The sequence below is a fragment of the Balaenoptera ricei genome, chromosome 1, assembly GCF_028023285.1.
Source record: "Balaenoptera ricei isolate mBalRic1 chromosome 1, mBalRic1.hap2, whole genome shotgun sequence".
NCBI lineage: Eukaryota > Metazoa > Chordata > Mammalia > Artiodactyla > Balaenopteridae > Balaenoptera > Balaenoptera ricei.
This window is the reverse complement of record NC_082639.1, coordinates 96,821,497-96,888,485: the sequence shown is the minus strand read 5'-3', so window position 1 is coordinate 96,888,485 and position 66,989 is coordinate 96,821,497. Positions and strand designations below refer to the sequence as shown.

The 66,989-nt window shown below is 51.4% G+C and overlaps 1 protein-coding gene across 2 annotated transcripts; it reads right to left on the bottom strand.

The window, feature by feature from the left end:
- Positions 1–6,460: 6,460 nt before the first annotated feature.
- On the bottom strand, positions 6,461–37,032 carry SLC6A17 (solute carrier family 6 member 17). 2 transcript variants are annotated; one of them, XM_059900891.1, is made up of 11 exons: positions 36,747–37,032; positions 33,186–33,343; positions 31,395–31,521; positions 30,455–30,636; positions 28,650–28,760; positions 12,578–12,819; positions 12,074–12,266; positions 9,891–10,083; positions 9,146–9,305; positions 7,318–7,480; positions 6,461–6,829 (listed from the first exon to the last, which is right to left on the bottom strand). In XM_059900891.1, exons 1-11 carry the CDS (start codon positions 37,030–37,032, stop codon positions 6,461–6,463), a joined length of 2,184 nt encoding a protein of 727 aa, XP_059756874.1. The 2 variants fall into 2 exon arrangements, with proteins under 2 accessions (XP_059756874.1, XP_059756880.1); XM_059900897.1 differs by having other exon boundaries at positions 9,891–10,074.
- Between the last annotated feature and the right edge of the window lie 29,957 nt (positions 37,033–66,989).

Below are 66,989 nucleotides of genomic sequence, written 5' to 3'. Positions count from 1 at the left end.
AGTTGTACTTCTTAGGTGGTGTCTGGGTTTCCCCAGAACTCCCAACAGAAGTGGCATGACCAATTCTAATCTAACCTCAGAAGTCACATAGCATTATTTCCGCCATACTCTGTTGGTCAAAGGACGTTTTTGCTCACCCAGATTCCAGGGGAGGAGCATGGACTCCATTCCCTCGAAGTGTTAAAGAATTGGGGGCTTTTTTAAAAAAAGCCACCATATCCCTATGGTCTGTAGAATCCTTTTCCTCTAGCCCAAGGCCCTGTGGCTGGAGCTGGCTGAAGCTGTGTGGCTGTTTATGGCTGTTTGTTGGGGGAAGCATGATGGTGTGAGGGATTGGGGAGACACCCACAGTTCTGATACTCCCTTTCCTTAAAACAGTGCCTTCTCTCCCCTCCTTCCTTGGCTTCTTTGAGTTTTAGGCTTTCAAAATAGCTCTGGGAGAATGACTCACTGCAAGGGTGATGGGGCCCCCAGAATGAAGCAGGCCCCATGGACTTACTCCAGTTGCAAGAAGGAAGGAAGCTAATATTTAATGAGCACCTATTATATTCCAGTTTGGAAAGAATTCTATACTGGATTCCAGTAGGTTTTCCAGAAGGAGTTCATTTTTTCCTCCCAACACCTCTGCAAGGAAGCGTTTTTATTGTCATTCTCCCTTTAGAAAGTGGAGGTTCAGAGGGTTCAGGGACTTGCCCCAGGTCATAGGGTTGGTGATAGAGTCATGATTCAAATCTACTTCATGCTACCTGCCCTGGGCAAGCATGCGGCAAAAGAAGTTGTCTCCCATGCCCCCCTCATGCCCTCCTCTTCCTGTCTGCTTGCTATACCCAGGGCCCAAGCTCAGCCATTCACTTCCCCATCAGAACTTAGCTGTTTGTGCCCCACTCAGGCACCAGTGACTGAAGATCTCTGGCACCCTGGAATAGGCCTGTCTCGTGGGCAGCCACAAATTCTTTGGCCCCCTTCCCATCAACAAGAGGGATCTGTATGTCCTCCCATTAACTCTGGGCAGATGCTGTGACCCACAGAATATGGCAGAAGTGTCACTATGCCATTTTCCAGGCCCAGGCCTTAAGACATTGACAGCTTCCATCTTCTATCTCTTGAATCGATCTCTCTGGGCACCTTGAGCCATCACATACAAGTCTGGCCACCCAGAGGTGAACTGTGCTGTGGAATCCAGTTGTAGATGCTCCTCTGGGGACAGTCTGAGCCCAGGCTGCCAGCTGTTCTCACTGAGGTGCCAGCCATTTGAATGAATGTGAGCGAGGCTGCCTTGGACCCTCCAGACCAGCTCATCTGCCTGTTGAATACCACTGAGTGACCTCAGTTGCCACTAGAAGAGCCACTCAGACAAGCCATACCTGAATTCCTCACCCCCAAAATCATGAGATATAATAGAACGGTTGTTTCAAGCCACTAAGCTTTGGAGTAACTTGATACACAGCAACATGCATTATCTCATTCAATCCATTCGTTATACCTATCTTATAGACTAGGAAATTTAAGCTCAGAGGGGTTAAATAACTTGCCCTAGGTCTTTCAGGAAGCAGGAAGCCTAGCTGGCATTTGAACTTGAACTTGGGAAGTCTGACTCCATAACTCCCTCAAACCCAAGCATTTGTGATACCGCTTTTTGGTGGATCTATGTGTCCCTCCTGGCAGGAGTGTTGGCATTTCAACCCAAAACATTACCTTTAAACAAATAATTGAATTAATTTTCAAGGAGTGATATTTTTAGCACCAAGACATTCCCCTGTTTGAGAGATATATGGGGAGATTTGAAGATGGGGGGCGGGGGAGGAGGGGTTCCCTTCCCCAAACTCAGGACAATGAGTGCTGCTGATTTATTTATCTTTGTGTATCCATAGCTGGCACAGAGCCTGTTCGTGGTGGATACTTAATAAATGTTTGTTCAAGAATAAATTAGCCCACAAAAGAATAAGTGATGGAGTTGGAGAGACGGGTCAGTGGACCAAGGCCTGGAGAGAAAGGTTCTCCTGCCATCTGGTGGCTATTCCTGGAACAACACTTTCTTCTCTGTGGCAGGAGAAGGAAATGGAAGGTTCCTTGGGGGACTTTGGCTGTGTCAGGTATCAGGTAGCATCATTCTAGACTGGAGTAGAGTGCCGTGTGGTGGGGCTTCCCCCAGGATCCAGACTTCTTGTCTCTTCCAGTGTCTGTGCTCCTTGAGGGTAAGCAAAGAAGTAGTGCTTCCCCTACCCCCAGCTCATTCTGTTCTCCAGAGCTAAGCATTCAGTAGGTGCTCAATAAATACTTGAGACTGAAATTTGTGAAAATAGGCAATGAACAATCTCATATTTCACCTTTACCTTCTAGTGAAGTTTGCAAAAAAAGATAGCTACCTTGAAGAGGGGCCATTCTCTCAGAACTTACGTGGCCTGCTCCTGGCAAACCCTCAAGTCCCCGGCCATCCCTCACCTCAATCTCAGGCCTCTGGACACTGGCGCCTTCCCACCGCCAGCGTCTCCCACCTCCCCCCTTGCAGAACTGACAGGCCTAGATGGCTGTCTTCCTGGCAGTAAGGCAGGGTCGTACTTTTCCCTACGAGGTCCCGTACACGGACACAAAACACCGTCGTCACATCAGACGAAGCCTCATTTGCCTCACCTGGAAAAACTTGGACAACAGCATATCTCCCTCAGAGAGCTGTTGCTCTGTGATCACATGAGCTTAGATGTGTGAAGTACTTGGAATCCATAAGGCTTGCTACCAGTGTATGCGGTTACCTATCCTGGACAATTCCTAGGAAAATAAACACATGCCCCTCTTCATCCTCCTCAGACTCCTCAGCCAGACAGCCAGGCAGCCCCCAAAGTCCCACAGCGGTCCTCACCAACCCATCCCACCCAGGCTTTCAACCCAAAGCTGCCTTCGGGATCTGTGGCCTCTCCCATCCCCTCTCCCTGATCCCAGAGCAGGTCAGAAAGGCAAGAGGGGTTTGGTAAGAACAGACACTTTATTGTACACCATGGGGGGTGTAGAGAGGAAGGAGGGGCTCCAGGGGTGACAAAGCCTCATCCCCTCCCCTGGGCTGAGTGGTCTTGACCCAGGGCTCTGACCAGCATGGGGCACGTGGACTAGAATTTTTCTGAACTTGCGCCAGAACCAAAAGTGACACCTGGCATGTGTGCTTAGGATGAGAAGGGATGCTGGGCCCTTCTCCCCCATCCCCAGTCATTAGGCTCCAGTGAAGGGGCAGCAGACCCCCAGTTTGGGGGCCTGGTGGGCGCTCAGGGAGTCGGGTGTGTCCCAACATGTACTCCGGTGGGAGGGGGGAGGTGCGGCTGTGAAGAAGGCAGAGGGCAGCCCCCTCCCCGTACTAGTGCAGGCCTGCTTGGGCCTGGGACCACACAGCTTCTGACCCCCAGCCTCATGGCCTGTAGGCTGAGTCAGGAGGGTCTCTCCTAGCACTAGTCCCCACAGACTTACTGCTCGAGGGCAAAAGCCAACCTGGCTGGCATCAACCTCTGTGCCCACCCATCCACCCATCTGGGCCTCAGGCTTCACGTTGCCTCAGTGGAGAGGGCTCCCTGAGCAAGAAGCTGGTGACTGGGGCTGGAGGGCGGGCAGAGGCAGGACCAGGCACCGGAGACTCTTTCAGGTACACCCCTGCCCTGCTCTGCCCCGAAGTCTGCTCTGTCCCCTGTGGGCACTGCATGGACAGCACCAAAGTCAGTGGGGTGGGGACCGTGTGCTGGAACATAGGGCCTGCCCCTCTCTGGCCACCTCCTGCTCCTCCAGGGAATCTGGGGCTGGATCTCTCTCCATCAGATGCCCTACCTGCTCTTGACCCCATTGGCCCCATCCACTCCCAGCTCCCCTGAGGAGTGAGCAGAGGTGTGTGTGTGTGTCAGAAGCACAGGGGAGGGGCAGCTGTTCCCTCTGAACACTGTCAGGGATGTCTCAAGGACAAACGCAGGACAGAGGCGCTGTGAGATGACGCCCTCTTGGGGTCTCACCAACCTAAGAACCCCAGCACCTTCCCCGGAGCTGAAGACGTTGTGTCTCCAGTGGGCACAGCAAGAAAATAAAATAAATGTGGGGACTTCTCCCACTCCCCTAAGATGCCTCATTCCCTGTTTCTGGCAAGCCCAGTGGGGTGAAGGCAATGAGTCACCAGTGAGAGGCATGTGTCTTTCCCACGACAGGGGTTTCCCACGGAACCCTGCCCTGAGGCCTCGCCTGACGGAGCTGAGAGGAGGAGGAGGTGGCAGGAGGGCAGCGTGGCCTTCAGGAACGTGGTGACCACGGGGATCACAAATCAGCACCCTACGCACACCCACACCCACATATGTGCGCATGCACACACACACGCACACGCACACACCAAGCTCCGGGCCCTACGTCTAATGGCAGAGACGCAGCAGGACAGGGCCCGGCCTACGGCAGCCGGCTGCGAGCACTACCCAGCCCACGAGGACCAAGCTGATGGCCCCAGCTCAGCCGCCCTGTCACAGGCTGGCGTGATGGGGCCTGGTCCAGCCACACGCTACAAAATTAAAAATATATCAAATATACAATGAAAATAGATCTTTACAGCACTGAGGATGAAAATAGTCCACCAGCCACAGTATAATATTGGGTTTGTCATTTAACAGCATTTACACCCACATGTACAGATTGAATATACAATAGAAATAGAATATATAGAAGAGTATATATAGTAGTGTCTCTCCTGGGGCCTTGCTTTTCCTGTTGCTATTTCTGCTTGGGATTAGGCACAGGGCCAGGTAGGAGGTGTTGTCAGGTGAGGGGGCCTAAGGCATGATGTTGTGTCCCAAAAGCTCATGTCTTTGTGGAGATGTGGGTCTCCCCCTCCCCTCACACACTCAGGAAGGATGGGTGGGGCTGAGAGGGCTGGAAATGGGAGCACATGTGGGGGGAGGATGAGGAAGGGAGATGGCGAGTGGACCCCAAGGGGGGTGGGGAAAACCAAGGGACTAAGGGGTGGAGGAGGGACCCCTGGGCCTAGTGTGTCCCTCCCAGGGCTGAGAGCAGTCAGAGGCACAAGACTGACTCAGGACCCTTTGTGAAGGAGCCAGGCCTGCCCCTGCCCTGCCCACTGCAGCTCTCAAAGATGGAGATTTGCTGTCCCAGCCAGTCTTCCTTCCTTCCCACCCCCTTCCTTCCATTCATCCATCCTTGCATCCTTTCATCAGTCCATTCATCTCTCTGCAGACTTCTGACCTCCAATCAGGTTCCAATCCTCTTAGCCTGACTCAGAGGGCAGCCCTCTTCCTGGGGAGGCGAAGGTAAGCGTGGGTGGGGTGCCGCAGGGCTGGGCCCCAGGACAGAGGCCCGGCCCTCCCCCTGGGCAGCTTCCAGTGGCCACAGCGCGGCCTGTGCCCCCTACACCCCGCCACAGGCCGGGCAGCTTGGGAAAGGTTTCCGAGGTGTCCACACGCGACGTGCGCACCGGGTGGCTGTGCTTGCACAAGGAGAGGGGCGGTGGCCCAAAGGGGCAGTGAAATTATCTCTTTCCCAGGTGTGAGCCCCTGAACTCCAAGGACTGCCGTTCCAGGGCAGAAGCTGCCGCTAGCAAGAAAATCGGGCCCCGGGCGAGAGGGGAGGGGGTATGCTTCACAGCTGTGCTCCAAACCATCTGACTTGTGCTGTGAACCATCAGGTGTGCTCTGGAGACCTCTCCTTTCTCGAGGACAGAGGCAGAGGCCACGACTCTGGGCTCCCAGCTGGGGGTGTGGGGAGAGAGCAGGCTAAGCCCTAATGGAGGTGGGAAGGGCTCTGGGACCAGTCACTGCCCTACCAGGCAGGATGCGGGAGCACACCCCACCCACCCCAGGCAGGGCCAAGAACACTGGAGGGTCCACCTTGAGCCCGGGGCCAAGGAGCCCCCTCATCCCACCACCCCCGCTGCTAAGGCTCATGCTCTAAACCAGAGGGCACCGTGTGCCTCACCAAACAGAACTTGGGGATTTCTGCAGACTCCATCCCAAAGTCTGAGCCCTGAGTCCTGGCACCTCTGCCCCATCCCCAACCTTAAATTGGGCACCTCTGGAAAGGGACACCCCACCCAACCCATCCCTGCGCCACCACCACTACCTGGCAGCACAGATCTAAGGGACTCCGAGACCTAAGAACTGCAGGAGAGAGGGAGTGTGGAGTGACCCCTGGAGTGGCCACTTGGAGTCTCCCCTGTGCTGGGAGTCAGGACGTCTGCGTGGTTCCAGTTACTCAGCTGTTGTTTGGTAAGAGGATCTTTGAAGGTTAGCTGGGTTGGGGGCCTAGATTGGGGGACAGAGCTTCTCCCAGCCCCCACTCAGATCTAGGAAGCAGAAGTCGGCTGGGACTGGGGTGGAGGATGAGGCAGGGCAGACCCCCTCCCCTTGGGCAGAGGGCCTGGCCTGGAAGGAGAAGCCAGGCTGGGACATGTGGGCTGGCTGGGTGTGGGAGGCGAGGCGGGCAGGGCGGGCAGTGGTCACAGCTCCGACTCAGGGGTGCTGGCCAGGAGGTAGCCACTCCCATAGTGTCCGTTGGGGTTGCCACTGGTCTCCAGGGGCGATGTGCTGCCGGGCCCCAGGTAGGAGCGGTGAGTGGGCATGGGGGAGGGCGCCTCGCTGGGCACCTTGCTGAGGATGAAGCGGGTCTCGTCGTTCTCCTCCAGGTTGGAGATGTCCTTCATCATGCGGCCCTTCTTGTAGGACACGGAGAGGGTGTTGGAGCCGTCGGAGAGCAGGTGGAAGTGCCGCAGAACGAACACCACAGGGATGGGCAGGACAGCCACGACGATGAGCGTGATCAGGAGAGCCATGGCCCAGTTAGGGAAATACAGGTAGCGCTCCGCAGCCTAGGGGTGGACACGGGTGAGGGCTGCTGCCCGCCCTGCCGCAGCCTCACCCTCTCAGACTCCAGGACCACCACCCCCGCCGCACTCATCCTGCCCAGGCACTGGCAGAGATGGGGTTCATCAGGGGCTGCTCCTTGGGTTAGCTGGTCCCCTTGGCTAAGGGCCTGAGCCTCCCTGGGTCTCAGTTTCTGCACTTGTAAAAAGCTGGGGTGGATCCACTCCACGGACTCCACGTGGAGAGAAAACGTGGGTTAGAAAGACTGGACAAGTGCGTTCACCTTTCTGACCCTCAGTTTCCCCGTTTGTGTGACAGCGATAACACCACCTCTCTCTTTGGGTTGTTGTAAAGGTTACAGATCAGCTGTGCAAAGCCCCTGGTGGGGCCTGGCACCGAGTAGTTGCCCTATAAGGGGTTATCTCTACCACCTGTGGCATTAAAGGCCTGGGAAGATGCCAATGTCCCTGGGGTTTCAGACCCCGCCTCTCACCTCCTCCTTGATCCAGGCGCTGTAGCCCGGGGGCGTGACCCCCAGCTGTATGATGCTGGCCGTGGTGAGCACAGCCATGCACAGTGGAGACACGAACTTCCACATGTAGAAATAGAAGCGGTAGGGCCGGAAGCCCAGCATCTCCGTCAGCTCCTGCATGAACCTGCCAAGCACAGCGCAGGGTCCAGAAGTTGGCACCCCCCACTCTGCCGGCACAATGCCCCTCAGCCACCTCCTCCAGGAAGCCTTCACTGACCAGTCCCTCCCTCCCAGGCTCTTATGCTCTTCACATTCAATACATTATTCTGTGGCCCCGCTGGCCTCTGAAAAGGCTCTGTTGTCCTCCCCTAACTTCCTCTGACTATGTCACGTCACACCTCACCCAGGGATATAATACAGCCCATAGGACACGCCCTGGGCAGCTGGACAGGCTCCAGAGGGCTTTGCTGGGCACCCAGCCCACCTGGTGCTGGCCTGGCTCTAGACTCCCCCTGCTGGAAGAGAGGTAGAAGTGCACATTCCTAGTGTCCAAAGGCAGAAGGCCGTCCTGACTTAGGGATGCCTAACCACTGGGCATGTGAGTGAAATTCCAGGAGGCTGGCAGGCTGTGTACATGAATGGCATTAAAAAAAATCATCTTTACCTCAGTAACACCTAGCTGAAATCTTGCATTTCTTTCTATTATAAGTGCAAGCAACGACAGTAGTATTAACAGTACCCAAGACGCTGTAAGCAATTGATTAAATCACAGATATTTTCCTATCACATTACAATTGAGATACCGACAAACATCATTTATGCTCATCACTGCTTTGAAATTACCATTGTTATTAGACCCACAGCTAGATCTTGTAACTTAATGAAGTAAAAATAAAGTACACGTGTATTACTGTATCACAGATTTTAAACATTATTTTGCTAATTTTCAATATAACTAGTTTCCTATATAATCTTATATATTTTATCTTATGCATTAAAAAATAACAGTCTGAGAAGGGGTACGGGGCTTCACCAGACTGCAGAAGAGTGAGAGCCTTTCCAGCAGCATGTTCTAACCCCGGCTCACAGGGTTGCTCTCTGTCTTATCAGCCCATTCCCTCCTGCACTCTCCGAGGAAGTAGACGGCTGTAGCAGGGCCTGTGAGAGTCTGATTCTGAGACCAGGTCTAGACATCAGGGTGGGTCAGGCTGAGTGGGTTAGAGGAGCCCCGGGCATTGCTGAGTGAGTGAAAGGACTTCCTGGGGACACAGATTTGTCCTGAAATGAGGAATGAGGCCAGGGACTGACAGTGTGTATAGGTTTCCCTGAGGCTCAGGCTACGAGACCCAATCCTTTCATATTGCTGAATTCTCTTACCCCACCCAACCCCAAACTTAGGGCCCAAACCACACCTTGTCTCACACTCCTTTGTAGCTCACTCTAGAACTATGAGTCAGGTTGCTGAAGTCAATGGGTTCTTTGAGGGCAGGGGCCTCTTGTGTACCCACCAAGTGCTTAATGAGCTTGACAGAATTCTGAAGAGTTGGTACCCAGGAAAGGTGCTATGGTAATTTAAGCCCGTTCAGGATGATGCCAGCACCTGAATCCAGAAGACTTGTGTCCTCAGCCTGGCTCTCTCTCTCACCAGCCCAGTGGCCTTGGACAGTCGTGTCCTCTCTCTGAGACTCAGTTTCCCTAAGTGATCCGTAAGGGCACTTTCTGGCTGACAGTCTGACTCTGTGATCTCCTGCCCCACTCATGAGCAGCCCTGGGAACACAGCACTCTCCAGGGAGTCATGATGGGACAGACCCTCCTCCTGTCCCCACCTCTCCCCCACGTCCCCCTTACTTCTTGGTTCCATAGATCCAGGCCACAGCGACGTTCTCAAGGATGACGATGACGGTGAGCGGCAGGGTGGCCGAGTAGTCATCAAACATGGTGACAAAGTAGTTTCCGGAGCGCTGGACGAACAACAGCCCCACGAAGAAGGCAAAGACACAGCAGCCCACTACAGAGAGCCGGGAGGCCGGTATGGGGGCAAAGGTGCAGGGTGGGTGGTGCCCCAGGGGTCTTGGGGGCACCCAGGTCCCTCCCATCTCACCCCTCCTCACAGCAGGCCTGCAGCCCACCCTCCGGTAGGCCCAGCCCTGCATGGAGGTGGGGAGGGGGTCCAGATGCTGAGGTCCTGAGCTCCTACTCTACTAGGCAGGGAGCACCCTGGGGCTGGGAGTGACAGGGATGGAACAGGGTGCAGGGCCTGCACGGAGGAGGCCGCCCCTGCTAAGACACCTCAGCAGGCCCTTGGGGAGAAGGGCAAACGAACCAAGAAAGAGGCCTATCTCCCAGCCCAGGTTTGGCACAGATTCCCAAACAGCCTTCTCCCTTCCGGCTCTGAAGTGCTCTTCTCTGGGTGGCGGAGCCAGGCTCCAGCTGTGTGCCGGGTTGGGTGGAGGGGGGGCGGGGTGGAGCTTTCTAAGTATGGAGTCATGAATAACCCAGTGGGAAGCCAATCTTTCTACCGTCAGAGCCACCACCTGTTCACTGTCCCCCTGGACAGCCCACAGGGCCAGTGGGGGCTGCCGGGAGGAGTTACCTGTGAACATCTCCTTGGGCACCTTGAAGGTGTCGATGATGGGCGTGGTGATGCCCGCCATGGTCCCGATCATACTGCCCAGGCCCAGGTTGATGAGCATCAGGAAGAACATGACGGACCAGAACGGGGAGGCGGGGAAGTGTGTCATGGCCTCGGTGAAGGCGATGAAGGCCAGGCCTGTGCCCTGCACGGACTGAGGGTGGGTGCGGAGGGCGGGGCTGAGTGAGGGTCCACGCCCACCTGGGAGCCCCCTGCTTCCTTATCTCCGCCCTCAGAGCTTTAGGAATATAGCTGTTCCCTCCTTCACAGAGATCCCCGCCCCCCTAAATCCTCTTGCTTTCGGCCAGTGGGTCTCAAATTTGAGTGGGCATCAGAATACCCCCCAGGGAGTAAAACATTAATTCAGGACTTCACCTGTGGGGCCTGGAATCTACGAGTTGTCCAAGGACCCCAGGTGATTCAGATGAAGATGCTCACTTTTAGAAACGCACCCAGCTCAAGACTCTCCTCCTCTAAGCAATGCAGCCGCCCCCAGCTCTGAACGCCAGACTTTACCGAAGTGGTCTCAGCCTCGGCTACCCAATGGACTCACGTTGGAGCCTTTAAAAAACACTGATGCCTGGGTCTCTCCCCCAAGGACAATGATTTGTTTGGCCTGGGGGTAAAGCTGGGTATCAGAGTTTTATAAAGCCCCCAGGTGACTCTGATGGGCAGCCAAGGTAGAGAACCGCCGCTTTAATGCCCAGGTCCCTGCTCACAGGGAACTGACCACACACTGTCCGCTGACATCACTTCTGTTCTATCCTGTAGTGTCTGCGGACTGCGAGGGAACACCTCCCCAAACTGTGAGAGTGTAGTTCTTGTCATTTAGATGTTATCAAGATTGTATTATGTAAAAAAAAAACTGCTACGGGGACTTTCCTGGTGGTCCAGCAGTTAAGACTCCGTGCTCCCAATGCAGGGGGCCTGGGTTCTATCCCTGGTCAGGGAACTAGATCCCGCATGCCGCAACTAGAGATCCCTCACGCGGCAACGAAGATCCCACACACGGCAATGAAGATGCCGCATGCCACAGCTAAGACCCCGCACAGCCAAATAAATAAATAAATATTTTTTTAAAAAAGCCTGCTACCATCCTACTTCTATTCAGAGGACCAGGCCACGCCTGTGAGAATGGGGCAGGGTCTCAAGGAAGGGCGCCGTCCTTTATGCTGCCAGTTACCTGGGGAAGAAACCAGGGCAGGGGTGCCCAGACATGGCCCTTTCACTCTTGATCACATGGGAAGAGCTCACAGGCGACACAGTCCCTCAGCATTAGGCTGGTGCCAGTAGAATGCAGCTGACTTTTTCACGAGCGCAGGGAAAGCGTCAGCTTCCCTGGTTCCACGGAGAAGGGGAGGGTTGGTCGAGGCTGACTGACGGGAGCTGGCTCGGCCCCATGTGAGCCCTGGCACCAGCTGGATCCCAGGACCCCATGGGTATGTCTCTCTCCTGTTACCCCTCCTAACAGAACAGTCACTTTGAAAGTTTCCAGCTGTGCAAATGGGGATAGAAGCAAGGTGTCCAGACTTGGGCCTGCACGTTAATGAGAGCATTGCCCTGCCCTCCCCAGGGGCTAAGGGTCATTGTGGCAGTGCGAGTGGGATAGCTGGGGGAGGGGCAGAAGCATCAAGATTTGAACCCTGGCTCCCCTACTTCTTAGCCGTGAGACCTCAAGCAGGCTACAGGCTGCTCGCCTGTAAAACAGGAGACAGCATTAATACTCAGCTCACGGCTCTGTCACGAGGGCCCAGGGGATAGACAGCAAAGGGCAGACGCTAATGTAAACACTTATTTTCTGCGTGCTGTGTCCAAGGCACTGTTCCAAACGCATTACACATGGCAGAGACGGGTGCGCAGGAAACCCATTCAAGACACGAGAAAGCCGTCCCCATTCCCTGTGATTTCTGGGACTTGTGTGTCTGCCTCGTCTTCTCAGAGAGACTCAGCCTACCTCAGGGCAGGGGTTTTGGCCTTCCCTCTGTCCTTCTCTGGGCACATAGTAGGTCCTCACTTATCAAGTAAAAAAATGAGTCCCTGGAGGCTTTCTGCACCCAAGCTCCAGCCACCCATGGCCTGTCTCTGGGTCTTGCACCCCCACACCTGCCTTTCTGCCCATCCTGGAAGGACAGCCTGCCCCATACCTTGTCCAGCTCATCCTCCAGAAGGCAGGGATCGAGGCCCAGGGCTGAGAAATGGTCCTCCTTCACGGTCTTGATGACCTTGTACATCTCCGCGTAGTCCTTAGTGGTCAGGTGAGAGAAGTTGACGTGAGGAGGGATGAGGGCCCGGCTCAGGACGTCGGTGTTGAGGTACCCCAGGATCTTCTCGGCATTCCTGCAGCACAAAAGGGGAGGGTAACGTCAAAAGGTTTAAAACAAAAAAGTCGAGAGAAAAGGTAAAAAAAAAAAAAAAAAAAAGTGCAGGTAAAAAGGCAGGACTGGGCACCATCCTGGGGGCACCTCCTAGACACCCAGGCAGGATGCCATGGGTGTCGACAGAGACATCTCTGAAGCTGTCCCTGTGGTCAAGGGCTGGGGACAGAGAGCTCCTCTTACCTCCATCGCCCAGCGCGGGTGGAGGGGGACTCTCCCAGGGGAAGGTGGACAGCGAGAAAAAAAGGACAGGAGGAGAAAGGGGCCACCTACTCGACCACACACTTCTCGTTCATGATGTTGGCCTTGAAACCCAGCACAGCGAACACCACGAGGGTGGCCAGCACCGAGGTGAAGAAGTTGATGAAGGACACCAGGGCGGCGTCGAAGTGGCAGTTGTTGTCCTGTTTGTTGTAGCTGGAGAAGGCGATGACACCCCCAAAGCCCAGCCCCAGGGCAAAGAAGACCTGTGTGGCTGCCTCCCGCCACACCTGGGGGTCCAGCATCTTGTCCAGCTGTGGTGGGAGAGGGGCGACCATGGCAGGGGAAGAAAAGAGACACACAGATCATGGCTTAGGGAATTCCCTGGCGGTCCAGTGGTTAGGACTCGGCATTTTCACTGCCGTGGCCCAGGCGCGAACCCTGGCCAGGGAACTAAGGATCCTACAAGCAGGCGGCGCAGCCAAAAAAAAGAAAAAAGATAACGGCTTTATTCACGTGCAGTGGAATTCCCACCACACCCCCCTTCCTCAGCCTCACGGAGTCCAGAGGCAGCGTGGCACAGTGGTAAAGAGCTACGTGTGGCCTGGGCAATTCCCCTAACCTCCCTGAGCCTCAGGTCTCCTATGGGTAAAACACAGATAGCAAGAGTATCAGGAATCTAAAAAATACAACAAACTACTGAATATAACAAGAAAGAAACACACTCACAGATATATGGAGAACAAACTAGAGGTAATCAGTGGGGAGAGGGAAGGGGGAGGGGCAAATGGGGGAGGGGATTACGAGGTACAAACTATTGTTTATAAAATAAGCTACAGGGATATATTGTACATCACAGGGAATATAGCCAATATTTTATAATAACTATAAATGGAGTATAACCTTTAAAAATTGTGAATCACTGTATTGTACACCTGTAACATATACTATCGTACATCAACTATACTTCAATTTAAAAAAAGAGTATCAGCTTCAGATGACTGTTGTGAGGCCAGGTAAGATAAAATAAACTCTACATGCTTACATAGTAAGTTCTCGGTTAATTTTAACTGCTATCGTTGCTTACCACGGAGCTATCATACCAAGGAACATCTTCAAGGCCATCAGGAATGATGTGTAAGGCAAACTCTAGGGAGTGACATTCACTTAGACTATAGTGTGAATGGTGCCTCCTGGAGTCGTGCAGTATACAGCCTGCACAACTGTACAAGACAACTAAGAACACAAACGTCTCCCTCCTCCACCTCAAACCATGAAAAAAGATACCAACCTCTCCCTCCTGCCCACCCAAACTCCCTTTTCCAAAAAAGAAAAAAACCCTACGTTCATTCATATACATCTACAGGCCCATAGAGATCACAGAAGAATCAACCCCAACCCACCCAGCTTGAAGCACAGAACCCAGACACTTCCTGGAGAGGGGAGCCTCTACCTGACCTGTCCATCTGCCCTCAGACCCAACAGGAGCCAGGACCTCCACAGTATCTAGATGGCTTGGGGTAATTTCTAAACGCTTTTCATGTCTGTTTTCCTTTTACTGTTTGTTCCTCAATGCAGGGACTAGGGCTTGGGCCCAGCATAGGGTTTTAGAGTCAGAAAGACCCAGGTCTAAGTCTGACTTCCTCTTTAAATAGCTGAGAAGGCTTAGGCAAGTGATAGTGCCTGTTTTATGAGCCTCTGTTTTCTCATCTGAAAAATGGGAATAATAATAGAGTCTCCCTCTGAAAATGATTGTGAGGACCAAATGTACAGTCTCAAGTAATGCCTGGCGCATTTAATCCTGGAGCATTTAATCCTGACAAAATGCCTCTGACCTGATCAGGACAGAGGTGGGTTTTGGGTTTTTTTGGGTTTTTTTGTTTGTATTTTTTTTGGTGGGGGAAGGAATTGTTATTCACATTTAGAAAGAGTAAACTAAGACCCAAAGGTGAAATAACTCACTCAAAGTACCAGAGCCAGCCAGCTGGGGCAGAGGAGTTACTAAAACACAGATCGTCTGACATCAGGCCATGGCGCCCTCCTAGTACCATCTCCTGACTCAGCTGGTCTGCCGCTATACTCCTGAGACCACTTTCCCTTTGGACCTTTGCTGCTGAGGTGGACCCAAGCGACTTCACTCCAAACAGATGAGGGAGGCAAGGAGCGAACTAGAGAATCTACTCCCCCTGTGGGCACAAGCCCCACGTGGTCCTGGCCCGGTTGCCCCTTGCTGCGTGCCTATAAGAGAGTCTGTTCCTTGTGTGTACAGTAAAGTGATGGGCTTAGGGTCCATCCAGCTCTAATATTTCAGTCCTAACATCCAGGACAGAGGCCCACCATCTCAGCAGCTTCCCAGGCATGTCTGAGCACCAGGAGTCACTGCCCAGCTGAGAAGGCATTGGCAAGCTTGGAGGCTGGCAGAGTGGTGGGCTAGGGGAGGAGGAGGAGGGAGATGGTAGTAGAGCCCTTGGGCTTTGGGTCCTGTACACAAATGGAGGACCAGGAGGACTGCCTGGTCGCTAGTATGCGCATTCCAGTGGAGATTACAGTCCCTCAATCCACACAAAATAGGTAAAGCCATCTTTGGCACACCAAGAAAGCCCCGACCCCAGACCTTAAGGAGCCAAGAGCCCCTTGTCATTCATGAGGAGGGGACACCCTCCCACCCCCTCGCCCTGGCTGTATACTCAACATCTGTAACATGTGTGGGCTCCCTGTGGATACGACATGCAGCCACTCATCCATCAAACCCTGAGCACCTACTGTGGGCCAGGCCCGGTACTGGGTGGTGGGGAACCACGGGGAGCAATAGCAGGCAGGGTCCCAGCTCTCGTGGAGCTGGCATTCTAGTTGGAGAGATGGACATTGGTCAAATGACCCCATGAATAGATGCTAAGTTGCAAAAGTGACAAGGGCTGGGAAAGCCAGGTACCTAATGCTGGGATAGCCTGTGATAGGGGGATTTGAGTGAGTCAGGAGGTCAGGGAAGGCTTCCAGAGGAAGGGATCTTTGAGCTACCCTCGCTAAAGGAAGGGAAGAGCATTCAGGCAGAGGCAACAGTGTGTGCAGAGGCCCTGAGGGGGGATGGAGGAGGACACCCTCCCCACACAGGGAGCTATTTGTGTAGGGAAGCGGTGAGGACAAGGCAGGAGTGGCACAGGCGAGGCTGGGAGAGTCAGAGGAGTCACAGCAAAGGCCCATAAGGATCCTTGTCTTGATCCTAAAAAAGCACTTAACCAGGGAAAGCACTAAGGGGTGTGAAGGAGGAGGGAAACAATCGGATGGGCATTTCTAAAAGAAACCAGTGGATGCAGCAGATCTGCGAGGAAGCACATCCTGGGATTCAGGTGGGAGGTCACAGTGGCGTTGCCTAGGGTCAGGGTGGTGAAGACGGAGAGGGTAGAGTAGGAAAAAACAAGTCTACCTTAGTGACGGACTGGAGATGGGGGGTGCTGGAAGGGGAGATGCCAGGGTGACGGCCACAGCTCTGGCCTACAGACCTGAGTGGGTGGATGTGGAAACAGCGGAAGAGGGGCCGGTGTCGTTGGGGTTAGAACAGGGAAGATCAAAGCATCCCTTCTAGAAATGCTGAGTTTAATGCGTCCTTAAGATATCTACAAGGAGATGTCAAGCCGGTAGTCAGACAAATGAGTTTGGAATTTCGAGGAGAGCGCTGAGCTGGAGGTATAATGTGTGCGTAGCAGGTGTACAGGCAGTGATTGCCCTGAGGCTGTGGATAGAGTGAGAAGAGGCAAGAGGCTGGGGCCAAGTCAACATCTGCAAGTTTAAAGCAGGGAAGAGGATCTTACAGGGAGGGAGAGGAGAAGCAGCAGTGGAGGCCGGAGGAAAAGCAGGAGAGGGCTGGATCACGGAGGCCATGGGAAGAAAGCCCGCTGGGGAGGAGCGGGGACCCCTGCTACGGAGTGAAAGATGCTACAGCCACGAGGTCATGGGTGAGCTTAGTCGGAGCTGTACAGGGAGCAATGGGGCCAGAAGACAGAGAGGAATGAGGAGAGTTGAGAAGCAGAGGGGAAGAAATGGTGGACACTCTGGAGAAGCTAGGCTTGGAATGAAAGACAGGGCAGTATCGGGGGAAGGCTACAAAATCTGGAGGGTTGCTTTTTGATTTGTTGTCTCATTTTTGTTTTTAATGCAGTGACTTGACGATACCTAAAGCTGATGGAGGACAGGAGACCTAGAGGAGGGAAGAGGAGCTGTCTTCCATAGGGGACCCTTGAGCTGCTCACCTGGGGGACGAGAGAAGGAGGACAGGATAGGGCAGCTGTGGGCAGGGTTGTATACATATTCTGTTTCTGTCTCCGCCATCTAAGGGAGTTTTCGTCTTGGTGGCTTCTGTTTTCCCCATAAAGCAGGAGGCAAAATCATCTGTTGGGGGTAAGGTGCACTGGGAGGAGAGGTCAGAAGGTTCAGACAGTGGAAGGAGTTTAAAATGTTCACCATGGAACACGGGAGAGAAAGATGGCCAGAGAAATGGCACAGGGTCATCCCACACTGTTGAGGGCCCGCTGCTCTTGCAGTGTCATCTTCTTTACAAAAGTGGTACAGACCTGCATCTCCTCATCTACAAGCCTTGGGACCAGACTGGTTTTGGAAACCAGGCTTTGTTTCCAATTTTATTTTAGAAAGGTAATACAGTGCATATGCCACATAATTACATAACACCCCCCATGGGGTCTGGGGCAGCACCCTGTAATCAGACACATTAGTATTTCTGCAGCAGAATATGAATATTCACACCAAGTGAATCGATAAAGACTATAAATAGTCTCACATCTGTTCAGGCCATTTTGCCGCCAAATGAGTTCTGGGAGAAAGAAAAAAATTTTTTTTTGTTTTTCAGGGCTATTTGGATTTTGGCATTGTGCATAAAGAAATAAGCACCTATACATGCTCCTAATAAAAATCTGGAGATTATTTTAAAAGGGAGAACAAAATAATCATAGTTCCACTGGGAAAGGACTTCTGTACCTCCCTACTCCTGGGTGGGTTTTTTGAAATGATCCTCTCAGAAGGTTCCAGAAATGGGTGGATTACTTATGTCTGGGAGGCGTGCTGGTATTCACTGAAGTTCACGGATGTCAGTCATGACAGTCCTACCAATCCGCTGGAACCTCAGGCTAGAAACCTGCACCTAGTGGGAGGGCTCTGGGTAGTTTGGAGAGTTCCAACTAGGAGGAAGCACGAGATTTTGTAAGAGAGGGCCGGTTGAGACGGACATAGCTCTGGCAACGTCGTTTGCATGTTGAAACATCTTTAATGGTTCCCCACTGCCTGCTGGAAAATCTTTTTCCATTCTGTGTTCTGAACATCCTAACCACTCTTCAAAAGCACCGTGGTCTTATACTTCTGGCCTTTGCCCAGGCTGCTCCTTCTGCCTGGAATTCCCTTCCACCTACTCACTTTCTGGTGAACTCCTATTCATTTCTCAAAACCCAGCACAAATATCACCTGCTCTTTGAAGCTTTTCCTGACTGCCTCTGGCAGAGCTACTCGTGGTCCCTGGACCCTCACAGTTCTTGTCAATACCCGCATTTCAGGTTTCTGTGTCTGTGTTCCTTTCCACACTTGGTGCTTGTTAGGGGTGGAGCCCATCTCCTGTTCATCTTTGTGTGAGCAGTGCCTGGCACACAGGAGAGGAGGAAAGAGTGGGGGGCAAGAGAGAGACAGACAAAGGCTGACCTGTGTCCTCGAGGTGAGCTGAGCAGGAAGGACCAGACCAGGGGCTATGAAGTTGCATAAGCCTTTTTGTGCTAAGATGCAGTCTTCTCGGACAGGAAGATCCTTAGGACTTTAAACTTCTACTTTCTAAAACAAGGCTATTTTAATGCTGGCTTCCTTTCTATCTCCTTTCCTTCTCTTCTCTCTCTCTCATTTTGAAGTAATTATTTCCTTTTTGATCTATGTCAGTCGTTACCAAAGTTTTTACAGAAAGGTCTGGGCCGTTTATGAGACTCAAACACATGTCATCATTAGGATTTTCACCACTTCCTGAGCCTAAAACTACGATGTGGATAAATTCCTAGGCCCAGGCACCATCAGGGCCAATTTCATAAATGGAGGCGGCCACTTCAGGGAGGACACCATAATCCCAAACTGTGCCATCAGAGCTGACCCTATAGCATGCGGGATTTCTCAGAGGACAGGGTAGGATTGTCTTACATGCAATGATTTTGGACGGAAACAAAAACTGTTTTTTGTTTGTATGTTAAGATGGTATTTAATTGCTGTTATTTTTCCATTTTTAAGAATTGTAGAACATTGATTACAAAATGTACAAAAGTGGAGAGGATAGTGTTATGAACCCCCATGTACCCATCCCCCAGCTTCAACAATTATCAACACATGGCTAATCTTGCTTCCTCTATATCCCCACCCTTCCCCCTGCCCACCTCTAGATTACTTTGAAGTAAGCTGATGGATCCAAATCTGACATTAATAAGCCCCCAGGAAAGCAGCTGAGGGGGCCAAAGCTTGGCCTTTGTGTGAGTGGTCCCTGGGCATCCCCCCTTCCAGCCTGCAGTGTGGAGGGGCACTCTTGCCGGTGGAGAGGACCAGAAGCCCAGTGCACATCTGGGGGTAAAGAAAGCCAGGCACCTTCAGGACTGAATGCCTGTGTTCCTTGAATTTAAAGGGGTTCTTTGAGGATTTCATGGATGATAGTGCCTGATCTCAACAAGGTCCTGATCATAGTGTCAACAGAGGAGGAACCCCAGACCAGACCTCAGGAAGCCCAGTGTCCTTTCTGGACATCAGGATGTGACTGCAAGAAGAGAGGTGGGAAACGGGCTTTCCCCACTGAAAACAAGGCTCAAACCTGCCTCAGGGTGCCCGCCCTGAAACAGAGCAATGGCTTGCTGCCATTTCCTTGGCACACGGCTGAGTCACTTCCTCAGGCGGGGAGCAAGGTGTTCCACGGCATTTGACTCAGCAGCATGAAGATGCTTTTTGAATCGGCAAGCAGCCGCTGAGCCCTAGCCCGGGCTGGTGCATGATAGGAGCGCACGCCGCCCTTGCTTCTCAGCACAGACGGGCCCGCAGACACCAGATGGCACTGGGGCACCTGGTTCCTACCGCCCAATAACAGTGTCACCTTCACGACGGAGAAGAAAAATAGCTAATGCTCACCATGCACTCCCTGCACCTCGAGACAGTCCTATATGCTCTCTTGACGATGCGGTGAGGGAGCTGCCGTGGTTCACCCCATCTTGCAGCTGAGGAAACTGAGGCCCCGAGAGGTCAAGGAACTTGCCCTCCCACGACTGAGGGATGAGCTGGGATCTGAGCCAGACTGTCCGGCTCCAGAGCCCACCTCTGGGAACAAGGCTGGGCTGCCCTCACCACCCTGCTCAGAAGTCTTACGCTAGTTGCGGGGGTCACGAAGTTCCTCCACTAACCGCTACACCGGGGCCTTTGCAGGGACCCCACTTCTCCTCTCTGAGGGTGAACGCACACCCCTGACCCTGCGGCCTGTCCTCACCGGGGAGGACCACTCGCTCGTCCAGACCCCAGAGGCCGCAAAGCAGATGCCCGCATCTCCCGCGTGGCTCAGGTTGTGCCAAGTCCCGCCCCCGAAAAACTGGTGTGGCTTCCATCTTACTGATTATAGGTGATGCGGTTACTGGTTTAAAACTCAAAAGGCATAAAAGAGTCTCCCTTTTCTCACCGCTGTATTCCAGATACTCAGTTCCTCTTCCCTAGATGTAACCACAGTACCAGTCTCTTGCCTACCCTTCCAGTGATATTTTATGTGTATACCAGCAATATAGATATATGCACGCACACACACACACGTCACACACGTCACACACACGCATATCTACGTGTGTGTGTATTCCTCCCTGTTTCTTCCCTACTGTCCACCAGAGATGTCGCCCCCAGCCTTAACACTTTCTCATCCTGCTGAGTTGGGAATCCACAGGGTTCCGGGGCTCCTGGTAAGCTGTCCCCCCTGCCTCTGCCCACTCATAGCCTCGTCCCCACATTTGGCTTAAGGGACCACCAGGCCAGGTCCTTGGTCCCAGGGCCCAGTTTAGCTCCGCCGCTGCAAGATGTCCAGGACTCCAGGGTCATCCTTCATCTGGCCTTCATCCCGGGAGGGCCAGGTCTGTCCCCTGCTCTGACTCAGGCCTCTGCGCCACCGCCCACAACTGCCTGCACCCTACCACTGAGCCGTTATCAGCACAATCCCCCATTACTGCTACGCATCTCTGGATGTTCTTCACCTTCTTGCTGTGACTCAGCAGCTCTCCACCCTGGCTACCCATTAGAATCACCTGGGGAGCTCTGATGATCTACTGCCATCTGGACACCACACCCAGCGATCCTGATTAACGAGTCCGATTGCTGGATTCTGATTAGTCGAGGGTGGGCCTGAGCGCTGGTAGTTTTTCCTGGTCATTACAGCTCCCGGGGGAGCCTGATGTGCAGGGAAGGGCTGAGCAAGGGGCCCTGAGGCCGAGGCGGCCCCTGCAGCCTCTCAGGGGGAAGGCTGTTTTCTTGCACACTTAGGAGCACTGGGCCTGAGTGGACAAAGTGCTGTCCGCTCTCCCGGCCGCTCTCCACATTCCACTGCACACTGTCGCTCTTCCCAACACTACTGCTGCTGTCATCTGGGTGATTTCAATATCTCCATCAATGTCCCCTCCAACAATCTGCCTCTGGGTCCCTTTCCCTCCTCCCTTCAGAGACAGGAGCAAAGAGGGCAGGGCACAACCTTTAGAAGAATGACAGAGCTGTTGAGGATACAACAAAAACTGGTTAGAACGTTTTAGGCCCAAGATGGCGGAAGATTCGACTTCCACTGGACTTTGAGCCTCATGATACATTCATGTAATAGATTAGCTACGTGACACACCCACAGGCGCCAGGACAGTTCCCAGGCCAAGCATAAAAGGCCAAAAGGTGGGTGATGGCCCAGTTCCTGGAAATCCCCTCCCCTTTCCCAAAATAGCTGGAATAATCCTCCCACACGTTAGCCTATGAAATTACCCAGCCCATAAAAACTAACCACCCCACCCCTCGGGGCCTCCTGAGACCCGTTGTGTATCTCAGTAAACCTGCTTTCACTTTATGGATGGCTCGCTCTTGAATTCTTTCCTGCGTGAAGTCAAGGACCCTCCCTTGGCAGCCCATCCCAGGGATTCACCCGAGACCTGGGCCATGACCATCCTCTCAGGCCCCATTTTCCTACAACACTTCCAGCACTCTTCGCCTTCCCCCACTCCTATGGTCATGCCATGGCCTTTGTCATGACTACTAGCTGTGATCCAATTAAACCTGAGTTTTTAAGCGTCCCATACTCCAAAGCACCCCATCTTTCCAGCTCACCTCTAGTATCTAAACTCTAAAAATTCTTCAGCCCTGCTGGGACCGCCAATCCTTTGGCCTACCTCCATTTCACTGCCCCTCACCCTGTTTGTATCCTAACTTTCCTTCGTCACTGGCTTAGTCAATGTCCATCCTTCTCGTCACTCCTTGCTTACACTCTCATCTCCCCTGTCATCTCTCCATTGTCATCGCTTGATAAGCTCCTGACCCTGGTGATGACCAACCCCCCGTCTACTCTGGGCCTGCCCCCAAGCAGCAAGCATAGCTGGACACAACACACACCTTGGGCCCAGGACACCTGGGACCTTGAACTAATTATTTAACTTCTCTGTGCTTCAGTTTCCCCATGTGGAAAGCGGTGATAATAATAATACTTCTAGAATTGTCATGAGTTTAAATGAGTTAATATACGTAAGGTGCCTCACATAGTAAGCACTGACTGCTGGAAAACATGTGATTGTTCTAAGTGTCTCACTGATTGTGAGAACAGCCTGCCTACAGAGATGGTAAAATATGAAGAACTGTCCACCGTAGAACTGGAACCACGCTGGCTGCCTTCCCTGCTCCCCCCACCCCTAACCTCCAGCTCCTGCCCCCTCCACCCCCGTGTGCATGCATCCCCATCTGGTACACAATTACGTCACACTCACCCCTCCTTAGGCCTCCAACCCCTCCCCCACCATCCCTACTCTCAGCTGATGACTTTGCTGCCTACTTCACAGAGAAAAATGACCCAATGAGAAGAAAGCTCCCACAGTGAGAATATCCTCGCCACCGCTTCTCAGCTGCCAGCATCTGTGCCACAGGCTGGCCCATCCCTCCTGCTCCTACGGGGACAGTGTGTGCTCCAAGCTAAGACCAACTCCTCCACCTGGGCACTGGGTCCCATCTCTCCTGCTTATTCAAGGACTTTGCTTCCCTCCTCTCCTATAGCATCAATTTCCCTCTCTTTTTTGGATTTTTAAAAAAAGTGTACAGTTCAATGGTTTTTAGTATATCACAGAGGTGCACAGCGCTCCCACAATCAATTCTGGAACATCTTCATCATCCCAAAACAAAAGCCCATACCGTTAACAGTTACTCCCCATTTCTCCCCCAACCTCCCCACAAGCGACCACTAATCTGTTTTCTGTCTCTACAGAATCACCTATTCTGGACATTTTATATAAACAGAATCACACAATATGTGGTCTTTTGTGACCGGCTTCTTTCCCTCAGCATAATGTCTTCAAGGATGAATTCATCCATATTGTGGCACGTACTTCATTCCTTTGTATGGCCAGCTAACATTCCATCGTATGAACATACTACCTTTTATTTTTCCATTCATCAGTTGATGGACATTTGAGTTGTGTCTACTTTTGGCTATTATGAACAATGCTGCTATGAACACTTGCGCACAAATTTTTGAACATATGTTTTCAGTTCTCTTGGATATGCGCCTAGGAGTGGAGTTGCTGGGTCATACGCTAACTTTGTGTAACCTTCTGAGGAACTGCGAGACTGTTCCAAAGCGGCTGCACCATTTTACATTCCCACCAGCAATGTATGATGGATTACTTTTATCATCATATGAAATTCTGAAATAACACCTTTGATCCCATGGTCCTCTCTGGTTACCACCCCATTTCCTGTTCCTCTGCTCCCCTTACAGCAAAATTCCTGAAAATCAGTGGTCTTCATTACTTGCCTCCAGTTCCTCCCCTCCCATTTTCCCTTGAACCCACTGTTACTAGACTTTGTCCCCAGCATGCCACCAAAACAGCTCTTGTTGAGGTGCCAGTGACCCCCCCTGCTGCCAAGCACATTGGTCATTTCTCAGTCTTCATCACCTGACCTCTTGGCAGCTTTGGACTTGGCTGACCATTCTCTCCTTCTTAGAGCACTTTCTCCACTTGGCCTCTGGGATGAACCTCTCTATCTTGCTCTATCTCTCTCATTTCTCCTCCGCCCTCACTGACTATCTCTCCCCCAGCCTCTAAACACTGGGACCCCAGTGTTCAGTGTTTAGTCCTCTTCTCTACGTTCACTATGTGACTGTAACCAGTCCATGACTTTAAATTCTCAGACTCCCAAATTTATACTTCCACGCGACCTCCAGACTCATCTATCCAACCACCCACTCAGCTTCTCCACTTGGATATCTCTTAGATGTTTTAGACCCGCCATGTTCAAAACAGTACTCTCGGTATTCCTCACCAAACCTGCGCCGCCCAAACACATCCTCCTGGTCGCTCAGGCAAAAGGCCTTGCGGTCATCCTTGTCACCCTCTCTCTCACATCTCACATCCAATCCAGCAGCAAATCCTGTTGACTCTGCTTTCTGAATATAGCCTCAATCTGACCACTTCTCATCTCTTCCATTGACATCACCTGGGCTCCAGCCAGTTCCCTCCCACCTGGATGAATTCTAGCACCTGGATGGAGGCTTCTCCCTAGTCTACCCTTGCTCCCTCAGATTCTCAATGGCAACCAGACTGATCCTGGGAAGACGGAAGTCAGATCATGTCACTCCTCTGCTCAGAACTGTCCAATGGCCCCCATTTCACCCCAAGGAAACACCAGAGTCCTTACCTGGCCTACAGGACCCTCCTGGTCTGGCTCCCCACTGGTCCCGTGGCCACAGGTCCTATCTTTCTCCCCTCCCGCTCCAGCCACAACAGCCTCTTTGAGAATGACAGACACGTACAAACTTAAGGGCTCTTCATTTATTGTTCTCTCTGTTTAGAATGGGATTTGCTACTTCCAAATATCCACATGGACTGCCCCCTCACCTCCATCGAGTCTTCACTCCAATATCACTTTCTCGGGGAGGCCTTCCTTGAGCACACTAGCTAAGCAAAACTCTCCCCGGTGCCCCGAATCCTTCTTTCTCTGCTTTATTTTTCTCCTTAGCAACACCATCCAACAACTCCTTTGTCTTACATTATCTGTCTCCTGTTACTAAAATATAAGCTCCAACAGCGCCAGAAAGTTTATCTGCTTTGTTCACTGCTGGATCCCAGAACCCACAGCAGTGCCAGAACATAACAGGAATTCAATGAACCTTTATTGAATGAAGAAATAAATAAATGATGGTCATTCAGGTTGTTTTCACTCTTTTGCTACTAAAACAAATGCTGCAATGACCAATATTATGCACAGATCATTTTGTGGGTGAGTACATCTGTAGGACAAATACCTAGAAGTGGAATTGCTGGGCCAAGGGACGTGAACAGTTGTAATTTTGATAAATATTCCCTGGAAGTTTTGGTGGTTACAAAATCTATCATAATCCATTTTATATTGAGCAAATCACATGGTTAGTCGTATGGTACCCCATAGCGACTCGCGTTTTAACTGGATGGAAAGAATAATTCAGAAAGAAGTAGCCCAAGGAATTTAAGAAGTTCGTTAGCCATTAACATGAGCTACTGTCCCATCAAAACTGCTAGTGGGTCATCATGGTATCCTGGCCACACTGCATTCATCACACTTAATAACTGTTTGAAGGCATGGACTGAGAGCCCAGGTCCTCTAGCTTGGATTATTTCTGATGTTGGAAGACTTTATAGGAGGGGGCATCTTCCTGCTTATTCAGCATACCCATGGAGGGCCTATGCTTCTTTCAGGTAGATTCTGAGATGCCCTGGCCAAAAATCTGCTTGGACTGTCCATGGCTGCCAAACGGCATGACCCCTGGTGATGTCATTTACATTGTGGTCGATATGAATGGAGCAGTGCACAGGCTGGGCAGCTGTGTGCAGTGACCCTGGCACTCTACAGCACTATACTAGAGCCAGGACTTGAAATGGCTCCCGGGTTGCTCATATCTCACCAATCCCATGCTGAAACAGTCCCAGCTCTGCAACAGTAGCTTGCCATGTATGGACAGTCAGACATTTGTGTCTGAGAATGGGTCCACACTTTTTGCAGATGACTTGGAAGGATTTGTAAACAGGAACTTCACCCCAGCCATTACCATTGGGCCTCACCTGCCTAAAACAAATGGTGACACAGGCTGTGAAGGAGATCCTTGATGGAGGGGTTTGGCCTCTGACGCCCTCAAGCCTCCCCTTCCCTGCTCAATACATGCCTCCAGAGTCAAGGGCAGGAGCTGCCCCATGGCACTGCTCAGTGGACAAGGTCTCAAGATGGGCCCCACAGGCTCTATCCATACCTGAAGGTCACAAGAGCTAGATGGACCAGGGACCACACCTGCTGGTTCTTGGTGACCTGGCTCCTCTAGGGCCTTCTGGATTTGATTTAAGTTTCACCTCATGAAGACGCGGGGCCTCTGCAAATGCTAAAGTGGAACCACACTGTTTCCTGAACATCCAGGAAAAGCTTTGGGAAAGGAGCGCCCCTGTTATTCAAAGTGTACATCAACCTTTTTGCATCCACCTGATTGGCAAAAATTGCAGTGTAACACATGTGGAGCAACTGGGTCTCTCATATACAACTGATGGGAGTGTTAATATTGATAGATGCAACCACTTTGGAGAGCAACTCGGCCAACACCTAGTAAAACTGAAGACACACATACCCTTTAAGATGGCAATTCCACTCCAAAACATATACGCCTGAGAGAAACGTGTGCACATGAAGACCTGTGTCATAATGTTTATTAGCATTATTAGCAATGGTGAGAACCGGACACAACTTAAATGACCATCAACTAGAGAATGAATAAATAAATTTTAGTTTAGTGGCCCAGTGGAATACAATACAGCCATGAAAACGGATGCACTAGAGCTCCATTTATCAATATAGCTAAAATCTCAAAAAAGAGTGTTAAGCAAAAATAAAAGCAAGTTGCAGAAGGTTGCGTATAATACAAAAAAGATTAAAAGTATGCACATATGCTATATCTTGTTTAAGTATACACATATATGTATTACAAAATTTAAAAAATGTATTATCAGGTTAAACTCCAAATTCAAGATAGTGGTTATTTTAGGGAAGGGAAGAGAATGGGATGAGGGCCGGCTACACAGGCACTTTTATGACATCTGTAATATTTTATTTCTTAAGAATGTTTATTATATTATTATATGTGTGTTTATATGTCTGAGATGTTTCACTTAAAAAAATGTTTTAAAGAGTGTCTGAATCAGAAGGGGAGCAGTATTGTGTGTGCTGGGACTGGCAACTGATCTTATGAATCGGTTCCACTGGCTTCTGAGTTAAGTACCAGGCTCTCTTAGCACCACCCAGCGGACCATTTGGAGACCTGTGTGAATCTCCATGTTTATTAACATCTCCAGAGTATATAATTTTCTCATAAAGCTCAATAAAGTATAACGGAAAGACTCAAGTGAACACATTAGACTGATCACGGTTCTAGAAATACAGTTGAATTCATTCGTAAAAACCATCGGCTTTCATCTCACGGCTGTTTTCCCCCAAAGAAACCAGGTTTGCATTTTTCTCTTCTTTGTCAGACATCACATGTTCACAACAACCCTACCCCAGCCAAGTGGCTCGGTAGTCACACTCATGCCTCGGGAGATCACTAAGTGCTCCATAGAGCGGACTTCTGTGCTTGTTCACGTAGAAACCTAGGGTGTTACATCCAAGAACGCTGAGGGCCCATATGCTCTGTCCAGTGGATATGGAGGGGTCTGTGTCCTGCCCATTGCTACCCACCTCCCCCACCCCCAAACATCAGGAGCTGTTTGCAGCTGCAGAGCAGGGGAATTGGGAGGGAACGGGGATTTCAAACACCACTAGATCTGGATTCTTCTCCCTGTGCCATTTGTATGAACTTTCTGTGTAAGCATTAATGCGTGTGTGTATGTGTGTATGGGTGTGTGTGTGCGTGCACACATGAGTGAGATGGCACTACTGAGGGACAGTGTTGAGGGCCTTAAGCTGGCCTGGCAGGGTTCTGACCCTGTGCCTGTGGACTGGAGCCTCACCAGGCCCCTGATGTTGCTTACTGATCAGCTGGCATTTGGAGGTGGACTTCCCAGCCTGCCTGCTGGGGCGACTAATGTACTTTGCTTAGGGTTACATTGAAGGGCATGCCGTTTCTGCCTCTGAAATTCTCTTATTCCTCAGTGGACTGGCTCATGCCAGCTGTGCCCAGTGGTCTGGAGGGCAACAGAGAGGCAGGGCCACCTGGTGGGCAGAGACCATGCTTAGGAAACTGGCTGTTTCCATTTTCCTAAGGAGTATAGGTGTCCACCTTCAGGACACCATGCACCACGGTCCTGCTCATCCCTCACTGGGTTACTGGGAGGATCTAATGAGAGATGTGGATAGCTTTGGTAAGGGTAAAATGTCTACCCACGTGCTCTTTTATCTTTAATAAGATAGTAACCTCATTCCCCTGATTGGGGTACAATTTGGGATTCCCAGGGAGCTTTCTTCTCTTAGGCATCTCCTTGGTTCCTGCTGTCACAGATCCACTCAGTGAAACCGCGCCCTCCCCCCAACAACCTGAGCCAAAACTGACTTCACACCATGGCCCCAAGCACGCCCAGCGCTTTTCCACACTCTCGCTCATACAGTTCTTTTGACTGCAACGTCCTACTGCCGCCCACTGAAATCCTATCTGCTCCCTGAGGCTCGTTTCAGATATCATCTCCTCCCTGAAGTGTCTTCTGATTTCACCCATATTGATGTGGTGTCCCTGCCCTGTCGCTCTCCTTGGAACCACACGGGCAGGGCCCATGCCCGCTTCCCTGGTGCCTCCCTCCAGCGCCCACCACAGTGCCCGCCGCACAGCGTGTCCTCAGGCAGTGTTAAACTGCGTGAAGCAGACAAGGCCCAGAAGAGCTGTCCGTGTTCCTGGGGAGCCCGAGACCCTTACCTTGGGAGTGAACATGTGTAGGATGCCGTCGACGGCCCCCCGCAGCAGCAGCCCCCGGACCAGGAAGCAGGCCAGCACCACGTAGGGAAAGAGGGAGCTGAAATACATCACCTGCAGAGAGGACAGGGACCCACTGTGGACCAGAGCCCCTCCTGCGGCTGGCACCCGCCTCCCTGCTCGCAGCTGGGGTACACGCGCCTCCTCTGATGGCAGCAGAAAGCAGAGCCCCGGGACCCCTGGGCACGGGGCCAAACCCACTGCACGTCTGGCATCGAGCCAAGGCAGAAGCAGCCACACAGACAAGCTGGAGTCAGCATGGCTGTGCCTGAGGCTTGTTTTCTCCTTTCAAGGGCTGGTGGGGATGGGCTCGCGGCCTCCGCGCCCCCAAGGGCCGCCAAGGGGGCGAGGAACCCTTTGCTCCCCGCTCTTCATTTTTTCATATCTCATGCCTGCTTTTCTGTCCCTGACTCCAGTGGACCCCCTCAGGATCTCCCCTGTCCTTAGAGCTCCTTTGACAGAAGGCATCCAGGAGGTTATAGGCACGGCTCCCAAGCAAAAGCATCAGAAGAAGGTCCTGCCTCTTGTGATTATAAATTAAATGCTACTTTCTAGCACATGCATTTCTTGAACATTTCTATATCTCCATGGGCCTGGCACAGAGCCTCCCACAAAGGAGATGCTTACAAAAAGTTTGCTGCACTGAAACAAACCAAGAAGGCTGTTCAGGGAGGATGGTGTAAGGTTAAAAGCACACAGGTCCAGAGCTAGACAACCTGAGTTCTGATCCTGACTACCATTTTCCAACCACATGACCTTGAGCTATTTATTTAACCTCGGGGTGCCTCCATTTCCTCATCTATAAAGTGGGTAAAATAACTCCTAACTCCTAAGATTGTTGTGGCCCAAATGCACTCATACATGTGGCAGTGCCTGATCAGTGCCATGAAGTGCCAGCTACTATTTTGGCCTTTGGAGAGAGAAGAGGTGGTACCTGAGACCATGCTACCTTTCCAGGGCTTAGCTTCCCTGCTCATCAAATCCACCACAGAGCCTGGAGCCTCAGACAGACAGACAGCCAGGATTCTAGTTCCAGCCCTGGGGCTGACTGGCTGCCTGATCTCAGGTGAGATATTTCCCCCCACCTCTGGAACCTCAGTTTCTTCGTCTGTAAAATGGGTGGATTGGGCTATAGGATCTCTAACATCTTTTCCAGCCCTGGCAGTCCACGAATACTGACACATGACAAAGAAGAAAGTGCCCTTATTTGAAGGGAATCTGACCTACTGGGAGAAGGTGTGTGTGGGGCTTGGCTGGTCTGCACCCTCAGAGGCCCCCAAATCCCCCTTCACTCACAGTACCCACCCGTTCACAGAGCCCATCAGTTGTAGATACATTGAGCTGTTGGTTTTCACCAAAAATTGCTGAGCAGGCTCTTCTAGGGCTCTTGCTAGGGAAGCTGAAGGGCTAGGGTCTAGCCGAATGTCTTAGCTCAGTACTCCTGGTTTTCCTTCTCTTTAAAGTCTGTGGGAGCAACCCGGAGTTATCTGAGCACAGAGGCAGCTGGGGTCAAGGCAGTGATTTTCCACAAGCCCATCCCTGGCGGGCTGTCCACAGGGAACAATACTGTGGCTATGACGCTCCCATCACCTCCTCAGGGGCCTGTGTCCTCATCCTGAGCCATCCAGAGGCCAAGCCCACCCAAAGAACCCTGCAGGGGCGACCCAGAGTTCTCCACCCCTGCCTTCCACACTTTTCTGTGGCACCCCTTCCCCCGTGTAGGTGTGGGTGCCCCCCCCACCACTCACCTTCCCCGAGGACTGGATGCCCTTGACGACGGCCATGCCCACGATGCTCCAGGCCACGAGGAGACACAGGGTCATCTTCCAGTTGAGGCCCCCGCTCTCTGAGATGGAGTTGGAGATGTCCAGTGCCTCTCGGTACCAGAAGTAGGTAGTGGCCGAGCTCTTCTCACACTCTGGCTCCACCACTGAAACGGCAGCAAAGGCCACAGGGTCTCGGTGGAGGGGCCCGTGGGACCACCTCCTCCACTTGACTCCCACCCAGGGCAGCTGAGCATGGGCAGCAGGGAAGAATGATATTGTTCTGGGTTAGCCAGGATCTGCCAGACCCTGAGGACTCCTGGGATCCCAAGGGGCCTGGGAGGCTTCAGGATACACTGATCTGACTGAATTCCCACTCATGTCATCCCCCTGCCCACATCCATCCATGGAGGGCAGGAAGGATTAGGCAGAACTGGCCTCAAGTTCCTTGGGAACGGTTCTGAGCGAGGAGCTGGAGACCTGCATTCTCATCCTTGATCCTTGGTTAAATCAGTGGTGTGACCATGGGAAAGTTGTTTCTGGGCCTCAGTTTACCCATCTGTGGGTGGGATAAGTCAGCCAGCCCTTTAGGGGACTGGCATGTAAATTAAGGTTGTTTCCAGATAGGATGGTATTAGAGTAACATAGGGTAGTTAATAATAACTAAACAAAAGTCACAATCTCCAGAGTTATACCTACACTCACTATTTCATTCAATCCCTGTAAGAACTCTGTGAGATAGGCTGGCAAGAGATCATCAGAAGGGGAAATGAGGATCAGAGAGGGTAGGTGGCTTATCTAAGGTGACACAGCAAGTCAATGAAATCCCAAATCTGTGCCTTAGCCTCTTAGGCTCCTTCAATTCCTTCCTGGGACAGAGCTGGCTGTAATCCCCAGGTGGGTTCCTCAGAAGAACCATACTTGCCTGCCACGGTCCCATTCCTGGCGACAGGGCACTCACTCCAGGGCAGCGGGTACTGGAAAGACTTGAAGAAATAGAAGATGCTCCACCCGATGATCACATTATAGTACAGCCCAACAAAGAGGCAGACCTGCAGACGGGGGTCCATGGGGGTCACAGAGGCTACAGGCAACTCCATCCCCACGCGCATCCCCACACACAGCCTTGGAGGAGGGGGAGGAGGGATGGGATGATGGGACAGTGGCAGCTGAGGGTCTGCTCCTAATCCTCCACTCATCTGCTATTTGGGGAATCCACAGAGGAATGTTTCAGATATTAAAGTTCTCTCCTTTAAGCAGTAAACTCTTAAAATGTTAATCCTCTCCAGTTTGAAATTCTTCTAAGACGCCTGAAGCACTTCCCCATCATTTCCTGATGACTCAGGATTACAATTCCAGAGCTGCCCTCCAGGGCTATGGAGGCATGTACAGCTACTGCCGCTACAGTAAATGGCCCCAGACTGCTGCGCTTTTTGAGGTTTTGTAAATGCTTCTTATTGGCTTCCTATGTCTTTCCTTCTCTCGGGATGCTACTTTCTCTTTGGTACTCTCAGCAGTCTGCTTCTAGAAAGACATCACTTCTCGTTCTTGGAAACATGATAACCAACCTTGGTAGAATTGTATTTAAAATAGGAGCACGTGGATTCTGACTGAGGGTTCAAGGGGTTTCTTTGAAAGAAATGCTTTTACATGCAGAGATTTGCTGCATCCACTTTGGATGTCAAGAGATCCCTTCTATCTTCAGGGGCATGGCTATATGATGCATCAGTGACACTGCTGGGCAGTGTGAGAGCTGAGAGCCCCTTGCTTTATTAATCTCACCTAAGCCCGGGTATGCACAAGCAGACACTCCTACAGCATACCTTATGTGGAATACAGAAGGAGAGACACCCACTACCTTTACTTGGATGCTTTTAGTCCAAGGGGCAGACCATTCACACTCATGCATATACACCCGGCCAGCCCCAGCAGAGGGTGCTGTATTCAGCCATGTCAACCTGTGTAGAGGTGATCTCTCCCAGTCTCTGAGTGAGGCAGGTTTGGGCTGGCCCTGCTGCCGGGGCTGACAGATCCTCAGTCCCTTCCAGAAGCAGATTCCAGTTTTTTATCCCAGGTGTGAGCATGGGCACCTGTGGGCTTTGCCCTTAAGGGAGGCTCGGTTTCCTCACCTAGAAAGCTAAGCAGGGCCTCATCTGCTGCCCCGTGGATCAGCCTGAAGCTCTCATGGAGTTCCCCATCCAGGCCAGTGGGGTCTCCCTGTCTCCCATTGTTCCAAAGCCTCACCCCTCCTCGGTCAGCCCCAGGCTCCTGAGTCCTTCTCCCGGTCTGCTCATGCGCACAGCAAACTGGCAAGGAGACGCCATACCCCAGGGCTGCCTTTTCTCGTGCCACCCACTTACCCAAATAAAATACTCTTTGACCCAGGAAAAAGGATGGGCCTCCCTCACAGAGAGCTGATGGGCTGGTAAGCAGAGAGGGGAATCTGGAATGGTCCACATGTCCCCAGAGAACTCTGGCGGAGATGTCCCAGGCCTTTCCTCCTTCATAATAATCCCAAATATTAGACCATCAGAGAGTGGTGCCAACTTTCGGTTTAGGAAATATGTGGCCCTGAGACACCAGCTGGATGCAATTCTCATGATGAGGGTCTCCCTCCCTGCCCTCACCCCCGCCCAGGACTCTGGTCTGTAAACCCTGTGTCCAAGAGCAGCCCCTCTGCCTCCTGGCTAGTGCCCGCCACCAGCCCCCGACTCACTATGCAGCTGGAGAAGCCGATGCCACCCAGGCGGGGGCACACATAGTGCCACACGCCGATGCTGCCGCGGCGGATCCTCTGGCCCACAGCCAGCTCCAGGAAGAAGAGCGGGATCCCAATGATGATCAGCAGCACCAGGTAGGGCACCAGGTAGGCACCTGGGGAGGAGGGAGGGATGTTGGAGGGTGTCTGCAGCACAGCAGCAGGGCAAGGGAGGGGTGGCAGCCAGGCCCTACAGCATCGGCCACATCTCCAATTGCCCTCAGACCGTCACCAGTCCCTGTGCTCCTCCAGGAATGGTCTGGCTCACACGTGCGACCTACCACACACCGGCCGCCCAGACCTCCTTCTAGCCCTTGGCTCCCCTGACCCGAAACACTAAAGGAGGATCCAGATGTATGTCAATGCCTCCCACTCACGAGGCTAGACTCAGAGACAGACACAGCCACCTCCTGACATACTCTGTGGACACCTGTTCCCCCAACATGTGCCCAAACTGCCAATGAGTCCAGGGGGTCGGGCATCTCCGGGGAGCACGACCCAGTACTTGGCAACAGTCAGCTGTTATCTACTCTGTACCAGGTGTGTGCAGTGGGGAGATCAGGGCAACAGAAGGCACAGACGCTATCCCAAGAGAGCTGCGGGACCCTCAGGTTCACACGAGCAATGTCAGTGCATGCACACACATCACACATGGCCAACTGAGCACATGTGTCCTGAGGGAGGGGTGTGAGTCCCATGGAGCTAATCAGGAGAGGCTTCCAGGTGAGCAGCCTCCCACACCTCACATAACGGCATCTAACTCGTTAAACACACAGGTGCACAGGGTCACATGCACACATAAATTCCACTTGTCACTAACAACCTGCTGTATCACGATCCTAAAAGGAGGAGGGCCTGAAGGACCCCTGGCTCTGTCTTTTAACCTAGTTCTGTCTCTTGGTCTCCGGCTCAGGGAAGCAGAAGAGGAGAGAAGTGATCTGCAGGAAAGGACAGGGACACATCTCCCTGCACATCTTGCCCGACCTGAGGACTTGCGGGTGAAATACAAAACCCGGGAGGCTGTGTGACATGTCTATACATGTCTCGCTTCTTGCAAACCCCAAGGTTATCCCTGGGCCTTGAAAGACCATCTCGATCTCAGTCTGTTGAGATGCACACTGAGTAGGGGTTGAGATCCAGACCACGGAGCCAGACCTCCTGGGCCTGAATTCTGGCTTTGCCACTTACTAGCTGTGTGACTTTGGGCAAATTGCTTGATCTCTCTGCGCCACTGTTCTGCCATCTATGTAAAGAGGATGAAAATATTAAGTAGAACCATATGAAATTGCTGATATTTGATCATTTTTGACTTATGAAAATGGCCATTTCATATGCTTCAACTGTATACCTACTGCACAGGGCTGTTGTGAGGATTAAATGAGTGACTTACCCATAGTAAGCACCTGATGACCATTTGCCTCCTTCTCATAAAAATAAAGAGAAAAAAAAAGCAAACTGAGAGGATGCAGAATAAACTGTCAACATCTGGTAGAGCTAGGCAGAGTTCCAGAGTTTCCATCCAAAATTAAGTAATTTTGACTGGATCACCCAGGGCTCAAAACCAGAGTTTTGACTCTCAGACCAACCATCTCCTTCCTGTGATAATTTGCCTCCTTCCAAAAAACATTTAAGATGACTTACTATAAAAATGGTAAAATATTGGAGAGTTAAAGGTAGAGATAAAGAGGGATTCCAGGAGTCAGAAAGGATGGGAAAATGAAGGTAGGAACATGGGATGGGGAGCTCAGAGTCCTGAGACCCGACAACGCTTTTCTTCCAGGGGTGTTCGTGATGTCTGGTGCCGTGGCAACTGTCTGGTGACACTGGAAACTAACAGACTTTGGCAAGAACACTGCCCGGGGGAGCGGGGGCGCGGGCAGAATGTGTGGTGGGGAGAAGGACTCTGTGATTCAGCATCAGGGCTCAGGCAGACTGATTATCTCGGCCACAAAGGACAAGGTTGGAGGTTGCCAGCCAGAGTCCCCAAATGCAACGTGTCCTCCAAAGTTGTTTCGGGTACTCTGAGCTCTTAACATCTCACCGCACTTAAGGGAACCACACACTTCCATTTGTATCTTTGCTTTGGGCTGGTCTTGTATCAACTCAGCGACCTGGGCCTGGCCATGCCATACAGACTGAAAGCTCTGATTGGCAGTTATTTATTGGGGGAGAAAAAAAAAGATCCTTCAAAGCAAGGAGAGCATAGAGGGAATAGACTGTGCCCTGGTGGCAAGACGGAAGTTTCTGGCCTAAGTCAGGTGGGCATTCTCACTCCCTGCCCTTCACTAGAAACTGCAAAGGAGGGGAAGCCTCCAGCCAGACTCTGTCTTCTGGACCAGGGAGAGTGTCCCGGAGAGGAGGGAGGGTCCCTGAATAGGGCTCCATCACTGGGAGGAGAGTCCCACGGGGCAGCGAGGGAGGCAGCAGGGTTAAAATGCCTGCAAAGCTGCGGCCACACCTTCAGGCTGGAGTGTGGCCGTGCCAGGGCACAGGGACTCAGGGGCATGAAAGCTCTCTTCTGACTCAAATCACTTTCCCAGGACCAGAGGTCTGAGCTTGGAAGCGTCATTGTTTTCAGTCCATTGGGTTTTGCCTTGCTCATTTTTGGTTAGTTTCCCCCTGGTTTCAAAGCAAGTTGCCTTCGGAACTTTCTAGCCTGCATTCAGGTGCTGGGGGATAAGGCCTGGGGGCCTCTACCCACCCTGGGAGCTAGAAGTAGTGAGTAGAAGGGGTTTGATACCACGGGCAGGATCCTCTGGGGGGACTGAAACTCAGGGGGCAGCATGAGGACCCTTCCTACCTGGGAGGCTGCAGGTATAGTGATTAAGTGCTCAGGCTCTGGGGCTAAGCCGTCCAGGTTTGAATCCTGACTTTATCACTAGCTGTGTGACCTTGAGCAAGTGATCTAACCTCTCTGTGCCTGTTTTGCGGTTTCTAAAGTGAGGATGAGAATAACTCTTCCTCACATAGGCTTTTTGGGAGGATATGATGGTTGAACCATATGAAATTGGTGCTTTGGCTGTTCCAAGACACTCACATATCAGCAGTTTCATGTATTTCAGCCTAATATCCAAGAAGTGCTTACAACACTGCCCAGCAGTTATACGCATTTAGTAACAATGGCCAATAGTTACTGTGTCAGATACAGTGGTAAGCATTCTACATGTAAAGCTCGTTTAATTCTCCCAACTATCCCGTGAGGCAGGAACTACTATTATTCCCATTTTACAAATGCAGAACAGCAAGGCACAGAGAAATTAAGCAACTTGCACAGGGTCCCAGTGGCTGCACTGGGATTTGAACCCAGGCTGTCTAGGGCCAGAGCCCACATTCTTATCATCACGCCTGCAGCCTCCTGAGAGCTGTTAGCCCTTAGCTATTCCTGGGGAGTCTCACTCTGGAGTTCTGAGCTCCAACCTACGAGGGCCCTGGTTCCGCCTCACAAAGGGGTGTTTCTTTTCTCCCCTCAGCCCAGCTCATTTGCAGGGCACCCCCAGGGCAAGCAGGGCTGCCGCTTACCTCCTCCATTCTTCTGGCACAGGTAGGGGAACCTCCAGATGTTGCCAAGGCCCACAGAGAAGCCGATCTGGGCCAGGATGTACTGCAGCTTGCTGTTCCAGGCCGGCCGGTCCTCCACATCCAGCTCCCCCTCCGCCACCTTCCGCTTGCCGCCTGCTTCTCCAGCCACATTCAGGATGCTCTGCTTATAATCCACAGGCTCCTCAAGGGCCAGCAGGTCGGCCACCGACTCCGTGACATGCTCACTACTGTGCTCGCGCTGGGTCACCTTGCTGTTCTTCGGCATTGGGCCACCCGGGCGACGCAGCCCTGCTCCCCAGCACGCAGAGAAGGTGGGGCTCGGCTGCTGTCAGCTCCTTCTCATGCAGGGACCTCTGAAACCAGATGAGCAGGAGAGGATTAGCTGACCACGCCAGAGAGGTGGGGAGCCCAAGCGGACACGACCCAATCGATTCATCCACTCCCCGTCCCTCGCTCAGAGGCTGGTCAGTGGCCTTGAGCATCGAGCTCGCCTTCCTCCCCATCGAGGTGCCCGCTGAGGAGCTCGAGGTCTGCACACTCAGTTTCCCCACTGGCCTTCTTACCTGAGCATCATCAGAAAGGCCAGCCTAATGGGACGGAAGACGCGACACCATACACCAAACCCAAATAAAGGGTCGTCCTCGACAACACTGACCCCTTTCATAACCACAGATCCTAGAATGCTCAAGAACATCCGGAGGGCTCCACGGCCTTCCCCGCCCAGGGCAGCACAGGGTATAGCCAAGTCCTAGCCCTCCTGTGTTCTGTTTAGTCAAATCACCTGGTGGGACCCAGGAAGCCAGCGCCTGCATTCAAAATGCAGTTTTGGGGCCAGTGGCATCATGGGAACTTGTGAGAAACACAGACTCTCAGGCCCACCCCAGACCTACTGAATCATTCTCTGTATTTCTACAAAACCTTTGGTGATTCAGAGGGACACTAATGTTTGGGGGAAAAAAGGCTAGAGCTCTTACCGTGGGGCCCCTGGACACCAGCATCCCAGGCAGGAGCACCGGCCAGGCTCAGCTAAGGATCCTGGCAGCAGAGCCCTAGAGATGTTTGCTCAGTGCCAACAAATCCTGGGTCATCACTCAGCAGTGACATTATCTGAAGGCCACCACAGCCAAGAGCCAGTTCTTCATCCTTCAGTGACAGTTTTACAGCAGATAATGTCTGCACAAGGTGGGCGGGGGAGGCAAAACCCTCCCTACTCCTGCCATTCCCCATCGTGTATCATGCTTTCCCTTAAACAAATAAAGCACCAAGGAAATGAGTCCTTTGAAGGATCCCAACATTCTGCTTGTTTTGAAGCACCTCCTCATTAACGGAAGGTTGGAGGATTTAAAATTAAACCACGTACACCCCGGCCTGCAGTTGCCCTGCATCTTTCTAGGGATGTAAATTATGCGGCTCTGCCATTACTAAGGGAAGGAGCTGCCTCTGTTCTCCTCGCACGTGCCACCTGAACTCTTGGGCAAGGTCCCTGTGTAGCGGAAGCCCCTCCTGCTGGGCTTGACCCAGACCTCCTGGCTGACTCCAGCCACAAGGACCTTCAAGGAGACCTGGCTGGCCAGATCCCGTTACACATGTAATGAAGCTAGGAGGCCTGGCAGATGGGGACAACTGTCCACCCTGGTCCGCGGGGTTAGCCAGCCCTCCCCAGGCCAGGCCTTGGACCACACAAGCAGGTGACACTTCCCTGCCCTCCTCATCTAAGGGGGACAGTGATTCTTTAGGGACTGTCCCCTTCCACCTCAGGCACAGCCAGGGTCTTGGGCTTTGGAGTGACTGGGACAGAGCCAGCCTGCCTGAAAGACCTCAGAATCCCCTACAAGAAATGTAGCTCTCTGTTGGGACTCAACTTTACAGTGGGTCAGCTGAACACTCCATCATGTCCTGGAGGGTGCTTCAAGGTGGGACTCTGTGTCTGTGGCCCCTCCAGCCCTCAGCCTCCCCCCGGGCTGCTACGGTGCCTGTGCTACAGAAGCCAATGGTGCCCGCAGGAGTTGTGCAAGGGGGAGGCCTGTGTTCTTGCCTGGGCTGCCAGGACAAGCCCCTCCCCCTCCCCAGTCAGTAGGTCCCTGTCCCCAGGCTCTCAAATGGAGAACAAAACCTAAGGCACATGCAGTGGTCGCTTGTCCAGCTACCCCATCTCTCCTCAACTTACGTCAAGAGTTTTATTAAAAACTAGAGCTGGGGAGAAGGGTGAGGGTGGGTCCCTCCTGCAACCACAATCACCAGGTACCTTAGCCTGGAGCCTCTCTGCAGGTACTCAGCCTGCAGCAGGATTTGATCAGAACAACCTGCTGTGAGTTAGATATGACGTACTGTTCATCTTGCCACAACTGGAGAAAACCGAGGGGGATTCCTGCAAGTCTGCAGAATTTATCTTGAGGCTGACCAATTAGAGAACATGCTTCCCCATAAATAGATGAGTGAGTGGCAGCTCTGGTCACCAGCATGAGAAGCCGGGGGGAGGGGAGGAAGGCATCATTTTAAACTAACTGGGCTCAAGGACAAAATTTACCTTCTGGTAAATCCAGAGAAGGATACCCACAGCAGCATCACGGAAACCATAGGCATCAGCTCAATATGAGCTTCTTCCTCTTTCCCAAGACATCACTGATGTGCACGAACAACCTGCACTGCAGGATGGGGGCCCGGGGTCCTCCTAGGCCATTGGGTTTGCAGGAAGCAAAGTGCTGGTGCAAACTTGCAAGCTGAGACACTGGGCTGGGTTTCAATCATGACTAGAACCGTCTGTGCCCAGTGAATATGCTCATGTGACAGCAGAGTCCAACATTTGGAATATTAAAGTTTGAGGGATCCTAGCAACATTCTCATTTTATATATGAGGAAACTGAGGCCCAGAGAGAGGAAGTGAATTGCCCAAAGCCACTGGGTCAGACTCAGCAAGGGGGGTGGGACACTGGAAGAAGACAGTCGTCTCTCATGGTAAAGGGCAGAAGCTTTGAAGTCAGAGAGGCCTGGGTTTGAGAGCCCATTTCACTCATTCATTCATTCACTCACTCATTCATTGACTTGACATACATTAACTGAGTGCCTTCTCTGTAGCAGGCTCTGTTCCAGGTGTGAGGGATACAGCAGCAAACAAAATAAGCCAAGTGTTTCCTCTTGCGGAGGTTATATTTCTAGTGGAAAGGCCAGATACTAAAGAAAGAAATAAACAGATAAAATAGCCAGTGGTGATTTTTGCTATAAAGACAATAACATGGGGTAGAGAGCGGGGTGGCTTGTGAGCTGGAGGGCTGCTATTTTATGGTCTGGAAAGGCATCTCTGAGGAGGCGACATCTGAGCAGAGGCGTATACATCAGGAGACGTATGTTAAGTGTGTGAGTGAATGAATGAAGTGACTGTCTGACTTCAAAGCCCCTGCCGTCCACCCCGGACGCCTCCACCCCACCAACTGTAAAGACGTCAGCTGGTGCCGAGTGAGGGGACAGCCACCTCACTTGAATTAGGCGAGCGTCAGGCTCCCTCTCGGGGGAAAATGTTCTATCTGATGACAGTTCCTGCCTCCCAGGCAGGGCTGCGTGAGGATTCCATGGGCAGATGCATACAAAGTGCCTAGTGCAGGGCCTGGCACCAGGAAGAACCCAAATGACAGAGGCTGCTACCTGGAAGCCTGGTGTTCTTTGCCTTTATTCATTTAAAAATATGTAAGTCCCCCTATTTATATTTTGTTACATAAATGCCCTGTTTCTCCTCAGGAAAAGCCAAAATGAGTTTGCGGGGGGGAGCGGGGTGGAGGATGGAGAGCATTTTGCAGCACCACCAGCTCAGAGATGTCTTTTTCTGTTAGCGAGAAGTGACAGCACCCTGAGGCTGCTGGCGCAGCACCCTGCGAAGCCCAGGCCCACTCACCTGCCCCAGGGTCAGAGGGAAGCAGGTAAAGGCCATGCGGCGCCAGATCCTGGGCCCAAAGATCAGCAAGGTTATTACTGATAAAAACATGGCCTCATAGTAGAGTCTAGCAGTATTATTACTCAAACTATAGCTCGCGTTTGGAATAGTTTGAAACCATTTAAAAACATGTTTTACACAGTCTACGGGCACAGTATGGGGTGATTCTGCTCCGAAGCCGAACTGCCTGGGTTCGAATCTCAGCTTCGCTCCTTACCAACTGCCGGCCTGGGAAGCTTCTTCACCTTACTGAGCTCGTTTGGTGAGCGTCAGTGAGGAGAGCAGCGCTCACTCTGCAATGTCATGCGGAGGACAGGTTGTACAGGTCTCAGAAGGGGACCGGCCCCCACCAAGCGCTCACAAACGTCACCTCTTCTCATCATCTCGGATTCACAGCCCGGCCAGGGAAGTGAGGCGGACAGCTATGCCCCAGGGTGGGACAGGGCATGGCTCACATCACACAGCTGTCAGCACCCAGGTCTCCCCACTCCTGTGCTCTCTCCGTGCCTTTAAAGGGAAGGTGGCAGCAGCGACTCAGAACAACCCTCGCTCCCTGCACGCACTAGTTCCCTGAAGCCTGGAGGCCGTCTGTGGGGAAAGGTGAGCTTTCAGACCAGGGCCCGGGAATCCAATGTGTACCAGCCAGGGACCCCGAAGCACTGCTGGGGACAAGCACCAGGATCAGAGAAAAGCCAGTGGGGGCAGATTCCTCTCTGCCCCTGCCTTTGCGGACCATGGAGCCAGCCGAGACCCAAGCAGCGGGAGGCTGGCTCGGTGCTGGTCTTGACCAACCACCAGCCAACCGTGCAAATTGGCCCCATCACCCTGACCTCTCTGGACCTCAGTTTCCCTGTGTGTGAAATGAGTTGGTCTGGATGATCTCTGAGGCTCTTTCAGCTCTGCATCTATCCAGGGAGTGCCCCTCCTGCACGTGCGTGTGAGCAAGGTGTGACCAGCCCCAGGCACTAGACACTGCAGGTCCTTGGGCTGGTCTGTCAGGCCACCCTCTGCCAGCTGAGAGCTCACTGGTGCGCTGAGGGGATGCTTTGGCAGCCAACCCAGTCGTACTCAGATCATCGCCCTGTAGTAGTTGGGGGTGGGTTGTAAAGTTGCTTTCCCGAGCAGCGCATCAGTCCATGGTACTCTCGGAAAGGAATGCCTCAATTACTTAAAGCACAATGCAGAGGGGCTCGAATGCCAAGAAAGCCCTTGGTGCCAGATCTGTCACTTAGCAACAGACGCAGCTTACGGCTCAGAATAGCACACGTGAGAGAAGCAGGACCATTGCGTGAACTGTGAATCTTCTTAAAAAGAGAAAAAAATAGTGCCGCTAGGCGGCAGACAGGTAAAAATGTCTCCTGCCAGAGGACTGATGGCTCCACAGCTTTTCAAGCACAGCGCTCAGCAATTACCCCAAGGGGGTGGCTGTTCACCCTGAAACCAAAGCCAAGCCAGAGGCCCCTCCGCTCCACAGCAGCCAGAGAGGGGACCCTCTGAGCACCTGCCTCCTGGGGTCGGTAAGTTTGTATCGGATACCTCAAGGGACAAACTCAAGGGAGTCACTGATTTTCCAAGGGAGACCCCCGCGGAGCTAAGTGGACAAGCTGCCATCCTGGGCAAAGAGGAGCCAAGGGGACCACAGACCTCGAGTGCTGGCTTCACTGAGCCCCAGGGGGCGTGCCCAGTTTTGCTGCTCTTGGGTCGGGGGGCTCTGGAGAGGGTGCTGCACATTCGTAAATGCAAACCTCCACCACAGGGAAGCCGTGAGAGCCCCCAGCAGAGGAAAGTCTAGGAGAGCACCCAGCTCCCCGCGCCATACTGCCAAGGTCCAACTCAGGGCTAAGCGGTGGTGAGAAGGAAGCAAGGCCGGGCCCCTTTCTCTCAGGGAACTTGACAGCTTCCTGATTTCCAGGTGACAAGCGGTGGTGGCCCACACAGTTGTCCTAATTACCTCAGCGCCTCTGGGCTTCCACTGAGCCAGAAACAGGTCAGACTGTTATCAGAGACCCAAAATATCCTCCAAATTATTTTTAATTGTCTTATTGGAACCCCTGGCAGTCACCTGGGGCAAACTGCTCCTCATGGACGTGGTGGCCACCCCCCTTGAGTTTTCTCGCCCAGGATGCACAGGCAGGGACCCAGCACCATTCCTGGCTTCTCCCTCCTTCACCCTTTGTGCCCACATCGCAAATTCCTGTCAGTGGGTTCAGATCTGTCCTCTCCCACCCCTCGTGCTCTAGCTCAGAACTTCTCTCCGCTAGAGGCCGGCGACAGGCTCCCAGCTCACTTCTCCTCCATGCCTTTGGAGGCGGCTTCTTGGGTACCATGTCCTCTGCACCCACTGCCAACGCACTGCCCTGGCCAAGACACGCAGCTCCTCCTCTGGGCCCCCTTCCACCTCCCCAGCCCCGGCTCCCCCTTTCCTCCCCTGCCCACCCACCACTCCCCATCCTCTGCCTCCTGGACTTTCTAGTCTTTGAAGGCCCAGCTCGAGGCCCACCGTCTCACCTGTGGCACCTTCCGCAGTTCTCTCAGTAAGAATGAGTATCCCTTTCTCTCTCCTCAGCACGCTCTTTATAAGACTATTTTACACTTTTACCGTTTGGCTTTCTAGTATAGCTAGTTGTTTACAGGTCTGAATCCTTTTCTAACCACAAGGCTCCCTGAGGGCAGGACCCGAGGTGTATTCAGCTTTGTGCCCCTCCTGCCTGCCCCGGGCCCAGCAGGGCCTGGCATACCAGACAGAATGTGGTATTTACAGATGCTCCAGGGTCTCTGCCTGCCTACCCTCCAAGAACAACCCGCTTCCTATGTTGAAATCTGAACCACTGCCTTTGCCTTTGAAACAAAGAGGCCGGGGTGAAGAGCTAATAGCTCTGACTAGAGGAGAGGCGGTAAACCTACCAGAAGTCGCCTGCCCAGCCGGGGGCTCTAATCCGGCACAGCCCTCCAGCACATGTCAGGGGGACCCCAGGCCTTGGAAGACAGCTTTCTGTTCCTTATTCATATGGAAAATAGGGAACAGCGCTTACCTACCAATTGCATCTGGTTACCACATGGATAGAAGGAGAAAGAGAAAGAAAAGCTTACTGAGAAGTCAAATCAATAGGATGGTTACTTCTGACTCCATTTCACAGATTTGCTGGGTTTGTGCTGTGGTCTCCTGTCCTTATCCAGATTGACAGCATCTTTGCTTCTGCAAGGCCAAATCCTGGTGACTTAACTACCACACGTGCTCAACAAATATGATACGAATGAAGTGAGTGCGTGAATCAATGAATTAAAGTATTTTGAACTCCCCAAATTTTCTAGGGTCTGATGTAATTTTCCAGCTTCAAATTTTCCCCATTTTCTGACAGGACATTCTGATCCCAAGAGCATCTGATGCCCCAAGCGGCAGTTTAAAGCTAAGGTAAACTAAGAAGCCAGACCGTCGCTCACTGACTTTTTGCCTTTTATAAAGGAGCCATGATTTGTGCCTCCTTTTCTCCACTTTGCAGACAGGATCCACCCTCACCAGAGAGAAATAAACACTGGACGGGCACCGTCTTGGCATGGAGCGTTTCTGAGGCTGGTGGACCATTCCAAACAACAAACAGGCAAAGGAGCCAGTGGAATCTTCTGCCGCCCGTCTCACCTTCCTGCTGCGTTTGCTGAGCGTGTTCTCTGCAGTTGGTGTTTTGTTTTCTTAGTCAAGGAGGAGAGAAAGCAGGAAAAGGGGCAGATGGTCCACAGGGGGAGGAACTGGCACTGGAAAATGTGGGCGGGGCCAGTGCCAACAAAATCTTTTGGTTCAGTTCTACCATGTCATGTGAGGGGGAAACGCACGCCCAGTGGGTGTACAAGCAAGAGCAGTACCACGGCTGCCCCACAGATGCCTGAGCCTTGCACGAGAATTTAGGTTGCTGAGGGCAGAGTGGGGTGGTAATAATGACAATGACAACAGCAGCACATAGGTGATACTTCTTGAGGGCCAACTCCATAGCAGCCACTGTGTTGAGCAGACATTATCTCCTTTAACCCCACCAATAACTGTATGAGGCTGGTGCCACTCTTATCCCCATTTTACAAATGAAGAAGTAGAGGCTCAGAGGGATTAATTACCTATATTTCATTGAACTTAAGATCCTTTGGTGCTGGTACTTTCTTGAACTTACCAGAAAGTGTCCATGGAAGGTTTTCACCCCGCCCCCCCGCAACTAGGTCACCACTCCACCTGACCAACAGCCAATCTGAGACGTTGTTGATTGCACATCCTGATTTTAAGATGTGACACTGTGCAAGATTACACACCTTGGAATTGATGAAATACGGCACACAGTCAAACAGTGGAGGTCGGAGGCCCAACCACCAAACAGGATGACTCCGGAATCTCTCAACCACCACACTGTCCCAGAAAGATCATGGGTTTTGGAGCCAGGGAAACCTGGGTCTGAGTTCTGCTGCCACTTACAAGTTGTGAGTCTTTGGGGAAGTACACCTCCTCTTTTGGTTGCAGTTTCTGGACCTGAAAAGATGGGGATGAGGCTCTGACTTTGCAGGGTTGTCATGAGGATAAAATGATATAACGCAGGGGGCACACCATAAACCCACACCAGCTGCCCCTCCTCGTGAGAACATGGGGGAAATGGGTCCAACCAGGAACAGAGGCCCATCCACCCACAGTCCCGAAATGGCCAGGAACTGGTGTGGAACAAGCACGCAGGTACCTGAGGACATGTGGGGCTGGTAGGGGGTGCAGGTGTTTGGAGCTCCGACTGATTTCCCACGCCCCTCTTGGGCTGAAGGAGAACGGAGAAATGCCCAGAAACTCCCATGAACTAGGGATACTGCTGAAATACGGAACATTAAAAATTCCTCTCTATATATTCCCTCCCTCTCTCTCTCCTTCCTGTCCTTTACTTCCTTCAACAGGTATTTACTGAACACTAACTATGCACCAGGCCCTGTCCTAGTACAGCAGAGAACAGAGCAAATAATGTCCCTGCCCTGGGGGAAGTACATTCCAGTGCAGAGGACAAATGAAAACCAGACAAATGTGTAATTAATATTGTATATATAGGCATAGACTGTATCCATAGTGATAACAGATAAATATATAATACAGCAGGGATGGAGTGAGGTAGGGATGCTACAATACGTAGGGGAGTTCGGAAAGCAACTCTGATAAAGACCTGATAGTGTGAGAGAATAAGCCATGTGGATATCCTGGGAAAGCATTCAGGGCAGAGGGAACAGAAAGTGCAAAGGCCCTGAGGCAGGAGCAGCAGTTGGTGAGTTCAAGGACTAGAAGGAAGGGCCCTGTGTCTAGTGCATCCTGAGCCAGGGAAGAGCGGGAGGTGCTGAGACAGGAGGATAACTGGCATCCTGAACAGGCAGGACCTGTGGGCCATAGAAAGGAGTTTGGGTTTCCTCTCAAGGATAACAGGAAGCTGCTGGCAGTTTTCGAGCAGGGGAGTGATGTCACCCGTCTGTTTTTAAATAGATCAGTATAGTACAAATTAAAAAGCACATGGAGGGCTTCCCCGGTGGCGCAGTGGTTAAGAATCTGCCTGCCAAAGCAGGGGACACGGGTTCGAGCCCTGGTCTGGGAGGATCCCACATGCCGCGAAGCGACTAAGCCCGCGAGCCACGACTACTGAGCCTGCACGTCTGGAGCCTGTGCTCCGCAACAGGAGAGGCCGCGACGGTGAGAGGCCCGCACACCGCGATGAAGAGTGGCCCCCGCTCGCCACAACTGGAGAAAGCCCTCGCACAGAAACGGAGACCCAACACAGCCAAAAATAAATATAAGTAAATAAATTAATTTTAAAAAAAAGCACATGGATTGGGAGTTTGAGATTAGCAGGTGCAAACTATTATATAGAATGAATAAACAACAAGGTTCTACTGTATAGCACAGGGAACTATATTCAATATTCTGTGATAAACCATAATGGAAAAGAATATGAAAAAGAATGTGTATATATACATGTATAATCGAATCACTTTGCTGTACAGCAGAAATTAACACAATGTTGTAAATCAGCTATACATCAATAAAATAAATAAAAAAAAAAAAAAAAAGGAAAAAGTGGGGACGGTAGGTTAGAGATGGTGGTGACCTGGGCTGGCTGTTGGATAAGGTTTAGGTTTTAAAGAGAGAGGGAAACAGAGGACCCCAGGGTGCTGAAGTGCACACAGGCCCCAAACAGAAGATCCAATAGTTTTTTAAAATCAGTTGTGAAAATAAAAAGTCCAGGAGCAATGAGTGAATGCCTCACTCCCTTCTTTTCTTATTCATGGGAGGCCCATGGTGGTGACAGATGGGTCCTCACAGCTACTGCCCAAATCCTCTGACCTGGATTTTTTTAAAGCCACTATTTTCTCTTGTCTCAGAGAGAGACAGAAGGAATCAAGGGTGTCCAATTACCTGAGTTACCCACCAGACTGTGAAGAGCACTTGAAGGAATAGTGATCAGAAACCCTTAATTACAGTCCCAACATGATGTCTCTTTCCTGAGAACCAGAAACGTTTGTGTCTCTTTCCTCACCAGGCTTCAGTGCGGCTTTGTGGAGGGGTGGGCAGAAAAGCGCTCCCAGCAGGACACCTGAGATCACAGCGGAGGGAGCACACATGTTTGAAGACCTACTGTGCTTACATACGTTATTTACCCCCCAGAAAAGCTTGGGATAAAATGGAATTCTCATTTTACAGATGAAGAAGCCTAAGCTAAGGGAAGCTAAATACCACGTACAAGATTACCCAGCCATGAAGCGGAGGAGAGGGAATCCGAACTGTGGTCTACCTCACTCGATAGCCCATACTCTTTCCAATACACTGGTGCTTTACATCCTTCCACATGTGATGACACACAGAGAAGAGAATATGGCTGTGGCACACTGGGGTAAATGGAGGAGGCTTCACCACCCTAGGCCACTCAAGGCTATTCCAAGGAATGAAGGCGTCATTATTTCTGGGCCTCATGCCACCCCTCTGGGGCCCTGGTTAGGAAGTTCTCCAACGCACCATGCCACACTGCAAAGTGACATACGTGAATCTCATTCAGCAAGTCAGCAGTGGAACAAGTCCATCTACCATCATTCCTCCCTGAGGTCAGGAGCTTCCTCACTTGGCTGGGCCCTTTCCCAAAGCTAAAGGCATAATACAATTTGGGGACTGGTCAAGGAGATTCCTTCCAGCGGTTCTAAAGGAGTCCCTGAATTACTAGCAGGCAGGTTGTCTCAGAGGTGTGCCAGGACCGTGGACAGCACCCACCAGGCCATTCTGGGAGCCACTGCCAGGTCGCCCAGCACAGGAGCACGCTTGCTCTCTGCCCTGTAGACCCCCCAGGGAGACGAGGTCCACGTCCTCCCTGAATACTCACCTGGCAGCACCTGCTGGACCCATTCCACCAGGTGACTGTTCACATCTCCTGAACGGTAGCTTTCTCAAAGAGCACTCCTGACCTGGAGTTGGATTTAAAACCACAGAGCCCAGAAGTCTTATAATTAAAGAGAAAATGCAACCAGCAGGAATTTGGGGTGGGGACCAACAGATCCTATTTGCAAGTGAAATAATAGGTGGCAAAGCAGTGGTGCAAAGAATCCAATGGAAGTTCTAATTAAACCAGTAATTAAACTAGAAATGATGGAACACGTCGAGAGGCAACTTATCTTCAAATGAACTGTGCGCAGGCCCTGGAAGACAGAGTGGCAGCACAGTGTGTCAAATGCAGCTGATGCGATGACCCCGGGGCCTGGGAGCTGGGGTGTCACTTCCCCTGGCCCCACTCGCCCCACCCTCACTCCACAGGAGGCCTCAGAGCAAAAGCGCTTTCGGTCTCTACTCCCAAGTTGGGGGCTCAGGCTGCCCAGGCCTCACCTGACCCAAAATTATTCTCTAACAATATATATCTGGTTTTAAATGTGAGAATAATTTGGTACAGTAATCCATCTTGCATCTGAGTTTATGTTCTCACATGTGAGTTTTCTGTACACAGTGAATATCTAATTATATTTTTCTTAAATAACTGGATTTATCCAGAGATGAACCATGTTTTAATTTTTAAAATTACTCATGGGGGATGCTGATCTCCGCGTCTTGCTCTTCTGCCATCTTCTCCTCTACTTTTACTCATGGGGGATGGTGATCTCCGCGTCTTACTCTTCTGCCATGTTCTCCTCTACTTTTACTCATGGGGGATGGGAGATGGGGGGCGAGAATTACCCAAAGGCTGTATCTCCTCAAAATGGCTGTCTGTGGAGTAAGGGTTCCTGGGAAGACCTCTTTGTCTGCCGGGCATGGAGGAGATGCTTACATTCTAACTATCCACCCTCACTTTCAGAAACTTCCCCATGGTGATCAAAGGTGGTTTGAAGATGCCAGGCAGGCTAGGACAGTATGGGCCTATTCCTCCAGGTGATTTCTCAGAGAGAGAGAAGAGATGGAGAGCCAGGAGGATGCCAAGTTTCCCAGAACAGCCAAGGATGCAAGTGGTGGAGCCCCAAGGATAAAGAGAGTGGGCTCCACAGGACAGGACCAGGAAGCAAGCAACATCCCTCTGGGCAGCCCGTGCCGCAGCTGCTGTAAATAACCTTGAAGTGTTAGCAGTTTTGCTCTGGGGTCTGGGACCTCACCAGAAACTGCTGCAGGTCCCTAGCACATTGTGACCAGCAGAGAAACCTGACACATCAGAGCTCCCACCAGCGACTGGCTGTCCTTGATTCTGCAGACACAGAAATCCTCAGGGCAACCTCCAATCTGCTCTGACTCTTCCCTCACTGCTCCCAGAACCAACCCCAGACTTGGACAAACTTTAAGGGAATGAGGTCAGGGGTGGTAGAGGTCAGGAAGAGAAAGATGGACAGGACAGTAAAGCACCAAGATGGAGCCTGGGATGTTCTTCTGGATTCCAATCTACCTGGAACCACATACTGTATTCCTCAAAGCTTAGAAACTGAGATATGTTCATTCTCTACCAATTTCCCATTAGTAGAGGCTCATATCCCCTTCTCAGGGCACCAGCTTAAAGAACCAAATTCACAGGTTTAGACAAGCTCATTTGTGTAAATGCCTAGGTTGTCAGCAACATTTATTAAGAACTTATTACAGAGACACATCACATAGACATCAAGAGCATGAAGTCTGGAATCTGACAGACCTGAGTTCAAATTCTCAGGTGCCATTCACTACTGTGTGACCTTGAGCAAATTATTTAACCTCTCTGAACCTCAAGTCCCACATCTGTAAACTGCTGAGAGCAATAATATGCCTCCTGGGACTGTAACGAAGGTTAAACGAGATAGTGTATGAATAAAGCACTTAGCACAAGCCTCAATAAAAACCTGGATATTATTACTGTGTGCCAAGCACCGAGTGAGCTGCTGGAACCCAGCACCTGCCCCTCCTAGAAGCAGGCCAAGTAGGCATTTCCCCACAGATCACCATCCCACCTGCGTTCAGGGCAGTGCACTAACACAGATCTACCTGTGGTACTGTGCTTCTGACCTCTGGAAGCCTCAGTCAGGAGAGGGCTGCTATAAAAGGACTTTGTACGGGCTAACAGAGTTTTTCCATCCTGGTGCTCCAGATATTTTGTTGTGAGGACTTCTTGCAGCCTAGCCTGAGAGCAAGCAATAACTCAGACCTGGTTTTCAGGAAAAAAAAAGAAACAAAACCGAAATCCATCTTCCTTTTAAACCGTTCTGCTGCTTATCTTAGCAGCTTTGAAGGGATTAATGATGAATTGTCCTGCTGCAGCAAACCTGGATGGGAAGGAGCACAGGGAAGGGATGCTGCACAGGCAGAAGGAACTTGCTTCTTAGGAATCCTCCCATCTCTGTATTTATCATCCTTGGAATTTGCTCCCAGATCCAATTGGGAGGGCAGTGATTCCAGGGTTCATGTACCACCCCCCCCACCCCCCCATCCAGCCACCCCCCCCACACACACACACATGCACATTTCCAGAAGCAGACTGGAGTCCCCTGGGTCAGCATGGCTTCTTTCTTGCTGCCCTGGGGATCCCCATATTTCCTTTGCTCTTAAGGTGTACACCTCTTAGCTCAGCACCAGGTCTAGACATATTACAGGAGGGAGCCAGTGGCCCAGGATCTTTCAGGAAAGGCAGGAGATATAAAGGCAGGAGATATACTCCTTTCCTCTCCAGGAAGGCCAGCCTAGCCTCTCCTGGACTGTTCTTCTGCAGCTCCCAACTCCATTATGGACAGGACGGGTGGGGAGGGGGATGGCAAGACCTGATCAAAGAGCAGGGACCCCTGAAGTTTAGCGAGTGCTGCAACTTGGGTGTAGGCCACAGCCATGAACAATCCTCAGGAGTCAAAGTCTGTGCTAGAGTCTCACCCTGAAGCAGCTGCAGGCAACCAAGGGCATCCAGCAGACCCAGCACAGCCCCTCTCACCCCCCACCTTCCACTCCATCCCCCATAGCACTGCTCTTACTCAGGCTTCCCCACTCAGGGTCTCCCAGGGGAGACCTGAGGGTTGGAAATAGGTCAGTTTGAAGCTGAGTTATGCGTCCTTCTTAACCACATGGAAAGCCCTGACACTTTCATTTGTCTCCATGCCCCCTCTCACACCAAGAAACAAGGACAGGAAGAGAAAGAATTACTTCTGATTAAGGCCCACAAGGAAAGGGGTGGGGAACTAACATTTAACGAGCATCTGCTACATGTCTAGCACTGGTCTCAAAAATAAGCCTGCAGAAAAGGTACCACTGGCATCCCTGCTTCACAGCTGAAGAAACCAAGGCTCGGGAGGTAAAGGGACTTGCCCAAGGTCACCCCATGCTGGCACATGGCAGAGCACTGGACCAAGTTCTCACTGAAATCACAGGGCCCCCCCGCCAAGCCTCTCCTCCAACACCCCCCCCAACCCGGCCCTGCTCACTTTCCCCATGGGGTCAGAGCTCCAGGACCCTTGCCCAGCAGCCAGGCGCCCTGAGCTCTGCTTAGCTCATTCTGGAGACTTGCTCACCTTTGGTCAGTGACTCCAAAACACTGAGAGCTTGGGTCACTGCCACTCACAAGTCCTGGTAAAGAACTCCATTCAACTCACAAACAGCTGACACATGACTCTGTGTGTGACTCAGGCCCAACTCCAATCAGAGCTGGTGGGCACAATTTGCCTTCTACACTGAGTCACCCTCCAGGCTGAGATGCAGGGATTTGCTGAAATTCACCACCTACTTAGCCACAGCTGCTCTATTAGACAAAAAGCCAGCAGAGGAGCTGAGCCTCTCATGGTCCCCGTGGATGGGCCATAGCCAAGGACAAGCAGGTGTGACCTCAAAGCTCTTCCTGCCCAGGTGATGGGTCCACCTCACCAGACCATGGGATAATGCAAGCACAGCATGAGACGGAAGAAGCCCTCTGGTTAGCCTCTACACACTCTGGCCTTGTTCTTCAGACATCAGTCGGTAGGTCCAGCACAGCATAACTAAAGTTTTGGTTGAATTTTGGGGCGAGCCATTACAGGATTTTCTTAGTTCCTGAAAGTTCCTGTTAACAGGCAGGGGCAGTGCCCTCAAAAGAATCTTCCTCCTCTACACCACTGACTTCTCTCCCCAACCCAACCCCACCTGCCTCATACTCACAGCGGAATTGCCCCAAAGGTAGCTCTGGTTAGAAATTTCCTAATCCAAAGGGTCCGTTAAATTTTTTCTCAAAGAACGAAAGAGGGGTGGGAACAAATTTTTTTTAACTCCGCGTCACAGCGACTGGGTCCTGTAAGGTGAATGGCCTCGGGATTTCTGAACACTTGCAGCCCTGACAGGGCTGTTTGAGCTTTAAAAGGACAGAGCAGGAGACCGCGCCCCTGCGGGAGCGGCCCTCCCCAGAGCACTGTGCGCTAGACACACTAGCATCGCTAGAGAGCACGGTGCGCACAGGTATAAACGTGGCAGAGGCCTCTCTCCCGAGGCGGTGCCCCCTCCAGACCTGCACCCCGCGCACGTCCCCCATCTCCGCCATTCGGTTCCCAGACGCGCTTCCCTCGAGGGAGGATGGGCGCCCCGCTAGCTCCGAATTCAGCGAGGACCAGCCCCAAGACTGGGAATTAAATATTCATCTCGCGCGTGAGCGCTCTGCTTCTCTTGCCAGTGTTACTGTCAAGGTCACGGGCCTGAAGCCGAGCGGCTGGGGCTGGGGTCTCCTGCCGCGCAGGAGCCTCCCCGAGGGAACTGCGCCCTGGGCGCGCAGCTCCAGGCGGCGATTCTGGCCGGGCCTCCTCCCCGGTCCTCCGCGGGCGCTTGCCTCTGCAGCTCTGCCCGATTACCTCCGGAGTTCTTGGGCCCTCTTAGCCCCGGAAGCTGGAGTCCGGTGTCCAACCGTGAGCTCAGCGCAGGACACCCCCGGAGCGCCCGAGAAGCGCGGGCCCCGGGGCTCCGTCGCCAGGCAACGGCGGCTGGAGTGGCGGAAGGAGCCCGGGGCCCTCGCAAGGCTGGGTCGATACCCCGGCAGCGCCGCCTCGCACCTCGGTCCTTAGGCCTCCCTCGCTGGGGCGGGGCCGGAATAGCTGAAGTTGCGGTGGCTGGTCCCATAAAGCCAGACGGGGCGCGGCCGGCGACTCACCTGTCCCGCGTGGCCGTCGCGCGGTCTCGGCCGCTGCACTCCGACCGAGCAGCTGCGGTCCCCGACGGGTCGCGGGCGCACAGCCCCTCCCACGGGCAGTCCGAGTGTGGCGGCGACGGGCCCCGGCCAGGGCTGGGAGGGGACCCGGGGCCGCGCGCCGGCGCACGAGACTCTGCTCGCTCCTCTCGCTCTCTCCTCGCCGCTTGTCCCGGCCCGTCTCCCGCCCGCGGCGCGCTCGGGCCTCGGGGGAGCGGTCCGGGAACCCAGGTCCCGCGTCGGAGGTAGCGCGTGAGGCTGCAGGCACCGGAGCCGAGGGCCACCCTCCCTGCGCCCTGGCCGCGCCGGCTCTGCGGAGCGGAACGGAGCGGGGCGGAGCGCAGCGCGCACTGTTCCCTCGCTTTGCGAAAGGCCACCCTGGCGGCGGGGCGCCGTGACGCAGGCTTGACTCACGCACGGGCCCGCGTCAGTGCGAGACTGTGGGGCCGTGAGCGAGGCTCTGATGGACGACGCAGACAGAGGGGGGTGGGCAGGGAGAGGCAGGGGGCTGCCCCGGGAGCAGCCTCTGGAAACCCCTGGCCAAGGGACCCAGATTCTGGAGCATTACCAGGTTCTGCCCTCAAAGAGGAATGGGGGCTCCATGGCCGAAGCCCTCCTGAGCCCTGGGCCTCACTTCCTTCATCTTTCCAGGCGCATCTCTTTCGGCCTCCTGGTATGAACTCAACCCCCGCCAAAGTGGTTATTCCCCTGCCCTAGCCACTTCCACCTCCATGCCTCTCTCCACACTTTTCCACTCCACTGTCCTTCCCTCCTACCATTCTGCAAGACCCTTCCCTGTGCCGTTCAACTCCTCAATACATCGCTCATCTATTGAGCTCCTACTGTATGCCAGGGGCTGCAGGAGTTGCAAAGATCACTGCTCTGGGAGATGAAGGAATGGAACCTCGGGGAGAGGCAGAGTGGGGTTTACCCAGGAAGCCACAATTCAAGACAGAAGGATGGGAGGACCCTACAAGATGAGTAAAGTGAGTGAAGCTCGGAGAGTGACTGAGCTCTGGGCAGGCCTTATGGAGGAGGTGAGACAGGATCCTGGCTGCAGAGGGTGAACAGGATTTCAATGGAAATGGGGAAGGGTGACCCTTGTGGAGGGAACAGCATGGTAAGGGCAAAGGTGCAAGAGAGTGGAGAAGGTGTGCAGTTGGGATGACTGCCTGAGCTGGAGCAGGGGTGGGCTGAGCGGAGGTGCAGTTAGGGAGGTAGGAGCCATCCCTCAGGGCCTGGGAGGGCTATGTGGGGAGTCTGGATGAATTATCTCGGCTCTAGAGGACACTAAGGGGACCTTGGCATTAGAGGCAGGTGTCTGGGAGGGATGGGAGGTGGAGGCTGTATCAGTTGCTCTACTGAAAGGCAGTAGGACCATTGTCATGAATTCTGAAGGCTCTGAGATTTTACCCTTGCGTCTAACACCTGGGCCAGAGACAAAGGACTTTCGTACTCATAGGACAGCAGGTAGCATGAGCTTAGCATTCAAATCAGTTTCTCTAACCCAAGTCCCATGGGAGGGATGTGCAGCTGGGCCCAGGTGATACTGCACATGCTGAGGGGGCTCCAAGCTTAGGAAACCCCAGTCTTTTTATAATGCAAGCAAATCTGCCAACCTTTGCTCCTGAGGGAGACATTATCTTTATTATACTGGACGGCAAATATACCTGGCCTCCACTGGGGGAGACCCTATCTCTGTCTTTCAAGGCTGTTTGCCATGCAAACCTCCTCAAAAAGATAGTCTGGAACAAAAAGCCATCAATGTCTCTACCCATGAGACTTGTGGAAACTTGAGTCACCCATGGAGAATTATCTTCTGATAGACACTTATCTCTTCACTCAACCACTACTTAGTGTGAGCCTAGTGTTTGCCTACACTGTTTTAGGCCCTGAGGATACGGCAGAAAACAAGACAGATAATGATCCCTGCCCTTGTGGAGCTTCCACTCTGGTGGATCCAGCCAGCAATGCAGAGTGGGGTGGAGGGGCATGGCAGGCAGTAGCAAGTGATACAGGAGGCTTGACAGACATAAACCAAACGGAACGTGATGACTGACCCTGTGTAGGAGGGAGAAAAAAGAAAGAAACCAAGATAGGTGGTTATAAGGCGGGGAACTTGAAGGTGGTGCAGTGAGGAGAAAGGGGAAGGACTTTGGACTCATACAGACCTAACTTTTCATCCTGACTACCATTTACTAGAAACCTTGAGGAAGTTATGTAACCTCTCTGAGCCTCAGTTTCCACATCTGCAAAATGGGTAACACATACTCCGTAAAGTTATTATGGTGATCAGAGGAGATGATTCTTTTAAAACACCTGGTATCACATCTGATATCACCTGCTTAATAAATTACTGTTATTACTGATATTATTGGGTAATTGTATTGTTGTTAACCAAGGTAAGGAATCTAGAAAGAGGAGCAGATTTGGGGAGCATTGGGGAAGAAACTAATGAGATAATGGATTTGAGGCATATTGAGAATGAAGCATCCGGGGATATCAAGACATAAGCAGGTGTCCTTGCCTCTCTGCCTTTGTATCACGTCTACCCAGTAAAACCCCAAACTTGAATGAACTCAATACTTGGTTTCTCTAGACCAAGTTCTCTAGAGAAAAACACACTATGGGGGTACATGGGTCTCCCTCTGACTTCATGGTTTCCAACCTCAGGTGGGCTGCTCCTGCTGCCTGATGACCTTCCTATGACCCCCTGGTCGACTTACTTCCCTACTCTGATGAAGGTCACTCCAACCCTCTCCACGGTCCTTGAACACCCACCCTGCTCAATACCCTAACCCTAACCCTTTCTTACCCCCTCACAAAATCTATCACTAAATCCTGGAGATTTTATCTCCTAAGTACCTCTAGAATCTGGCCAGTTCTGTTTAATTCTGCTGCCACAACCCTAGTTGTCCAGGCAATAATCACCACCTGCGTGAACTCTCACAATCGCCTCCTGACTCAGACTTCAGTCTCGTCACCTTTTCTCCATGTAGCAGCGAGCGTGATCTTTTAGAAGCACAGATATGCTCACACCCTTCTCCAGCTCGCACACTTTTGCCCACATCTTTAACATGTCCTTCAAGGCCCCTCGTCATCTCCAGCCTCATTTCACACCCCTCTCCCCTCAGCCTTCCCTGCAGCCCACTACCTACACGACCTTCTCAGCTCTCCTGCTCGCCCACTCCTTCCTGACTCAGTCTTCAGTCCCTGTGCCCTCTCTGCCCCAAGCTGCTACGTCCCACTCCTCTTCCCCCGCTCCCCATCCACTCCCCCACAGAGTTCACCTCAAATCCTACTTCTTCATGCCTCCCCTGACCTGGAGAAGAATTCGGTCCACTTCCCAGGTAGACATGGCTTCTCCTTTGTGGCCCTCATCATGATTGTAACTGAGGACTTAGTGGTGTGACTGGGGGCTGAGTGACGGTCTCCTTGGCTGGGGTGTAAGCTTCATGGGGCAGAGACCATCTTCAACACAGAGAAGACACTCCATAAAAATTTGCTGAAAAAATAAAGTGTGGTTAGAAATATGGGCATAAAGTCCAGGAAAGAGGGTAGAGATGCAGACTGGGGAGTCATAAGCATAAAAGGGGTCGTTAAGCGGAGGAAAAGATGGCAGAGGAAGTACATAGAAGACGGTCAAGAAGATAGAATTTTGGGGATGCAGGGCAGTGGTCACTTCTAAGGGGCAGGAGAAGCAAGAAGGGTCAAGAAAGAAGACAGAGAGGAGGAGTCAAGAGGTGAGAGGACAACGTCTATCACAGAAGAAAGACATCTGAGCCTAAAAACTTGGTCCCTGCAGTCGAGGTGCCAGCATTCATAGTTCACCCCATTATGACTAGCTTGGGAACTCTCAGGGCCGAGCCTCCTCATCTGTGAAATGGGGAGAATAATAGTACCCCTTCATAGGATATTGAGTGTTAAATGAGATTTTTTTTTCCCAAGTAACACGTTTCTAAGAGCAGCCTGGACCATAGGAAGACTCAGTACATGTAACTGCTGCTGTGTTGATGATGATGATGATGGTGATGATGGTGTGATGATACACAGTGAGGAGCTGGGCCAGGGGCTTGGAAGGGGGGCTTCAGGCCAGATCTCTTTGTCCTGGGGTCCCATGCAGATGCAACAGCGCCTGGAGCTCTGCCTTGCAAACCAGGCCATCCAGGAGGTCACCTGTCCAAACGAGTCATGTGTTGAGGGAGCAGCGAGAACCTGAATGGGGAAGGGATTTCCCTGGGCAAAGTCAGGACATGCAGGCAGCTGTCCCTCCTCTCCTGCCTCACCTGGTGCCAACCTTGGAGGACGTCAGCCCTTCATATAGCTCTGAGCACACCTGCTCCTGTCTACAGGCAGTGATCTGGTCTTCAAATCCAATGACATCATATTTGGGGAGAGCTAGTCCATGTCGGGCACTGTACTAAACTCAGTAGCTCGTGGCTGAATTCAGAGGCAGGTTTTATACAGCCAGTCAAGGACAACTTGGAAGGTGTTAGGAGCTAAACAACTTTCCTCTGCCTAGGCCAGAGCCTAACGAAAGCCCCAAAGCAGCCCCAGATGGGAGAAGACAACTATGAAATTCATCTTATGTCCGTAAGAGGAAGCAAATGTTTCCTGAAGCAGTGAAAAAGGGACTTTGTTAGCACCTAGGGGTCTGTGTTGAGTTCAGTTTTTGCTCTGAGTATTATGTTGTTTGGAAAAGGGAACAGGAGTCTATCTCTTCCCCCCCAACCCCCTCTCTCTCTGCTTGGGCATGTGCAATATATATATGATTCATGTAAGAATCTTTGTAGAAACGGCACAGATGATTTCATTCCCTTTTACACTTCTGTTTCATGTTTCTTCTCAAAATCCATCCTTCTCAGTTCCATCAGAGTTTATATGAAAAATAACTGGAGTTTTATTTTATTTTAAGCTATAAATATGAAGCAGCCATGTGAAATGCTGCTAAAGCAGCTAATGTTAAGTTTGAGCTGCACTAATAGAATTATCATTTTCAGATGAAAGGATGGATATAACCAGTCTATCTAGTTTCCTCTCTGGAGCTAGAGGACCACTCTAAAGAAATAGAGAGCAACCATTCCTCCTCAGCTTGTGAAGGAATTTACCATGTCCCCAGCCTCACAGACCTAGGTCTGGATCCAGCCAGGCCATTTAGAAGCTGTGGGCTTAGGGGGACAAGTGAGAAATAAAGCCAGAAGGCAAGTTGGATTTGCTAATGTGAAGGCCTGACATGCCAGGATAAAAAAGCCTCTACTTATTTCAGAAGGTAATAGGGAGCCACTGAAAGTTTTACAGCATGATAGTGACATTATAGGGATGACTTCCTATCTAGACTTAAATGGGAGGTGGCAACCCCAGAGCCCTTCAGAAGCATCACTGCTTCCTGAAAGGAGACTGCAATTTCTATTCCCAGGTCCCACCTCACAGCAGCTCTGAGAGTCTCTTCGTTCTTGACCTTAACTCCCCAGGCTGTAAAGTGGAAGCCTCACTTCCGGGCCTGAGAGAACCCCAGAGGTGAGCAGGGTTGGGGAAATATGAGGAGAGAGAGAGAGGCAGCGAGAGGTCAGAGGCCCAGGAGGACCGAGGGGACCTCCAGACTTTTTCCTGCACCTCTACCTCATTTTCCCCACGTGTGACTCAGGTGAGCCTGTGAACCACTTGGTTCCTCACGTTCCCCCCCCCTTCCCCCGGCATCAGCATCGCGAGGTGGTCACGTGCAGTGCTGGAGGAGAGGAATGGACAGCTCTTCACAGGAGCAAGAGGCGCCATGCAAAGGCAGACCAGGCCCCACTGCCCAGCTCCAAAGGCAGCCCGACCTTCTGCTTATTGGGACTCAGTGGCCTAGAATGCTGGCCCCGGGGCATCTGACTCCATAGGGCCCTTATCAAGCACGGTGGGTGCCCCGACTAAACACACCCCTGCGTAAACATCCAAAACACAAATCAAAACCCACCTGTGGGATGAGCGATTCTAAAGGACCCTTCACATGACAAAAGGACTTGCCTTGTTCTCTTTCTCTGAGACAGTGTTATGTATACAGTCAGATAAACTCAGGTTCCATCCAACACTGCCTTGCCAGGTGACCTTTGACAAATCGCTTAATATCTCTGACCTTCAGATTCTTTATCTGGAAAATAGAAATAATGTGTTCTCTAACCTCATGGGGTCGTTGTAAGGATTAAATGAGATAAAAACCCTGTGTAAACTCAAGGCATATTCCCACTGTTGCTCTTAAGATGTGCCCAATGCTACTCTAAGCATCTTACACCTATTAACTCATTGAATGATTAAATAGCCATTTATCCTGGAAGTTTTAAAATATAATGTGCTTTCTTTCCTTAAAAGCTGAAAACTTCATTTAAAAAATAACTCAGAACTAAAAAACTTAAACAATATAATTCAGTAAGCGATTGTTTGCAAAATTAACATGTAAGATATCTATAACCTTCAGATCTACAATGACCAGTAAGAAAACGTAAGAAGTGCTTCATTTGCAATAGCAACAAAAAAAAAGAAAAATACTTAGAAATAAATTTTAAAAGATGTGTAGAAAGCTCCTGAATGCCACTGAGAGCTCCAAAAGGACATTTGACCATAAGAAAAGAAACAGCATGTTCTTAGATTGGAAGACAAAACATAATGAACATGTTAATTCTCTCTAAATTAATCTGTATTTTAAAATGACCTCCATGAAAATAACAAAAGGGTTTTATTTTTCTTTTTAACTAAGCAAGCTGATACTAAGCTTCATCTGAAAAAAGAAACCAGCAAAAATATCCAGGGAAATTAAGGGAGAGAATGGGTGTGGTATGGGAATTTACCAGGTGGTAAAACACAGTATAAAGCTATGAGTTTAAATTAATGTAGTCCTAGTTATGAGAAATACATGAAGCAGAACATAGTCCAGAAATAAACCCAGATTCAGTCATTTAAAATATAATAAAGATTACATTTCAAATGAGTAGGGGGAAGATGGATTTTTAATAGACAGCATTGGTTTGGCCATCTGAAAAAAAGTAAATTTGAATCCCTGCCTTATTCCTTATACCCACATACATTGTAGATGTATTGAGATAATAAATGAAAGAAAAAAATAATCCATAGAAGGCATAATAAATGAAAGAAAATAATAATCCATAGAAGGCATCAAAAGCAGTACTTAGAGGGGTATTTACAGCCTTAAATAGATATATTAGAAAAGAAGAAAGAGTGAAAATCAATGAATCAACCAACCATCTCAAGAACTTATGAAAATAGACCTGAAGAAAGTAAATGATAAAGACAAGGTAGAAACTGATGAACTAGGAAAGTAAACATACAATAGGATCGTCAAAGTCAGAAGTTTGTCCTTTGAAAAGTCTAATTTTTTTTTAATAAAACCTAAAAGAGGGCTTCCCTGGTGGCGCAGTGGTTAAGAATCCGCCTGCCAATGCAGGGGACACGGGTTCCTGCCCCGGTCCGGGAAGATCCCACATGCTGCGGAGCAGCTAGGCCCGTGAGCCACAACTACTGACCCTGCGCGTCTGGAGCCTGTGCTCCGCAACGGGAGAGGCCGCGACGGTGAGAGGCCCGCGCACCGCAATGAAGAGTGGCCCCCGCTCGCCACAACTGGAGAAAGCCCTCGCACAGAAACGAAGACCCAACACAGCCAAAAATAAATAAATAAAAAATAAATAAATAAAAATAAAAACCTAAAAGAAAGCATGGGAAAAAAAATTGTCACAATGTGGAGTGGGGAAGACCTTTCTAAGTCTGATATAATGACTGGTACTCCCTTTACCTCCTTCTGCTTTATTGTTCTCCATATCACTTCTCACATCTGGCACTCAATTCACATTCATGTTTATTTACTTGTTGTCTGCTCCCAACTAGACAGATGAACTCTGTATTCCCTAGAACAGAGCCTAGAACAGTCCTGCCATATAGTGGGTGTTGAGGGATATCTGTGGAGTGACTGTTTAAAAAGTGGAGGAGGTATTTCTTTAATATATAAAGAGTGCCTAAAAATCAGTAAGAAAAAGAGAAAATGATGTGAATAGAAAGTTCATGTAAAATAAAATACAAGTGGCTCCTACATATATAAAAAGATGTTTAGTTTCATTCATAATAGAAGAAATGCACACTGAAAAATGAGATACCGTATTTTACCTATTATGTTGGCAAATATTTTTTTTTTAGTAAAAGAAGGTTGATAACACACATGTTGCTAGTGGGAGAAGAGTTAAATTGTACAATCTCTGCTGAAGATAATTAGACTATCAAAATTACAAGGGTACATCCCATTGCCCATTAGGCCACATCTGTCAAAGTTATGGAAGTACACACTCATTTTGCATATGTGTTTGTTTAAAGACATTCATCTAAAGATTCTCCTTCAGCAGTATTTGTAATTTAAAAAATGGAAACTATTTAGCTGTCTATCAACAAGAAACTGTTTACATAATTTATGGTACCATCACACAGTCAAACTTTTTGCAGCCATTAAAATGAACAAGTCTGCTCCATGTTCTGATTTGGAAACATCTGCAAAATGTGTTGTTGAATGATAAAAAGATGCAGGATAGCTTGGAGAGAGTATGACCATTTGTGTATGCTGCACATACTTGTAGAGGCATAAAATATTTCTGGAATGATACATAAGATACTGATAATAGTGCATGCCTCTAGGGCGAGCATGGCTGTGGGCAGGCATGGGAGAAAGATTTACTTTTCACCTTTTGAATTTTATACCTTATGTCCGTACCATGTCGATTCAGTATATCCATATCTGCTTCTATAGTGCATATGAGATCTCTAGAAAGGGACATCTGAAACTGGCCATGGTGACTTCCTCTGCAGAAGGAAACTGGGGGCTGGAGGGCCCTGGGAACAGAAATTTGGCATTGAACTTATTGAGTTTTGTTTTAATTTTTCTTGACCGTGGGCATGTATTACCTGCTCATTAAAATAGCAAAATGCATTTCTCCTTGCTCCCCTAGACTGCAACTGTCTGCCGCGCTCTCCTTGGCCCCTTCCTCCCCTCCTCTCCCTTCCGCTCAGGCTTGCTCTGCCTTCTCCACAACGGGGCACAGTGGGAGGGGCGGGGACTGTGCAATCAGATAGGTTGGGGTTCTCATCCTGACTTGGAGCTTCCTCGTCCTCATCTGTGAAATGGGGATAACAGCAGTATCTATGTTCTAGGGCGTGTGAGGCGGGCGTATATGACATAACATGTATAAGGTGAGTGCTCAATAAATAATGGTTCCCGCTAGCATGGACTTGCTTTTCTGGAACACGGCTGTAACACCCACGAAGGGCTGGGTGGCCGAAGCCCTCCTCCCTTTGGCAGCTGTCTCCAAATTTTGAAGGAAGAAAGAAGTGGCAAAGGCTTTGAGCAATGACAATATCTTCTAACATTTATGAAGAGCAGCAAGGACATGCTTCTGGTTTGTACTTGGGGTGGGGGGGTAGTGAAAGAGGGTGTCCCAATCTGCCCACATGCCCAGCATCCTGGAGCCCCAAACTCCCAGCCTGGGAAGAAGCCTTGTTCAATGTAAACAGAAGGGAGCAGGGCTCTGCTCTAGCAGGAGCAGCATCAGCTGGGCGTCAGGTGGGGAGGGGAACGTGCCAGGAGACAATAGGAAGACAGGGGGCTATCTGCCGCACCAGACCTGGGGAGGGAGAATCCGGTGCAAAACATGCCTCACCCCAGAGCCAGCATGAAGCTTTCAGTACCAGAGTCAAATATAGACCCATTTCCGTAAAAGCACCAGCTTGCTTCTATAAATACCTCAGCCAGTTTTCTGGGGTTCTCATGTGACTTTGATGCCTACCTCGTCTGTGGGGATCCGTCTCCATGGTGACCAGGCCATGTGACCAGCCATTCTTCATTCAAGGCAGGTTGCCGCATCCCAGGTTGGGGGTGGGGTGGTGAAGGGGGCTGGAGGGAGGGCTAAGGAGAGGGAGAAAAGGGATGAACAATGAATAAAGATAAAGTGTCTGGTCTTGGGGAAAACTGCAGAGTTCCAGCCTTACTGCAAGGATGCTCTGACAGAATTATTGATCTCCCAAGCTGGCTGTCAGGAGAGGAATATTTTTATTTGAGAAGCAATAGACATCTTTGCCTCTGAGTCAGAGAAGCAAAAGTTCAGAGCCATAAAGCACCTTAACAACCCTCGAGGACTGTTACAATCCCCTTGTTGTCAGATGAAGGTAACCAGGCCCGGAAAGGTCGAGGGACTTGTCCAAGGTCACGCGGCGAGTCAGTTGATAACTGGGGCAAGAATCAGCATGTCCTTAGCAGGCTCCCCCCCACCTCACTGGGGCTCCACTCTGGACTGGGGACTGCGAGGGGCCACTGAGATATAAGTGTGACTCTGGTGAGTGGGGATTTCGGTACCTTGGCTCCCAGGTTATCCCACCTGGCTGGAGTCAAAGGCCCTCCAAGGAAGGAGAACAGAGCTTAATTATTCTGTGCTGAGACTCGGCCCTGGCCCCTTGGCTGATACATGTGGAGAGAGTGGCTAATAAATCATGAGAAGTCCTGCAATGTCGAGCAAAGCCAGATGTCATTCATGGTAATCTATGGAAATCTTTTTTTGATCAGAATGTCCCAGATCTGCCCCCATCCAGCTGAATCCCTTAAATATCACCAAGTCCTTTGCCCTTCTTTGATCGGTGCTGAGGATGAGATGAAAAGGCAGGAAAGGACTCTTCCTGCCCTTACAGAGCTGCCCTGCTTTAGGTACATATGGATAAGTGAATAGAAGAGAATCTTGTTAACCATTAGCTGCGCTCTGGGGCCATTTGGGTCTGGAAGTAGGGTTGGGCCACAGAAGTCAGGGAAGGCTTCCTGGAAGATGAGAAGGGAGAACACACAGCCAGGCAGGCAGATGGGGAGGAGCATTCTCAGGGGATACTGGGTGCTGGGATAGGACCTGGGGAGGGGGACGGTGCTCTGACTGAGGTGGGCTGAGGAGGAAACGCTAGCCGAGTCTTGGGATAGGACACTGCCTACCACAGCCCTGATTCACGTGGTTCAATCCCGTGGGCTCAAGCTGCCAGCAGTGGAGGGTCCAGGGGGAGGTGGATTCAGAGAGGACAAAGAAACTCGTGCATTGACGTATTCTTGAAGGAGACAGAAGAGAAAAACAATCGTCATCACAGGGCTGCCTCTGTCGGCATCAGCCATGGGCTCTGTCACCACCTGGCCTTGGACGGGTGTCCAGCAGGCTCCACAGAGGTTAAAATCCACCGGGCTGGAGGCCAGTACCAGCCAAAGTGGCCCAAGGCAAGCCTCTGTCTCCCTAACTCTCTTCACCTGTGCAGTCTCCGTGGCGCTGAGGACAGAGTGCCCCGCCTGTCCCTGCCCCACCGGCTCTTAGCCGGCCTAACAGTGGACTGACCATACCAGCCCGTGCCCAAGCTCATGGCGGGGGTTGTGGAGAGCAGTTACTCTGATCCGGGGGGCTAGTCTTGGGGAAAACTACAGAGTTCCAGCCTTACTGCAGGGATGCTCTGACAGAATTATTGATCTCCCAAGCTGGCTGTCAGGAGAGGAATATTTTTATTTGAGAAACAATAGACATGGCCATGCAGGCCACGCTTCCTCTGTGCTTCACCGCCAGCCGAGCACCCAAGCTGTGTGTGTTTCCTTTACCAAGGCTGCCAGCTGCTGGAGTGCAGAACCAGTGCCCAACCTGTTTCTAGAAAATCCTCCCCTGGCTCCTAGCAGGGGGTGTGGGATGGAGGCACACATTCATTCAGCGCTGGTTGGTAGTTAGCATGGCGGGGGATGGGGGGGGGGGCGGGTCACAGCACCCTGGGGAGACAGACCTGAATCTGAGTCCTGGCTCTGTCACTCACTTGTGACTCCTTTGGGGAGCTTACTTAAACTCTCTGGGCCTCAGCTGCTTATTTGTGAAAGGGATAATGTTATCTACTTTGAAGAAAGTTGTGAAAGTTATAGAGTGATTACAAAGTGTCCGGCACATAGAAAGCGATTTTAAAAGGCAGCGGCCTCTACTACAGTGGGCGGATGAATGGAAGCATCTCCTCATGGGTTCCAGCTTCCATGCTCACCGGCCCCAGCATTCTCCTGAGTCTTTCCCCCAGCATCATCTCTTCTGCCTAGAAGGTCCTCCCCCTTGGCTCCCCTCATCAGAAGCCTTTCTGTCCGTCAAAGCCCCGTCTCAGTGTCACTCCTCCCTGCTGTCACACCTGATCGCCCACAGGATGTTCCTCGGGTAGCCTCTGCCCACACTGAGGACTGGCCACACTGCTTCCCTGCGAAGTAGGTGATGGATGACTCTTCTTCCTTTACTGCTGTAAGATAGTTAAACAGGAATCACACATTCCATTTTACAGATAGAGCAGTAAAAGCCTGAGGTATCAGGTGACTTGCCCAAGGTCACGGCCAGCTGCTAACAGAGTCAGTTCTAGAACTCGGGGCTCCTAAACCCAGGGCTCCACTTTCTCCCTCATCCCTGCTGCCTGTGGCTGAGATTCTTGAGATGGAAACACCAGGACTCTGGGACCTTGGCCAGGAAGTCGGCCACAGGTCTCAGGCTGGGCCCAGGATGACTCCAACCTGGGAGAAATCTGCTTTGAAGACAAAGGATGATTCCTGGCAAGGAGAGTCGCTCCTACTTCTGCTCCAGACAAATGGGAAGCTGTCGCAGATTCCGTGATAAATCTTTTGCTAAAGATGATGCTTCACTTTGAGCTTGTTATATGCACGGAGTCTTTGGACATCATACAAGTCAATTACTGAGACTAGGTTCTCAGCACTGAGCAGAGATATTTGCATTGAGTGGCTAAAACAGAGCCAGAGCCTCCCAGGGACCTGGCTGGGAAGCTGGTTGACTTCAAGTTTGATGCCAGGGGTGACTGCAGAGTGCTGAGACCTGCCCCAGGAGCCCGGTGGGAAAGGTCCCCCATTCCCATTCTAATGGCCTCCACTCTGTTTGCCCTGAGGCCACCACAAGTCTTCTGGGCAGGATTATTCACAGCCAGGATTATTCTGCCTATTTTATAATCCCCAGCCTCACTCTCAGCTTGCCTGGACTTGGGGAAACCCCAAGTACAGAGCTGCAAACTGGGCCTTGCTTCCCTAGCCCTGAGTCTCAGAAGCACTTCCCTATACCCTGAGGAGCTCCTTACCTGAGCCTGGAACACCTCCAGGTCAGCTCTCTGCCCCCCAGAACTCCCCAGAACCTCTCACGCATCACAGCTTGCGGGGGCTGGCCCCTGGGAACTGCTCCAGGCCGGCAGATCCAGCTTTCCCTCACTCTCAGACCCTAAGAGAAGCACACGGCTGGTCCTCTGAGGCCAGGAATTTTAAACCTAGTATGTTTGTTGTTCCCAGAGGATCTTCCTCTGGGCTGAGCGTGGCTTTCAGTGTTGCAGAACCAAGGTTTGAGGTCCTATCAAGAACATAGGGGATGTGAGTTTCACTTAACCGCTGTGTGGCTTTGGGCAGGTCTTTAATCTCTCTGGACCCTAATTTCCTCATCTAAAAATGTGACAAATGGTCCTTCCAGCTCCAAAATGCTAAGAGTCATTCTCTGGGATTCCAAGAAGGAAGATGGAGATGGCTGGAGCATAAGAGGAGGGGGCTGGGGGTGGTAAGAAATAAGGAGGTGAGAGATTAAATGGAGAGGGCAGAGGTCTGAATCACACTTGAATGTCATGCTAAAAAGCTTAGAT

Excerpts from the sequence above, each read along its gene's own strand:
- SLC6A17 (XM_059900891.1), bottom strand. The coding sequence starts at position 37,032 with ATGCCGAAGAACAGCAAGGTGACCCAGCGCGAGCACAGTAGTGAGCAT. Across the intron at positions 33,344-36,746 it reads GTGCCAGAAGAATGGAGGAG|GTGCCTACCTGGTGCCCTAC; the intron begins GTAAGCGGCAGC and ends CCTCCTCCCCAG. Across the intron at positions 6,830-7,317 it reads GCGCCTGGATCAAGGAGGAG|GCTGCGGAGCGCTACCTGTA; the intron begins GTGAGAGGCGGG and ends GTCCACCCCTAG.